The sequence below is a fragment of the Glycine soja genome, chromosome 16 (genome assembly GCF_004193775.1).
Source record: "Glycine soja cultivar W05 chromosome 16, ASM419377v2, whole genome shotgun sequence".
In the NCBI taxonomy this organism is placed as follows: domain Eukaryota; kingdom Viridiplantae; phylum Streptophyta; class Magnoliopsida; order Fabales; family Fabaceae; genus Glycine; species Glycine soja.
The window spans coordinates 14,507,216-14,579,304 of record NC_041017.1 but is presented as its reverse complement, the minus strand read 5'-3'; the positions used below and the strand labels follow the sequence as shown (position 1 = coordinate 14,579,304).

Here is a 72,089-nt window from a genome sequence, read left to right as displayed (position 1 = left end):
AGTCTGATAAAAAATGAGTCTTATTTTCAATTTTTTAGTTTCTGATAAGAATCACTTCTCATGAAATTTTAACCTTGTTTATGTCTCTTTGGCTTTTTACTTCTCATAATTTTCATGTCTATAAATATAATTGAATAAGTTTCATTCCTTTAATCAATAAAAAAAAGGTTTAAAATTTTGTCCAAAAATCGTAAAGTATAAAATTTTAAAAAAAGATCATTTAAAACATTTATAATTATGAAACCAACTTGAAAAAAAAAAAAAGGAACATTTGTATCTTTTCTTTTTTTCCTTTACGGGGAAGCAACTATTTCCCACATTCTGAAATGGAAAGAAAGCAACAAAAGGGTGGGAATAGGCAAAAAATTACAAGTACTTGACCGTTGACACCCTTTTTCAATAATAATGACCTGCAAAATTGACAGACCTCGGAATTTTGTTCGCAGCCAAAGATAATTTGGCATAAATGAAACAATGGAAGTTTTAATTTGACATGCAAGCCATGTATAACTTAGCAAAAGTGTACTCCTATCATACCAATTCATTGGGTTGGACTCTTTCATTAAGAATTCAACAACTTGAATCATGGTTGGATAGTCTTTGTAACAAGCATGGTTAATCTTCTTACTGCCTCCCTGAATTTGTCTCCTACCTAATATCTTGAATTAGTCATTTAATATTTTCTTAAGGTGTGTAGTAGGAGAGAAATTTTTAATTTAGGTTGGAAATTCTAATTTTTCATGTTTGGTATCTATTTAAAAAAAATAACATTCTTGAAAAATGATATTTTTTTAATTTTAATTATTTTTTACAAAATAATTTAATTGGGGAGATGAAAATATTACTTTCTTAAGTTAATTTTTCTTTTAATAATATAAAAAAATATCATGTTATTCTTATTAAATTAAGGTAATCAGTAAAAGTATCATGTAACTTTTATTAAATTAAAATAACCAGTATCACGTAACTTTTTTATTCTTAGAAAACTCATCTAAATATTCATAACAATCAACCAAACAAATTTTATTTGTTCCAAGACAATATCATTCTTAGGATTCATATTCCGAGGGATCATGAGAATTTATATTCCTAAGAATCATGATCTTTGGGTATGAAAAAATTACCCTCCTACCAAATGTCTCCAATTAAAAATATATTTAGTTTAAAATAGAAAAATGAAAGAATAAAATAAAAGTGGAGAGAGAGAAAGAGAGAGAGAGAATAGAGTAATAGACAAGATGATTATGTAAATTGTTTGTTAGGAAAGAAAAAAAAACTTTACTTTTCTTTTCCATTGTTTGGTTGTATAGAAAGTAAAAGAGAAAAAAATTATTTATATAAAATGATATATTTGCAATAAAATAAAGAAGTGTGTATAAATAAAGATAATTTAGCCTTTTATAATATCACTCATCATGTCAATCTTCTTTTCTTCCAAAAACCAACACCATAATTAGTTAGGGTGTCACTTTTTTCCCATTCTTTCACTTTTTATGATGTTTCAAGCTGTACAAAAAAGAAAGGGAAAAAAAAAGGTAAATATTCATTTTGGTCTCAAAAAGTGTCAAGTATTGACAGTTTGTTCCTTGAAAGATAAAAAAAATTGAATTTAATATTTGAATATGCAAAAAATACAATAAATTAGTCTTGCAGTTAATTTTTCATCGTTAACATTAATGTTTTTGCCTATGTGGCATGTGACCTTCCCATGAGACAATACATGTGTTCAAATAGGATGTCATGCGATTGATTATAGAACAGGACTGATATATCAATATGTTTTTCATGGACTAAATTATTAGTATTGAACATTTTATTTTTTATTACAACACTTTCCCTCCATTTAAAAAAAAAGTGTTGACAAATTAATCATAAACATTAGAGTTTACTGTCATTTTAGTCCTTCAAAGATATATCTGATTGACAAATTAATTCATGAAAAATAAAACACATAATTAAATAATCTCTACACAACACACTTGCATGAATGTAAACTAATATTACGACTATCAAACAAGAAATTCAATACAACGAAAAACAAAACATTGTTAGACATGTGCACTTGGAGGTTGGGATGAAATTGACGTTGTTAGAATGTTTATTGACGTTATAAGAGACTACACCATACTTTATGGATTGGGATATTATGTGGGGGGGAAATGATCACATTAGAGGTAGAGCGATTTGCAAACAAAAAGGGGTGTTCACTAGAGATTTTTTAAGTGTTCAAATTAAATTGAATCAAATTGTTCGTAAATCATCAAATCGATCACAAAAAATCAATTAAATAAAAAATTAAAAAAAATTGAAAACTTAAAAAATGGCATACTTTTTTTTGCAGTTTGGTTTGGTTCTTAGTTATTGTTATAAAAAATTCAACCAAACCACATATTATAATTATATTGGTTTTATTATTGTATGTTTTGCATTATATAACTCATATTGTTTTAAATTTTTAATAATTAAAGTATGTGATGTATAGTGTACTTCTTTCTATAATAAGTTTTTAATATTAGATATTTTGTTGTGATAATTGATAATAAATATTAGATAATTTATTACATTACTTTACTTTATAACTAAGGTGCATATTATACTTTCATTAGTCAAAAAAGGATGTAGCAATATTCTTAAAAATGATGTTAAATATTAAGTTATGCACAATTTATTATTATGTTACAAAAAAAAGTTTGTAATATTATTTTTTAATAATGTCAAATAGAAGTAAAAAACAAAAATATGTTAAACAAATTTTAATGAAAAATAAAATTTATTTTTAAAATAATATAACATAATAATTATGTAAATTTAGTCAATAGATTTTACACTATGATAATAGATTAAAAATAATGTTATATTTAAATCGAACCGCATCTTTATTTTATGTTTAGTTCACATGATTTTTTTTATCTAAAAATCAAACTAAACTGCACTACAAATACCCTTAGGAGAGTTATTGTGCATGGACCAAAGTTAAAAGATTTCAAATTAAAACCTTTGCGGAGGAGCATAATCGTGGTAAGGTCTTCAAAAACAAGCAAACTATTATGAAATGGGTGACCTAAAAGTTGGCTCATAAATTAAGAGTTCATCCAAGTTTAACTCATATTGAGGCACATGAGCATAGAAAAGAAGACTATGTTCTACTCATAAATGTAAGGAAGATGTTTAGGGCTTTAAAATAGGCTAGATTGATGACAATTAGAGTTGAGTTTCCAGTTTGATAATAATAATTTGAATTTGCATCCATGTAAGTGTGTTGTGTTTAAGATTATTTAATTAGGTGTTCTATCTTTCATAAATTAATTTGTCAGGAAATTATATCTTTCAAGGACCAAATTGATAGTATGTTGTAATGTTTAAGAACTAACTTGTCAGCACTTTAGTATTGTAAGAGAAAGACAAATAAAACTCTCAACGCTGACGATTTAGTCCATGATAAATATACTGACAAAAACCTCACGCATAGCAACACAAAATGTTACTACTAAGCTGCGACCCTTGACAGCGCATATACTTAATATACATATATTAATAGCAAAGAAAATATTATTTTTTGGTGGGACTAAAGCAAGGACTTCGGCCGCCTTACCCTTGAATCGGTCCTGCGAAGAAGAGTTAACAATAGGACTAATTTGTCGCGTTTTTTGTATAGTTAGGAATTAAATTTGAATTTCTCATCTTTCAAGGACTAAATTGTTAGCATTTGATACTTTTTGGGACCAAAATAATACCCGGAAAAGTACTGTTTTCATTCCTCTATTATCATTCCGTTTGTGATTCACTGATTCATGCGTTTCAAACTTACACAAAAAAAAAAAAAACTTTTGTCCGTTTTTAACTACACTACTAGAAAATACACTTTCAACATCGGTTATTTAGAACATTCTACATCGGTTCTAAAACCGATGTTGAAAGTGACGATGTTGAATGTATGAATGTTAACATCGGTTTTGGAGAACCGATGTTAACATACATATGACAGCATCGGTTCTCCAAATACCTGATGTTAAACACAATGAACAACAGCAAAAAAAGTGTATGCATGATGAACGTTGACATCAGTTTTCCAGTAAAACCGATGTAAATATGTTAGTTTAACATCGATTTTCTAGAAAAACCGATGTTAATATATGCCGCTTAACATCGGTTTTGCTAGAAAACCGATTTCAACGTTGATGATGCATACACTTATTTGGTGTAGTTCTTTGTGTATAACATCGGTTAATTATTAATAACCGATGTTAATATTCAAATATTCACATCGGTTATTGATAATTAACCGATGTTAATGTACATTAGTTAACATCGGTTTTCTACAGATAACCGATGTTAAATTACAAACGCTGACATCGGTTATACACAAAAAACCGATGTTAATATACAAACATTAACATCGGTTTTCTATTATAACCGATGTTGGTTATGATATTAACATCGGTTTTTGTTAATAACTGATGTTGTTTTCAAATATTTTTTTATATATATACTTTCTGTTTTTACAGTAAACCCAAAATTGTACCTGTCAAATGCAATTTCAGAAGGCCCAATTCACAGCAAATAAACATTTTATTCTGCTTTCAAGCAGTTTTAATGATAATAAACATCAAATAATTGATTTATATATTATAAAGAACTATCAACAAATGAATTGAATGTTCATGTTACATAGAAAATGTAAAAAATGTCAAAAATGTTAAAAAATGTCCCTAAATCCTAGGCCTGATCTCTAATTCGGAGATAAAACTGTGCCCACTGGATCCGCAATGCTTTTAATCTCTCAGGCTCCAATGGTCTAGGGTCGTTAAAATATTGCATGATTAAATAAATCATATTAAGTTAATAATGTAATACAAATTATAAATAAATCGATTTTCTTTAAATAAACTTACCGCTTCCCAATTATTTGTAAAAGTTCCTAAAATGATGGTGGACATCCAGTGCATGACATAGTAGCCGCACTCAGTAGTTCCTTTTTGTCTATTACACTAAATACATAATGAAATTTGGATATTAATTAAACAACTAGTGTACAGACACATAAAGAAATATATATAAGTAGAAGTTTTATGTAAATGACGTACCTTGACGACAATCCACCTAGCAGGAGCCTTTGATTTAGGCTGTGGAGCATCATCAAGACCCTTGATAGCACTGTTCCATATGAGTAACAATTAAAAACTGGTGTTGTACGTTGAGGTATTACAATGCAAATGTATTGAAAACAACACTAACCTATTAATAATCCCCTTAAGGTAGTTGTCTGGCCTGTTATGCAATGAACAAAACCAGACAACTAAGTGTTCCTTGGGCAGGATGACCACCATCTGCCAGTGTTCGCTGCAGTGGAACCTAAAATGGGTTAGTACATTAGTAAACATTAATTAAATTTTGTTATTTTGTGACTTACCCATTTAGGTAGGCTCCAAGATACACATCGCGTTGTGAACTCTGCATCCAACTCTTTATGTAACTTTCAGATTCAAACTGTGATTGCCCATACCTCTGAATGGACTGAGGCTCGAGGAATCCATAGATATCATAATTCCCCGCTCGCATACATGTTTCAGTGAGATGCTTGTTTATGTTAAGTCAAAGTTAAATATTTATGAATTGAAAGCCATAACTTAGGTAAATAAAAGCCTTTTATATAAAGACTTACAGAATCCACAACTGTAACACTGATATGCTGAGACATTGACCACCGTGTGCGATTTCGGAGAGGTCTTCGTGCTTTATGTACAGGGGGAAATCTGGATTAACGACCCCGAACACGGTGGCATTCCATCTAACCTGATAAGGCCTCAAGAAAAGCTCTGGGATGGTCAATGTCATCAGATAAAGCGGATTATCGACCTCCGGATCGGGCTTCGGAGGTGGTTTTGGCGGAGACACAGCTACCTGTTCATGAAACAAAGTTAAATAGCCTAATTTGAAAAGAAGAAACATATAGTAAGGATAATAAGTACCTGCTGTGATAAAGACTTGACCAGATGTGTCGGCCAAGCAAGGAAGGTGTGAAGTGCCTGCCCCACTAAGGAAACCTCATCAGTGGGTACAGGAACTGGAGCATCTGCATCTCTAACCTCCTCCACACTCACCTTTACTTGGCCAGGCAACAAAGGAGTGTTATGAACAACAGTGGATCCCTCATAAACTCTCCCGATGGCAACCAGGCGTGCAGGATCTGCTTCTATGTACAAGCCGCACCTGTCAGAGTCACCGGTCTCAGGATCGTTTCCTGAGGGATCAACACAACTCCCTTTTGTGCTCACTCGAGGACCGGAGGGACCAGGACCAACCACAGGCTCAGGAGGCACTGCAACTCCCTGAGATTGCATCTGCGACTGAAGGTGGCTGAAGGATGCCATGACCTGCCTCGTCACTTTCTCTGTGATGGACTCCTCTAGCTAGTCCCTGATCTGCTGGGTCAGCTGCTGTAATTCGTCAGGAGGCAGGGAGGAAGCGCTCCGGGACGTCCGTGGAGCCGATCCAAAGTATTGCTTGATGGTGACACCGGCTCCAGCAGCACGGACACGTCAAGGGTGCTCTGGACGTCCAATAACAGCGGCCAGAACATCCTGGCGTCCATGGGGGACGAACGATCCCTGTGTGGCCTGCTCCTCAAACGAATCCTGCACATAAAACACACAGTGGTACATGGCATTCTCAAAATATTCAAACATAATTGTAATGGTTAGTTGAACATGACTTACAATCTTCTCAGCGATTTCCTTTGCGGCCTCAGTCGTCATCTCCCTTGTCTTCTTCGTGCGGGTCATCTTCCACTTCACGTGGCGTCTGACCGGGGATGAAAGGTCGATGACGCCATCAACGCTTCCTGACTGTGCAGCTTCCTACATCTTCTTCTTGGTCTTCTCAGCCAGGAGCTTCTGCTCCAAATAATCATAACCCCCACGAGACAAAACATGGGGGGCAGTATTCTGCTTCTGGATGGTTTGTGCTTTCATGCGCACATCCTGAAAAAATTAAACAATAATGTTTGAAATGGGTAGAATGAAGTATAACAACATCATGTTTAATATGAAAAACAACTTAAATGGCAAAGGAACATACCTCCCAAGAAGGGTCTCTGCGAGTCTGGCAAAACTGGGCCCACTTTTCCTTGCTGATGTCGTATTTGTCACAGACAGTGTCCTCGACACCGTCCTGATCAGCTGCAAGGGCCCATTTCCTCGTGAGGTCTGATTTAAACTGCCTCCATCTCTCCCCCACGGTCTGTAGTAACTTCCTTTTCGTCCTACTATCAGAAGCCTCTAGGATATCAAATTCCGCCTGACAACATGAAACAAAGTTTATTTGTTACAATAATGAAATTTTTTGGCTATTAATTACACACAATCAAATATGAAAAGAGAAATACCTGAATATCCTCCCAAATCAGGTCCTTCTAAGCAGTAGGGACCTCCTTCCAGTTCTCGTAGGTGATGTCCACCTTATCACATGTCACAATCCCCAAATATGTTCTTAATTTCTTCTTGTGGGGACCGTCGGCCTTCCCTGTAGCAGGATCAACATGCACCACTGGTCTCTCAACACCAGGTGGTCTAGTGGACAACGATCGTAGGCGTGAGGCTTTGCGTGTCCGCTTCACGGCAGACGTCGAAGCCGATGCGTCCGAAGTAGGAGGAGGAGAAGGAGGAGAAGGAGGAGGAGCAGTAGTGGAGGCAGGTGGAGAACCCATTATTTTCCCTACGCTGTATCAAATCTCTAACCAATAACAGCAACCTATCATCCTCTTGGGAAGTCATAAGGAGGAACGATGGGAATTGAACTTTAAATTGAGGGGAAACTTATTTGATAATGAAGCTACAATGGCTGCTGAATTCCTAGAGGAAACAGTAGGGCTAGCTGTACAGCAACAAGGAGCAGACTGATGGGTTTGGAAGCAAGACTCGAGTGGAATCTATTCGACCAGAACTGCATATAAGTTTCTGTTGGGGGAAATAAGGGGGGAATCAGAGGATGGGACTTTCTCGCTTCTGTGGAGACTTAAAATACCACCTAAGGCAAAGGTATTTACATGGAGGCTCATCAAAGACCGTTTACCAACGAACATGAATTTAAGAGGAAGACAAGTGGAGATAGCTGATCCATTGTGCCCATTCTACAACAATTTGGATGAAGATGCAGCGCACCTTTTCTTCAACTGCAGCAAGGTACTTCCCTTGTGGTGGGAGACAGTCTCATGGGTCAAATCAGTGGGTGCTTTCCCAAAAGAACCGAAAGACCACTTCATGCATCATAGCAGATCGAATGCTACACGAACAAGGCTTTTTGTATCACTAGAGGGTAGATTTTTATTGAGGCTTTAGCAGATGTATTAGCCATAATATGGTTCCTAATTAAACTGTATTAGTTTTTTCTAAGGAACCATATGTATGGGATCCTATCTATGTACAAAGTACCTCTGGTACTTCATCACTATTTACATAATGAAATATTTATATATTTTTGCCGATAAAAAAAAAACCATGCAGATGATAGCAACACACTAACAGCAGTACCAGATATCACACAGATAATAGCATCAGACAATAATTCCAACCAAGAGGAAATCATGATACATATAAAGATAGTCTACCAAACAATTTATCTACCAAACAAATACAGCAGTATATGTGTATATAAATGCTACGACAAATGTCAAAACAGTAGTCTATCATAATACATATAAAGATAGTAGACCGTACAAACATACCTGGAGTTGCTATAATCAAAGAGCTTCCACAACAACGCCAATTAGCAGTAGTAAATGATAAGCCTAAAAAAAAGCATACAGAAATTATCCACAGTGTATTTAAACCCTTTTAAAGCCTATTATCTACATTTCAATTAAAGTACAACATCCATAATCAACTTAAACCAGCAGAAAAAGAAAATTTCACTGCAACAATAAACAAATTCTGGCCAATAAGGCAATTTTGCCTATCATAGTCAAAATTTTGCCCAATAATGCCATTTGGTTTAACCAATGCTCCGACTTCTTTTCAGTGTTTGATGAACCATATTTTCCAACATGCTTTAAGGAAATATGTGTTAGTGTTTTTTTATGATATATTGGTATATAGTTCCACATGGCATGAACACTTATGCCATCTAGAGGTTGTATTCAAAGTATTGAAAGAAAATGTTTTGTTTGCTAAGTTGTCTAAATGCTCTTTTGGTGTATTGGAAATAGAGTACTTGGGACATATAGTTTTAGGTGAAGGAGTTGCTATGGATGCTACTAAGGTGCAGGCAGTTCTAGAGTGGCCTACACCACTCAATATCAAGCAGCTAAGAGGTTTCTTAGGCCTCACTGGTTACTATCGAAGGTTTATCAAAGGATATGCAAAGCTTGTTGCACCATTGACAGATTTACTTAAAAAAGAAGCATTCAAGTGGACACCAGAGGCAGAGACAACATTTGTTCAATTGCAGAAAGTTATGACTTCAGCTCCAGTGTTAGCTCTTCCTAATTTCCAGCTGCCCTTCATTCTGGAAACTAATGCTTCCGACACTGCTATTGGAGCAGTATTACATCAGAATGGCCATCCAATAGCATTTTTTTCCAAGAAACTTGCACCTAGAGTGCAAAAGAAATCTGACTAATTTAGAGAGATGTTAGCAATTGTTGAAGCTATAGCTAAGTTCAGACACTACTTGCTGGGATACAAATTTATTATCAAAACTGATCAAAAAAGCTTGAGATCATTGATGGAACAACCCCTACAGACACCTGAACAACAGCAGTGGTTACACAGGTTTTTGGGATATGATTGTGTGATTGAATACAAGGCCAGAAAGGAGAATCTAGCTGCTGATTCTTTGTCATGAATGATGATGCTGTCTTGGTCTGAACCTCAAGCTAGTATACTGTAGAAGATTGAACAAGCCACTATAAAGAATGTTGCATTGCAGGAACTGATACAGTTGTGTAAACAACAACCAGAATCACAGACAAATTACACAATCAAGGGTAATTTGTTGTATTGGAAGAATCGGGTAGTAATTCCTGAGGAAAAAGAATTGATTCAAATGTTGCTGAAAGAATTTCATAACTCTCCCATAGGGGGCATGCTGGGATAAAAAGAACTACAACTAGAATTGCAAGCCAATTCTACTGGACATCCAACATTCAGAACTACAGTGGAGTAAGGGAGAGGGGAACATTGATGTTAACAGGATATCCAGCATTCAGAAGAAATTAAATGAGGTGGAGGACTTAGCTTCTAATCGTATTTTGACTGATCAAGAGCTCAAAATCAGAAGCTCCCTTCAGCAGGAGTTATGGAATGTATCAAATGCAGTGGAATCCCTTTTGAGACAAAAATCTAGGATAACTTGGCTGAAGGAGAGGGACTGCAATTCTGGGTATTTCCACAGAATTATAAATTTTAGGAGAGCTTTCAATGCTATTCCAGGTATCTCTATTGATGGGGTGTGGGTCCAGCAACCCAATACAGTCAAGAATGCAGCTGTTAATTATTTCCAGACCAGATTTTCTGAACAGGATTATTCTAGGCCTTTTTTGGATGGGGTTCCTTTTAAAGCTATTTCTCAAAGGCAAAGAGAGCAGATGACTACCCCCTTCTCTGACCTTGAGCTCAAAGAAGCTGTGTGGAATTATGGAGGTGACAAATGCCCTGGGCCAGATGGCCTTAACTTCAACTTTATCAAAAAAATTTGGGATATCATGAGACCAGAGTTTAGAAGGTTTGTAGATGAGTTCTATGCCCATGGCAGCTTTCCTAGAGGAAGTAATGCTTCCTTTGTGGCATTGATTCCTAAACTGAACCATCCTCAGTCATTCAATGATTATAGGCCTATATCCTTGATAGGTTGTATGTATAAAGTTATTGCCAAGTTGCTGTCTAATAGATTGAGGTCTGTTATGGATGGGCTAATTGATGAAAGGCAGTCAGCCTTCATTAAAGGTAGACATATCCTCCATGGTATTGTGATTCTCAATGAGGTGGTTGAGGAAGCAAGGAGAAGCAAGAAACCAGTGATGATCTTCAAGGTGGATTTTGAAAAGGCCTACGATTCAGTGTCTTGGTCTTTCATGGACTATATGCTGTTTAGATTGGGGTTCTGCCCAAAATGGAGGTCTTGGATATCAGCATGCCTCCATTCAGCTTCTATTTGTGTTTTGATTAATGGTAGCCCCTCTAAGGAATTTACACCTACAAGAGGTTTGAGACAAGGGGATCCCCTAGCTCCCTTGCTTTTCAATATTGTAGGAGAAGGCATTACTGGTATGATGAGACAAGCAGTCCACAAAAACCTCTTTAGAAGCTTCTTGGTTGGTAAGAATAGAGAGCCTATCAACATCTTACAGTATGTTGATGATACTGTTTTTGTTGGAGAGGCTGTGTGGGACAACATTCATGCTATTAAGGCCATCTTAAGAGGATTTGAATTAGCTTCTGGTTTAAAGATTAATTTTGCCAAAAGCCAATTTGGGGTTATTGGTGATGGTGTTAATTGGGCCAGGGAAGCAGCTAATAACCTGAACTGTCGGCAGCTGGAATGTCCTTTCCTTTACTTAGGCATACCTATTGGGGCTAATCCCTCTAGCCAGCTGGTGTGGGAGCCTATCATCACTAAATTCAAGTCAAAATTAGCCAAATGGGCTCAGAAAAATATATCCATGGCTGGGAAGGTTACTCTAATAAATTATGTCCTCAATGCCCTCCCAATTTACCTCCTCTCATTCTTTAAGATACCTCAAAAGGTTGTCAAAAAGCTGATATCCCTTCAAAGGAATTTTCTGTGGGGTGGAGATATTGATCAAAAAAAAATTCCTTGGGTGAAATGGACTGATCTTTGTTTGCCTAAGGCTAATGGGGGGCTGGGGATTAAAGATATCTCCAAATTCAACTCAGCTTTGATGGGAAGATGGTTATGGGCTTTTGCATCTGATCAACAACAGCTATGGGCTAGGGTTATAACCTCTAAATATGGTGGTTGGTCAGATCTTCAAAATGCTAGAGACAAAAGGGGTTATTCCCATTGGTGGAGAGACATTAGAAACTTGTACCATCAGCTAGACTGCAGTATTTTTAAAGATAACTTGTCTTGGAAGGTTGGGTGTGGGGAAAATATCAAGTTCTGGACTGATAATTGGCTAGGGGAACAATACTCCCTGCAGCAGAAGTACTATCAGCTATTCCTCATAAGTAGACAGCAAAGGGATCTCATCTCTCAAGAAGAAGAAAATTTTCTATGTACACTTGTTGACTCCAAGAAAAACCTCATGCCCAACAGGAAGGATCTCATACAAAGTGAACAAAGAGGGACTTAAGAAAAAAAAAATGCAACTTTTTTTGAACTTGGTAGATCTTTTTTGTTGTGTTTCATGAATCATTGTACTCATGCTAGCATATGAGCATAATGACACAGTGCCTCATGATGTAGAAACGAGCCCTTTGCTCTTTGACCAGCCTAGCACACTTTCTAGCAAAAGCACACTTCCTCTGAGTGGAAGAAGAAGAAGAATTCTTCATGATAGAGGAAGAAGAAGTTTGTTGACATACATTCAAAAAGGTCACAAAGCTGGAATCAGATTTAAATAAACTGGAGGAGAACTCAATGCATAGACAGTTAACAGAGCAAGAAAAATTGGAGAGGAAGCAGTTACATGATTCTCTTTGGGTTGCTGCCCAAGCCCATCAATCCTTACTTAGGCAGAAATCCAGATGAAGATGGTTAAAAGAAGGCGATTGTAACACAGGTTTTTTCCACCTATTGATGAATGCTAACCGAAATAGAAATTCTATCAGGGGTGTATTCATTGATGGTTCATGGACTGACGACCCACACAAGGTGAAGGAAGAGGTGAAATCCTTTTTCTTCCATAGGTTCCAAGAACCAATTGGTCAACGACCCAAGATTGATGGAATCAGGTTTCAAACTGTTAATCTACAGCAGAATAACGAGCTTCTGGCACCTTTCATGGACGAAGAAATTCAGAAGGCAATTTTTAAAGCTGCATATGAAGGAAGGCAATTCACAAAAGGATTGCATGGATTTAATGGAAATCGGTATGCTTACCAAAAGAAAAGGTTGGCTTGGGCATCAAGGATATTGAAACATTCAACCTCGCACTACTTGGAAAATGGAAGTGGCAATTAATGCAAGAAAATGGTGAGTTGTGGACCAGAGTTCTGAAATCGAAATATGGTGGATGGAGGAACCTTGAAGAAACAGGAAACTCAGCAAAGCAATTTGTTTAGTGGAGGGATCTAAAACACGTTTTTAATCAATCACAATAGGGAATGGTTATTCAAAATAACATGAGGTGGAAGGTGGGAGATGGAGAGAAAATTAGATTCTGGAAACACAAGTGGATTAATCAACAGGAATCACTAGCAGAAAGGTACCCCAGGCTATTTATCATATCCTCACAGCAGAATCACAACATTAGGTTTTAGGTTTTAAGATGACATATAGAGTTTTAGGTTTATCAAAGAATTTCCCATAACAAATCCAGCACTATATCCCCACAATGCAAATAGTACAAGAGCAAGCAATCAATATACTTTAGCATCTCACACCCATACTCCATTTCAAGCATTATATTTTTTTCATATTTAGACATAACTTGACAACAAAGACATACCTTCGATGGCTTCCCTGGGAGGCTTAAAGCCAACCACAATGGACTTCCAAAATCGCTTCCCCCCTTTCCTTTCGTAGTTTTCTTCGACCTGCGAAAGTGAGAAAATGTTAAAACGAGGAACGCCTAATGTTAAAACGTAAGGACGTACCTCAATCGATATGTGGCAGACACGAACTCCACAAAGACCAACTCCACAATGTGGTTGCAGTCACGGAAGCGCAACCCAGTTTGTGACAAAGACGAACTTAGGGCAGAAGGAGAAATAAAAAGAACGCCCTGGGAGTCTTAAGGCGAACCACAATGCACTTCCAAAATCGATTCCCACCCTTTCCGGAACTCTTTCCTTTCCTAGATTTCTTCGACCTGTGAAAGCGAGCAAATGTTAAAACGAGGAACGCCTAATGTTAAAACGAAAGGACGTACCTCAATCGATAAGTGGCAGAGATGAACTTCACACACACGAACTCCACAATGTGGTTGCAGTCACAGAAGTGCAGGCCAGTTTGCGACAAAGACGAACTTAGGGCAGAAGGAGAAAGAAGAAGAACGATAGGGTTCGAGCGCGCGGGTTCTGCAGAATCAGATTTTTAATATATAATGACAACAACATTGGTTTTTTAAAAATAACCGATGTTAAAAACAACTAAGTAACATCGGTTTTAAGAAAACCGATGTTAAAATCAACTCCATAACATCGGTTTTTACCAAACCGATGTTAACAACGACACACCAACATCGATTTTTCCAAAACCGATGTTAACTACTCCATAGTAACATCGGTTATTTAAATAACCGATGTTAATATATAGTACTTAACATCGGTTTTTCCGAAACCGATGTTAACTATGTCTAATTATTTACAAAAATGTCACCGCGCTTTTGTTAACATCGGTTTTGTGAATAACCGATGTTAACCGTGCGATGTTAAATCTAAAAATTGTAGTAGTGCTAGTTCAATTAGCACCTGAATAAAATCAAAATACATAGCTTGCTAGCCTTACTCTCATCACAAGGCGAATCCTTTTTTCTTTCTCTCTACCCACAAATGATGCAACAACTCAAAACCCTTAATTTGGTCTTTCTATAAAAACTTTAAACCATTAATTTGCTAACCATTAAACGAATTTTTTAAGGGTTTGCCTACCTATTGCTCGAAGCTTATAATCATTCCAATCTTAAGTTTTTAATTAAGACAATCCAATATCACTCGTATCGTGAGGCAAAGAAAAAATACTTGTTTTGCATGTGTATATCAATGTTTCCTCGTTGTCTATTGGTTGGATATTAGTTCTGATGTGTAAATTTGCCTTTGGGTTCTTAATTCTACAGGTGTTTGATACAAAAGAGAGAAGTAGAGTAGATAAAAAAAATGTAAAAATAGATAAGAAATAAAGTGACATATAAAATTATTTGATTGGAGAGAAATAAAAAAGAGGTGAGGAGAGAAATGAAAAAATGAGTAGAAATATTACATGCTGAGTCTCATTATTTTTAAACTTATTTTCATTTTATTTCTCCTCCATCAAACACCCAAAATTATTTTCATCCTCTATATTATTTCTATCTTCAAAACCAAACATATGGTAACATGATATTGTTCACAAATCTCAATATGAAAGAAGAAAAAAATGTTTACAACCTTTTCTTGAGAGTTTACTTAGACAACGAATTACTTGCGGCTTAAAGAGACGATCATTACATGTGTAAAATTTAAAAACGCAATTCAAAGTTGTAATTATAACTTTATAAGTCATTTTGATCTATCACAATAAGCTTAAGTTTATTATGGCATTCTTTATTTTTTATTTGCAATGCTGCTTTTTTCAACGCATACACTGTTTGTAGAATAGTACTTGCAAATAAAATCAAAATAGTTCTAAATCAACATATTTTCTGCATATGAAATTACGCATTTCCACTATGAAATCAGCACTAATAATAGGTCTCTCTGACTCTAACTCTCACTTTTCCTCAATATTTATCTACATTAATTGACAGAATGCACCCTCTGCCAAGATGATTGAAGATGTGCAGACTAGCATAAACATATTTTTCCTAAGTTGTGTTCATTTTAAAGTTTATTAATTAACCATATCTCATGAAAAAACTGATAATTTTGATCATTCCTAAAAAAGATGAAAACATTGTTGAATAAAATTAGTAAAACAAATAAACTACAAATATGCCCTAGTCCTGCCTTGGTTAGTTGAATTCGCCAAGGATGATTGACATTTCAGGAGGCAAGCTGAAATGCAATTCATAGCTAGACAATAAAAATCAGGAATCACCAATGTTTCAAAATAATCTCAACTTCATTTAGAAGTGGTTGTAGATGCTGAGCTCAAGTTGATAGGAGAATTGTCTGCTTGATGCGCATTAACATCACTTTCAGTATCAGCTTTCTCAAGCAAAACTTCTTGTTGCAGTGCTTTCAACATCTCCGTCAAAGTTTTCTCTTCTTCCATCATCTCAGATTCATTCATATTGGTTTCAGCATTGTTAACTTGATGCTTACTAGCATTTTTTTCAGCTTCAGCTTGTTGAAGCGTAGCTTGTTTCTCCAGTGCCTGCATCATAATCTCTGAAGTTCTCTCTTCCCCTTGTATTTGCATTTTCATTATAATCTCAGCTTCCTTGTCTAGAGGCTTGAAATAGTCTTCAATGGCTGTCTCCTGCACGAAATGTGCATCTTGTCATGCAACAAATTTGAGTATCACAAATGAAACAATCATACATTACGGAAAAGAAATAAAATATCATCTAAGAACTTCCATATATTAGACAAATATTTTAATTAAGATAATCATGACAGAATACAAATGTCTCCATCCAAAAAGAAGAAAAAAAAATGAAAGAATATGAATCATCCAATTTTGACATCAATAAAAGTAGAAAAAAAAAGTGCATTTCACACAGAAGTTCTCAATGCATGTTGGTATCACTTCTTATGTGAAAAAAGAACAGATAAAACTTCTTGTTTAGAAGACATTTTGCCTTCATATTTATCAGCGAAAGGAAAGGATTAGAAATTTCAAAAAAAAAAAATCCAAAAGAAATACATGTATTTAAATCCTAAATTTCCAAAATTTTATAGTTTTCCTTGATAATACAACTTACTGTTTCTTCCAGCTTCTTATTCAAAGCTTTCATCTCATCAACCATTCGCCGAACCTCGGATAAAATAATCTGCTCAGGTACTTTATTTATGGCCGCTTTCCTTGCTTGTACCTTATTCATGGGAAAACATCATATACATCAGAATGGAAATAAAAAAGAAATCCCACATCTGCCGTCACCATAATGAAAAATGAAGGTTACAAGGTGATAATTGTTGTGCATGCTTAGTTTTGCACTTAATTTTCACAGCAATTATCTTATTTATTTTCATTTAATGCTTGATTTGATTCCAATATGTTAGAATTTAGTGTTCTTTTAGGTTTTAGTCTCTTGAAGTTAATTTCTAGTGAATTTATTAGTTTTATTGTGTTTTTGCAGAGTTGGTGCATTAATTGAGGAATTGGAAAAATTGAAGTTTGGAGTGGCTCACTTGGCGAGTTGTATCCCGCTAAGCATGCATGTTTGTCAGAACTCAGAAGGATGCCACGTTGCATGTGTTTGGAAGCTGAAGCCAGGCACTTAGTGAGCGATTTTCGTGTTAAGCCCAAATCTCCTCTGACTAAGATTTGAAAGTAACTTCTAATGGGTGTTATGTCTAGGGATGGAATAACACTTCTTAGCCTTGTTTAACTTGTGTTCTTAAATCCAAGTGGTTTAACTTGACTTGCTAAGGGATTAGGAGTTGAGTTAAGCAACTTAGGCTCTCTCACATAAGAGATCATGGTTAGAGCATTACAGTAGGTTGAAGTAAACATTAGAATGAACATTGGATAAAAAAATCTTTGATTACTGAGATTGTTAGCTTAGTGTAGCCAAATCCCCAACACTTAATTTATTTTGCATTTAGCTTCTCTTGCCCACCAACTTTATTTTGCATTTAGCTTCTCTTGCCCACCAACTGTTTTTGCTTTTGTTCACCTTTAATTTGTTATGTTTTCAGTGTTCTTATCCTTTGCCTATAACTTGAATTTACATGAATAGCCTAGTACAAACAAGTCCCTATGAATACGATACTTGGACTTTCATTTTATACTATTTGCACTATACTTTGGTATGTTGGCCAAGGATTTATCACAAAGTTAAATTCATATGTCCCCCATGTGAATAGGTGATGAAAAATATACTTATATAAATTATGATATAATATCTTCACTACCTTGCATTACCTATTTTTATAAGATTGTGATATCAGCACGATAAAAGCCCGAACCTTAACAATTTACTACTTATTCAGACTTAGGTCATCATAACCAGAATTGACACTATCACAGTCTCCTTCATCCTTCTCTCTCTGAATCTATCAATTATTTTCTCTCTCTCTTTCATGCATATTCACAAACACATAGTAATCACCACCTAGCTCAACCTCAAACCACCAAAGAAAAAGCCACGACCTATTTCACCAAATTCAGTATCCTCCAACCCCATCAAACCAAAATCCAAGTAAATTCCAAAACATATAAATGTAATCCATATAGACAAAACATACAGGCCGTCAATAAAATCAAAATTGAAATAAAAAAAGTGGGCAGCGACAGAGAGAAAGAGACAACCTACCAACAAGAGAGAGAGAGAGAGAGAGAGAGGATTGTGCAACAAGAAAGGTTGAGCATTGCAGCTAGAGAGTGAGCGTCCTTGGGAAGAAAGTGGCTTTTCAAAGTGTTCCCTTGGAGAAGACGATTTTGTACTGTAAGGGATTGTTTGGTTAAAATAAAGAAATTATTATTTAAGAAATTTTCAAAATTTAGGATGGTTTTCACAATTTTTTTCTATACTTTAATTTAAATATTTCTTTCATGCAACTAAATAATTACTGAAAGAAAAAAAAGACACAATTAAAGTTGGCTTTTTTTTATTTTGTTTTGTTGTTGTTGCTGCTTAGAAAAGATAAGTCATAAAGCTCCATCAGACGTGCGCTCGCAATGGCACTATGGGTGGTAAAGTGGGCTAGTTCAACCCATTTTGGCCCACTTTGTTGCTAGCCCACCAAAAGTGGGTCAGGACGGGCTGGCCCTCCTTCTAATGGTGGGCTAAAGATTTTGACCTGCCCCGCTTAGGGGCAAGTTGACGGGCCGACCCACCAAAAATGAAAAAAAAAAAAATATATATATATATATATATATAATAAAAATAACTCAAATGAACAAATTTAGTTTAAAAATGTAAAGTATATCAATTGTTTATTTTAAATTTGATTTCAATATAATTTTTTCTATAAGTATTAGAGAAATTGAATTTATAAAATAATATAAAAATAATAACAAATACCTATTTTGAACAATACTATAAAAAAATACAAAGTGACAACCCAAACCCTAAACACCTATTAGTATTTAGATTTTCTTTAAAAAAAATATATGTATGGCAGGCTAATGGGCCAACCCTTCCCACGCTGCTGTTGGCTCGTCAGACCTACGAGTTAGTCAGGGCAGGCCACATCATGTTGACAGGTTCCATCAAACATCAGCGAGGTGGATAACTCTAACTCCTTAAATGGAATTAGCCATTATCACACAACAAATTGATACCAAGACCTAAAACAAGTAAGCAGAACCAATTGATGTTCACACAAACACACAGTACAACCTTATGACCCAATTAAAAAATAACTAAGCAGAACTAAAAGCTTCAAAAAAACAAAAACCTCCAAGGAAAGTTTTGGACAGGTTGACGAGGTTGTAGAGGTGGTTTTTGTGGGGAGGAGAATTAGAGGAGAAGAAGATTGCATGAGTCAAGTGGGAATCAGTATGTCTTCCAAAGGAAAAAGGGGGCTTGGGAATTAAGGACCTGAGGAAATTTAATTGTGCCCTTCTCAAAAAATGGAGATGGAATTTATTTCATCATAAATGAGAGTTGTGGGCTCGAGTGTTGGATTCAAAATATGGAAGCTAGAGGAACTTGGATGAGATAAGAAGGTGCAATAGTGAATTCCTATGGTGGCGGGACCTCAGCTTCATTTGTCAATCTGCTGAGGAGGGAAGGTGGTTCCAAAGTGGGGTAAAATGGAATGTCGAGTGTGGAGCCAAGGCGAGATAAAGGTGGTCTAATTGAACTACCTTCACTTCCATCATCATCTCGTAGCACAATATTCCTTCTACATAGAACATTGGGAGGATAGTAGTAAGATGTAAATGTAAAGGTCTCTTCCACTAAATACAACAACAACAACAACAACAACGCCTTATCCCACTAGGTGGGGTCGGCTACATGGATCAACTTCCGCCATAATGTTCTATCAAGTACCATACTTCTATCCAAACCATTAATTTCGAGATCCTTTTTTATAACCTCTCTTATAGTCTTTTTGGGTCTTCCTCTGCCTCGAATTGTTTGTCTTCTCTCCATCTGGTCTACTCTCCTCACTACAGAGTCTATCGGTCTTCTCTCTACATGCCCAAACCACCTAAGTCTATTTTCCACCATCTTCTCTACAATAGGCGCTACTCCAACCCTCTCTCTAATAGCTTCGTTTCTAATTTTATCCTGTCGAGTCTTACCACACATCCACCGCAACATCCTCATCTCCGCTACACCGACTTTATTCTCATGTTGGCTCTTGACCGCCCAACATTCTGTTCCGTACAAAATCGCCGGTCTTACCGCAGTCCGATAAAACTTTCCCTTTAGCTTGATCGGTACCTTTGCATCACATAACACCCCCGATGCTTTTCTCCATTTCATCCATCCTGCTTGAATGCGATGATTCACATCCCCTTCAATTTCCCCATCATCCTGTATTACAGACCCAAGATATTTAAACCGTGTGACTTGAGGGATAATATGGTCTCCTATTTTCACCTCTGAGTTAGAAACCCTCCTTCTTTTGTTGAACTTACATTCCATATACTCCGATTTGCTTCTGCTTAGGCGAAAGCCATGTGTTTCTAGAGCTCGTCTCCAAGTTTCCAACCTCTCATTCAATTCCTCCCTCGACTCTCCAAGGAGGACTATGTCATCTGCAAAAAGCATGCATCTCGGCGCTATCTCTTGGATTTGTTCCGTGAGGACATCCAGAATTAAGGTAAAAAGGTAGGGGCTAAGGGTTGACCCTTGATGTAAACCAATTGTGATGGGAAAATCGTCTGACTCTCCACCCTGTGTCCTAACACTAGTCGATACCCTATCATACATATCTTGGATAGCTCGAATATATGCAACCCTAACCCCTTTCTTCTCTAGAGCTTTCCACAAAATCTCTCTAGGCACTCTATCATACGCTTTCTCCAAGTCAATAAAAATCAAGTGCAAGTCTTGTTGGGCCATGCGATATTGCTCCATCACCCGCCGTAATAAATAAATCGCTTCCATGGTCGACCTTCCCGGCATGAAACCAAATTGATTCTCAGTAACTTGAGTCTCCTTTCTTAATCTCCGTTCGATCACTCTTTCCCATAATTTCATGGTATGACTCATGAGCTTGATTCCCCTATAATTTGCACAATTTTGTATATCCCCCTTGTTCTTATAGATTGGCACTAACGTGCTTCTCCTCCATTCCTCCGGCATGCGTTTTGACCTCATAATTTCGTTAAAGAGTTCGGTGAGCCACTCAAGACCTCTATCTCCAAGAGTTTTCCACACTTCAATAGGTATGTTGTCTGGCCCCACCGCCTTACCATTACTCATTCTTTTCAACGCTTCCTTTACTTCCTGTTTCTGAATCCGACGATAGTACTTATAGTTCCGGTCCTCTTCTCTTGTGTCTAGACTGCTAGAGTCATATCCATATCTATCATTAAATAAGTTGTGGAAATACGCCTTCCACCTTTCCTTGATATCTTTTTCATGCACTAAGACTTTGCCTTCTTCATCCTTAACACACTTTACTTGATCCAAATCTCTAGTCTTCCTCTCTCTACCCTTAGCAAGCCTATATATAGATCTTTCTCCGTCCCTGGTTCCTAAAGCTTGGTATAGTCCGTCAAAAGCTTGGGCTCTTGCCTCACTCACCGCCTTCTTGGTTTCATTTCTAGCTATCTTATACTTATCCCAAGTTTCAGAATTTCTACACCTAGACCACTCCTTGAAACACTCCTTTTTTACTCTAACTTTGCTCTGAACATTTTCATTCCACCACCACGATTCTTTACCCCTAGGTCCAAAACCTCTAGATTCACCCAACGTCTCTTTAGCCACTTTAATAATCTCTTGGGACATCTTGTTCCACATATCATTTGCACTTCCTAGTGATTGTCCACACCAACCCTCCCATATCTTTTGTTGGAAGATTCCTTGTTTCTCACCCTTCAAGTGCCACCATTTGATCCTTGGTGCTACCAGAGGACTTCTTCTCTTTGCCCTATCTCTAATTCTTACATCCATAACCAAAACTCTATGTTGGGTAGTCAAGCTCTCTCCCGGGATAACTTTACAGTTCAAGCAATACTTCCTATCAGACTTCCTGATAAGGAAGAAATCTATCTGAGAACATGTCCCTCCACTTTTGTAAGTGATAAGATGTTCCTCTCTTTTCTTAAACCATGTATTGGCTATAGAAAGATCCAAAGCCTCCGAAAACTCCAAGATGGATTTACCCTCCCCATTCATCTCCCCTAGGCCAAAACCCCCATGCACCCCCTCAAAACCTCTAGCCACGCTACCTACATGTCCATTGAGATCCCCTCCTAGGAAAACTTTCTCTCCTTGGGGTATATCCTGAAGTACCCCTTCTAGATCCTCCCAAAATTTTACCTTAAAGTGTTCTGCTAACCCAACCTGAGGTGCGTACCCACTAATAACATTAAAGGTGTCCTGTCCCACTACCAATTTTAAGACTATGATACGATCTCCTACTCTTCTTACATCCACGACATCCTTCTTCCACTCCTTGTCCACAATAATCTCTTCCACTAAATAAGCTTCACAAATACTACCCTCAATTGCAGATGTGTTTGTGACCTTGTCTTTTAAAGTGCGAATAAACCTAATACAATAAATTGAAGACATTAATTTAATAAATATTGATTGGTCATTTATTGAGAACGAATAAGATATATTACTCAATCTTTCAAAGGTATACATCCACCGATATTGCACGAGACCACCAACCCTAGCTTCATAAGGCAAATGAATCGAAAGATGCTCCATAAAGTTGAAGAAACTTGGGAAATATTTGTTCAAGTTTGCACAAAAATATTGGAATATTTTTTTCCATTAAGCATAAAGCATCCTCTTTTAGTAGAGGCGAAGTTATTTCTCGAAAGAACTGACTGAACTCTGCCTATGTGTTCCAAATGGCCTTTGGTAAAGCTTTGAAGGCAACTGGAAGCAAACATTGCAGGAACATATGGCAATCATGACTTTTCATTCCGAAAAACTTCGCATCTTCCATGTCAACACACCTAGACAAGGCAAAGGCATACCCATTGGGTAGGCTTTAGTCTTTTGACCCATGCACACACTACTAATCTTTGTTGCTTTGTTAATGTGTATTTTGCCTTGGGTTTTTCCAGTTTCCACCCTCCTCCATCTTACAACTCCAAATCTCTTCGCCTACAAATATCTACCATGTCTAGTCTAGCATTAAAATTGTCCTTTGTCTTGCCTTTAGTGTCCATAACAGTATACTAGATATTAAGAAGCATGTTTCTCTCAATGAGCATGACATTTAGATTATGCGGGAGAAGATTTGTTTTCCAATATGGCAGCTCCCAAAAGATGGTTTGTTTGGTCCAATGGTGACCAAGTCCATACCTTGGTAGAGTATCATATCTCAGTCTAGTTATTTTAGGTAGATGTCTTACCTTTTTCCTACATTTCTTCACCAGTCAACCGATGGGGAGCAATGAGGTCTCATCATGTCTATGCCTAAAAGCAATTTTATTTCTTCTATAAGAATGATCAATTGGCAAGAATTTTCGATGTAAATCAAAAAATGATACCTTTCAACCCTTATCAAGGTATATTCCTCTTGATTGCTCCATGCAGATTGGACAAGCAAGTTTACCCATTGTCATCCAACCTGACAACATTTTGTATGCAGGAAAATCACTAATAGTCCACAACAAGCAAGCTTTCATAAAAAAATTCTGCTTCAACGAGACATCAGAGGTCATGACACTAGAATTCCATAAAAGTTAAGGTCATCTATAAGTGGCTGCAAGTACACATCAATTTTATTTTTTTGGATTGGATGGGCCATGGATCATAATGGTAAAGAATAAGAACTCTTTTTTGATGCACATCCAAGGTGGGAGATTATAAGGAATAAGAATTACTGACCAACAAGAATAAGGTCTGTCAAATATATTAGATGGTGCAAACCGATCAGAACATAGCCCTAACTTGACATTCTGGGGAGTCTATTGCAAATTCAGGATATCTTTATGTTAGCTTTTTCTAAAAGTGCTACATGTAACATCCCAATTTTCTTAGATTGGGAAGTTATGTGCAGAATTGTTTCTGTTTGTTTGGTATGTAGTGTAATAGTATTATTCTTAGTATAATTATGAATATAAGATGTAGAACTATCATTAGACAGCCATGTGACTTGGATTTAAGTTTTGAGTCTATGGATCGGTGGTTTACATACAGAGAACCCTTAGTCAAGCCATCAGTTAACAAAAGTCAACTATAGTTTAGAAAGTCAAAGTAATGATATTTTCATTAGTGGCAGTTTAGTAATTTAAGGTTTTTATGCCAAACAAAGAGATTTAGGCACATTAATGAAAGTTTAGAATATGTTTGTGTCTAGATGTGAAAAACTATTAGCCAACACATGTTAACACATCGATTCAACACACTCATTCATAGCACACCTGCAAGTTGAAGGTTCTTGACGACATTAATGCACACATCAAGTTTTCAAGACAACTTGTATCACTTAATGACTTGTCATGACATCCTACCGCACTTCACGAATTATAGAGTGGCTAGTCTCATAACTCATGACTCAACAGTGGATTTATGGTATAGCAGACATTAAGGATGCAACGCTCATCACAAGAATCATTCAATCTCATTTAATCATGCAAAGGAAAATACAATTAATAATTCAAGCATGTTCAACAAAAGCATTCATAAGTAATCACACAGAGTGCACACCAGAATATGGTAAGCACATAACACCTGCGCTATTGATAAACCTATGCTACAAGATCATATACCTAAAGGACATCAAACAGATCATGAAGCAGGTAAAAGACAAATCATTTTGTTCAAAACTATGACTTGAAGGACTCTCGGGGTGCAACAGGTGAATGAAATCAATCACGGTGGAGGGCCATACCCTGGAAGATTAGGCCATTGGTTTTTTACGAAAGAAGAAGAACCAGCACCAACACCACTAGTACTAGTCCTCTCAGAGTTACCACCAATAGTGGTGCTGATGGTGCTCCACAAAGAGGCATCAGAGGCTCTATTACTAACATTATTGTTATTGATGAAGCTCATAGGCCAATCATGCTGAGAAACACCACTGCTATTAGTATCAGTATTAGCCATGTTGGATGAATATGGATTGACCAAACCTTGTTCATACAGAGACACCATCTCCCTTTCACCACTCCCCATTTGATGATACAAGTGCGGTGGATGAATTGGCCCAATTGGGCGCTGAACATTGAAACCAGATAGAAGGCCCAAATTGGAAGAACGCAAGGTGTCACTACCCGCAAAATTTAGAGAGTGATCAAAAGGGTGTGATCATGAGTTGAGTGAATGCATAGCAGCCAAAGAAGACAAGTACCCACCACTTTGGTAAAAGGTTGAAGCCACAACGGAAGAAGGGTCTTCAATTTAAATCATTCAGAGGCAGTTAGCAGCTGCGGGACAGAATTTTCATACGGAAATTGAATTGTGAGACTGTTTACAGGTCACGTGTGTCAAAGTCAGCACATGGCAGCAATTCCACAATGTATTGCGCATTCAGATTGAGGTAACAAACACAACAGAACTACCAACCCTAATCGAGTTTCCAAGAAATGCAGCAAGCTATATCATTGCGCAAAGAAAAGGGGTGCAAATACAAGCAAAATAAAAGAGGGTCATCACAAAGCCCTCTTACCTCAGAGACTACGTATAAGAAAGAAAGGGAGAAAGGAAGCTGACCTGGAATGAAGAATTGCTAGATGGTTGATGGTCTGCCTTAGGGAGATATGAAAAATTGCTGCCGATATGAAAACTTAAGCTTCCTTCCACTCTTACCTTGTCTGGAGGTGCTGGCCTCCAAATCCAGTTTTTCCTTTTACACAGTAGCAGTAGTATACAATAATAGCCTATATTCAAAACTAGAAGATAGCATTCTTAATTCATTGCATTCTGAAGCCTGAACTTACTGGAAAATGAAATGAACCCACAACAGACCAACTTAGAGATGGTGTGCTTCACGACGAGAACCAAGTTAGAGATGGAAAATGACCCAATACAATGATGGAGAATCGTCAACGACAACCACGACACTGCTGGTGTGCTTCACGACGAGAACCAACTTAGAGAGACAAAGGTTAAGGGCGCAAAATTACTCAGGTAGCAGGCTAGAGTACACTGCGAGTACGCAAGGGAACAAGATAAAATTGACTTGACTTTCAAAGACAGTGTATATAAAACCCCATCTTTGGATAATCCAGTTCAACGACGATGCCCATTAAACCCATCGTTGTAATGCGAAGACGACGTCGTTAGTCATTTTCAACAAAAACATCGTTGAAATAAAGCACATATTTACTAAAATGCCACCGCCTGTTAAACGATGTTGTTTTTCGAACCACCGTCGTTGAAATCGTAGAATCAAATATTTGTAGTAGTGTACAAAAGCTAGCTATTGTAATTGGAGAGCCAAGGGCCCTATAAACCCCATATTAGAATCCCATACCTCCAATGTGGGACACAAGTCCCACAAGTCCCATACCTTGCAATTGGATCCTAACACAGGTCTCATTTGATTTTTTAAATAAACTTGCTTGGCTATTGCAATTTACAAAGAGCCCTAGCCTCACATGAAATCCCAAGTTCTAGCTCACAACATTCATATGCCTTATTTTCTCATGTTTTCCAAAAGAGAACAGACACCAACACCAGTAAGAATATAAATGTTCATGGAAGAAAAAATGTTAGACCTGTTGTACGCGTTGCTCAAGCTGCAGCCTATAAGATCGTATTCTTCGCTCTTCATATCCAGAAAGCACCCTGACATAAAAAAGGGCTTTCCTCCCAAAATCTAACAACTTCTTCATGTCGACAAATCATCAACAACTATTTGTTTTGGAAATTTCTGCACAAAGGAATCCACCTCAGAAATGCCAGGGAAAAAAAATATTCAATGTCAATTAATCTGATAACTCTTGGAAGGATTAATTAATATGTTTCATGCAGCTGCCAGATGGAATCAAATCTTGGCTAAATTATCACCAGACAAGACATAACAAACTTCATAATTACAAGCACCCTGACATAAAAAAGGGCTTTCCTCCCAAAATCTAACAACTTCTTCATGTCAACAAATCATCAACAACTATTTGTTTTGGAAATTTCTGCACAAAGGAATCCACCTCAGAAATGCCAGGGAAAAAAAAATATTCAATGTTGATTAATCTGATAACTATTGAAAGGATTAATTAATATGTTTCATGCAGCTGCCAAATGGAATCAAATCTTGGCTAAATTATCACCAGACAAGACATAACAAACTTCATAATTACAAGCAGAGAGCCTTATTATCCCAAAGGGTATGTTGGGTAGTGAGGTTTGGGAGGGAAAAGGAAAGGAGGGTAAAATTATTATTTTTGATAGGCTTAAATATATTTTTCGTTCTTGCAATTTAGCATTTTTTTCATTTTTGTCCTTTCAATTTTTTTTTTCATTTTAGTCCTTGTGGTCCTTAAAGTGCTTTAGATATCGCTTTTTTCACTGTTCAAAGCACTTTTTTCCTGTTCAAAGTGTTATCCAAAGCGCTTTAAGGACGAAAAACAAAACATATACATTTTACACGGACTAAAACAAAAAAAAAATTGCAAGGATGAAAATGAAAAAAACACTAAATTGCAGGGACAACAAATGTATTTAAACCTTTTTAATAAATATTCTCTACTTTAATAATTTTTTAAAATAACAGAAATAAAATGATAGAGTAACATAAACTTAATGTCTCAATCTTTTTTTTTATTGTTATAAATGTTATACAACTCTTGATTCAAAAATAAAAAATTTGTCCTCCATTCTCTTTCCCTCAAAATCTCACTTCCAAACTTTCCCTAAGACTTTTGACCTTTGGAAGAAAAAAAAAGATTTATTAAACTTACAAGATATTAAACTGCATAAGTAAAGGGAAATGAAAGAATAAAGGATGAAGACTGACTCAATAACCTGACATTGATAGACCTCATACAAGAGCAGCAAAAGCAACCAGATGAAGATAAAAAGCATGAATTATGCACTAACTCACAGCAGTTGCCAAAAGACTAACAAAGAGAAAATAACAAAAACCTTGAGATCACATAGCAGCAAGCTTAAGAGCCTCATGCTGCCAACATAAGAACACAAACAGCAGTACACAAAAAGTTCTGAATTTAGCAAGAGCACAACAGAGGTGAGGTTTGTAGGAAACAGGTGAAGTTTATACTCCACGGGAAATCACCACACTTCAATATGCTCCAAAGTACCTGAAAGCTATCTTAGGAAACCACTAACTTGCCCAAACTACACATTTCTTTAAAATCTCAGTTTAAGAATGCAAAAACCTTTGCACAACCATTTTTTAGGAGTTGGACAGTAAAATAAAATCCCTGAAAATTTAATTGCTGACTAACTTTAAAGCTTAATGTCCTCAAACAAAATTACAAAGTTGAAGTTATGAAAAGTCATGTGTAATATCAGTTTCTAAGCAGGTTAACATTAAGAAAGAGTTAAATACCAGTGCCTTAGAAATTTGGTACATAAAGGTATAGGTCATCCATTGCCATAAGAACTGGGAATTTCATATACATTTTATTCATAGTCGGATTGATCTTTCTTTCTAGCACGTGATAAATTTAGCTGCAAGATGTATGGTAACCAAAGCTTGTCATAATAACATACAACTCAGCACCCAAAATATAAAGAAGTCAACATGGAAGGATTTGAGTTGACTATGATAAAAAAAAAAAAAATCTAGTCAAAATAGAAAACGAGTCTAACCCTAAATTTCTTGTACTAATTTTAAGAACAAAATCCCAGAAAGAGTCTCCTCCTACACTAATCAATCAGTCTCGTAAGAACCTGAAAAAGAGCCAACAGAACCACATACAAATTCCACCACCAAGACCCATTAAAGAAATAACACTATCAAACTAAGTTAACAAAGCAATCCACAAAACAGACCATAAGAAACCAACATTCAAAAAACAAACCAAGAAAGCTAGCAAAGGAGATCGATGTTCGTTTGGGCATTTGACCAAACACAAAACTCGCAACCCACAATATTCAAAAATTGTTCCAAAACCCTTCAATCAGTCATTTTACAGAACCTGATGCCGACAACCTACACACATGCCTCAGATATTCATTCACAGACAAAATTACTCACAGAAATTCAGAAACAATGTATAGGCAAGAAAATTCAACCCACGAAAACTGCATATGTTACTACTGTGCCCACAAAGAAAAGAATAATTAATTAACAATAAAGAGGCAGCAAAAGGGTTTGAAGTTCAAAGCAAGATGATTGAGAAATAAAATGTGATTTAGTTACCTGAGTGAGAGTGATTTGGAGGCAAATATCAGCGCTTCATTATCATCGCAAACCCTGATGCTTTTAACGCAAATATCTGGTGATTTTATCTTGCTGTGTATGCCAGAGACTGGACCGAGATCGCACTACGGCGAGACAAATGAGGTACCGGAGACTCGAAAAGGTAAGGAGAGCGAAGATGTCAAGATGGGCGACGGCGAGAGAAATGAGGGTTGAGGGCTTAGTGACAAATAAAAATACAAAGGATAGATCACTTTTGTCTCTCAATCAGAATTTCACTCGAAATGCTATGAAGGATGAAAATATTTTGGAAAGGATAAAAAGTTCGATAAATATGTCTTCCGGTTAACTTTTATCGTACACCCGTCCCGTTAATATGTTGATAAAATAGCCTAGGTAACATGCAGGCACAAATTTATCATTGAAATATACAAGTACATATTTATTATAATAATTTTTTTTACTTTTCATCTTTCCATTAAGTTACAAATGCGTCTCTCAAACATGAAAATGCAAAATTTAGTCCTTAAAAATATAAAAAATACACAAATATATCCGAGCGTTACTAATAGATTGTGGCTAATTATTATTATTATTATTATTCACTGCTCCTATTTGTTTAGCACTTATGTAATACATTTTTTAAATTTTCTTTTAATATATATATTTTTATTATTTTGATTTTCTTGTCAAATCTTAATCTTTGCTGTTAAAAAAAAATTTTTTCACTTTTAATCTTTAAAATTATTCCATATCACAATTCTAATTTAAGTGCCCTCATATTTAGATTGAAAATAATATGTGAGAGTTTTGAGTAGAAAAAACACAATTGGCAGTAGGACCAAATTTATTTATTTATTTATTTATTTATTTTAAAAAAAAAATTAATAAACTATTTTAAAAAAAAATCTTACAAAATTTAAACTAGATAAAGTTAAAGTGGAATTATAATTCTTTTTCCTTAATCAATAATATATATATATATATACACCTCAAATAAGAAAGAATTTCTTGGATATACATAATATGAATGAAATGAAAACAGTTACTAACAAATAAAGAATTCAAATAAATTTAAATAAAAACACAATAATACTCAAACTAACACAGAGGTTAACTTTAAAATAAAACAAAAAAAACTAATACAAAGGTTGTTTATTCCTTAGAGTTGTATCTCTCGCTGATTTTGGAATGACAGTGACCTTTCATTCCATTTGACATACTATGGTAGAGTACGTAATAAAGATCTATATATTATCTAATAAAAGAGAAGTACCTGGAAAAACTGAAAATACCTCTATCTAAGGTTGCGACACATGGCACTTTTTTCTGTTTTTTGGTCATTTTGCCCCCCACCATGTGTCACTTCCATTGGTGGATTTCAACTCCTCATTTAATTTCACTTAATACTATCTTTTCTCTTCGTTTCTCTTTCTCTTCCTTAATCTTCTGACTGTATCTCCCATCATTTCCTCACCAACTCTAAACCTGCCTGTTTGCGTTATTTCTTCACCACTTTCCTTCCTCTATTTGCTTGTTTTCTTCTTCATTGGTCTGATTTTTTGCATTTGCATTATTTCCTCACCATCTTCATTCTATTTTTTGCGATTTTGGTTAGGGTTCTTTTTCTTTTATTGGTATGATTTTTTGTGTTTGATTTTTGGGACAAGCTATAGTAACAACGGCGACTTTGGCAAAGAAGTGGTCGGAAAAGTTAAGAGGAAGATAGAGGTTCTTCTATTTTGATTTTATTAAAACGGTGTTTATGTTTATTTTTTTGTCTAATTTTTTGTGGTTTTTTTGGATGCTTCGTTGCTATTTTTTCCTGAAACTCAGTTCTAATATTGTTCAGAGTTTTACAGGACAGTCTACAAGGTAAGCTATAATTTTTATGCATTTTACTCGGTGCTTTCAAGTTTTCCTTTCATTTGGCTGATTTCTTCAGTCGCACACGAGGTTTTGTTACATGCATGCTTACTTCTATTTTGATTTTATTAAAACAGTGTTTATATTTATTTTTTTGTCTGATTTTTTGTGGTTTTTTTGGATGCTTCGTTGCTATTATTCCTCCATCTTTGCTGCTAAAGACAAGCACACAACAGAGAGAAGTTGTAGTGGCCACCCATTCGTTTTCGATAAGTTAAACATTAAACATGTTTATACATATCAAACATCAAGTTAAAAAAGGTAATCATCATCGATCATAATCAGTTTATTATCGCGAGTACACTAATAATCAAACTTTTTGGCACATATTACCACGTTCAGTGCACGTACATAGAAAGTGTAAGAGCGTGTTTGGTTTAATGTTAAAAATTGATTCTCATTTAATAATTGATTTTTGATATATGATTATGTATTTAATATCATATTAAAAAAGAATTAAAAATTAATTTTAAATTAGAAGTAATTTTGAATCATTTTTATATTCAATTTAAAATTTATATTGAAATTTATTCTAACTAATTTCTGATATTGTTCAGAGTTTTATGGGACAGTCTACGAGGTAAGCTATAATATTTATGCATTTTACTCAGTGTTTTCAAGTTTCCCTTTCATTTGGCCGATTTCTTCAACCGCACACAAGGTTTTGTTACATGCATGCTTACTGAGTTTTAGAACGAAAGTTGTTTCATTTTGGTCAGCTGGAATATTGTTTCATTTCCTGCATGTTGGTTGCTTATGGAAGTTTTTTTGTGGTGTTGTTTATTTTCACAACGGCGATGCCGAAGGTGACCCCACTTTGCCCATTCAAGGGTTGCAACAATAGGATTCACAGGACGGTGTTGAAGAATAAAGGTGTCATTTTTATTTTCACGTATGTTGCCCCCTTGCTAGATTTTAATTGTATTTCTATTTTGTTTAATTTAAAGGGATTGATGAGGCCCTTGTATTGAGAGATGGAGGATCTGACAAGCCTAAAAAGGGTGTATCAAAGGTAAGTCTCCTGCTATTATACTAAATACTGTGGAAGGTCATCATGTTAGATTGATCTAATCATTTATTTTTACATGGTTTTTTGTTGCACATGCAGGTTGTGGACAATGTGAACACCATTATTGCTCATGCTTTGGTTGGTAAGGTTGGTTCAATTTATCCTACAATAATGTTGTTAACTAAAGATTTTTTTACTGGCTCAAGTTAGGACTTGCTAAAGGTTATTTGGCTCTATCTAAATTTTATGTTGCTTTTTGTGACGATGAGTAGGACCCAACTCAACATACTGCTATTGACAACTTAATGGTTCAACAGCTTGATGGAACTATTAACGAATGGGGTTGGTGCAAGCAAAAGGTGCTTAGCTGATGGAACTATTATCCTACAATCAATATTTGTTTTACGTTTGGAAATTTGCATTTTGAATGTGGTTCATATTATTCTAATGCAAACTTTTTGTTGTTTTAGCTTGGAGCAAATGTCATATTGGCATTACAAGGTTAACCTTTTTGTGTACCTTGAACCTAATCATTAAAAATCTTCAAATCACAAAAATATATATTTGTTAAAATTCTAAATCTTAGAATTTTTTACTTTTTGCTTGGAAATCTTGATTTAGTTGTGTTTCTGCCATTTACAGGTTCAAAATCCACACAACATTAAATTCAATGGAACAATTCAAGGTCTAAAATATATGGAGAACTTAAGGTTTCTGTGGGTTGTTCAAAGGGAATGGTACTAATAATTGAAATTTGTTTCCACTGGTGGAATGAATTTAGTGTCTTCCTTTATGTCTTTAAGACTCACCAATTTTCTTTTAAAAGATATATTATAGCAACTGAACTATTGTGAAGCATAAAAGAACAAATGTTTTAGCTTAGAGCAAATGCCATATTGGCATTACAAGGTTAACCTTTTTATGTACCTTGAACCTAATCATTAAAAATCTTCAAATCACAAAAATATATATTTGTTAAAATTTTAAATCTTAGAATTTTTTACTTTTTTGCTTGGAAAGCTTGATTTAGTTGTGCCTCTGCCATTTACAGGTTCAGAATCCACACAACATTAAATACAATGGAACAATTCAAGGTCTAAAATGTGTATGGAGAACTTAAGGTTTTCGTGGACTGTTTCAAAGGGAATGCTACTAATTGTGCTCGAATTGTCCCAAATTCTGCTGTGAAGTTCTTCAGTTATGAGCAAGCTTCCAAGTAAGCTTTGCTTTAGATATACACTGATGTACTGCACTTTTATGATAATAAATTTGTAGTGATGGGATTCTGCCATCCTTTTTTATTTTTATTTTTTCAAAACAATTTTCTTTAAGGATGGTCACTCCTTTGGCAAAGTTGTTTCAATTTTTATCAGAAGCAAACTGGAAACGGTATGTCCATGTTTATTATTTTTCTCTTCTGGTGTGTGTGTGTGGTTGTTAAGGGAGATTATTATTATTATTATTATTATTATTATTATTATTACTACTCAAGTCAAGTGACCATTACTGTTTTTCAACCTTCCTTTTCTCTGCGAGCATTTTTCGCTATGGCCGAAGAATTTGTGAAGGATTCTGTTCATCAAAACGGCGTCGCCGCAAAGGTATTTTCTTTCTTTTTCTGCGACTCATATGAAGTCATCGACCGTGCTGTGAAGACTTGGCAAGTTAGTATTTTTCTGCATAATATATTTTTTTATGTGAAGAGATAAAAATTTGTCTTGGATTAATTTTCATTTTATATGATATACGTGCTTCTATTTCTTTTTCTTTCACTACAGCTTGGTATCTAATTTTTTTAATTTTTTTTTCAACCTTCCTTTTCTCTACAAGCATTTTCCACTATTTTATATGATGTACGTGCTTCTTTTTCTTTCACTGCAGCTTGGTATCTAATTTTTCAAACTTTTTTTTCAACCTTGCTTTTGTCTGTGAGCATTTTTCGCTATGGCCGAAGAATTTGTGAAGGGCTCTGTTCATCAAAACGGCGTCATTGTCATAACCCTTGATCGCCCCAAAGGTATTTCTTTCTTTTTCTTTTTCTGCAACTCATATGAAGTCACCGACCGTGCTGTGAAGACTTGGCAAGTTAGTTTTTTTTTTGCATAATATATTTTTTTTATGTGAAGAGATGAAAAATTGTCTTGGATTAATTTTCATTTTATATGATGTACGTGCTTCTTTTTCTTTTTCTTTCACTACAGCTTGGTATCTGATTTTTTAAATTCTTTTTTGAACCTTCCTTTTCTCTGCGAGCATTTTCCGCTATTTTATATGATGTATATGCTTCTTTTTCTTTTTCTTTCACTGCAGCTTGGTATCTATTTTTTTTTAAAAAAAATCCAACCTTCTTTTTCTTTTTCTTAATGAAATTAATTTATTCTCTGAGTATCTCTCAAAGTTATTGTTAGAAGTTGTTGTATTTATCTAAAATCTTTTTATTTGGGGGTTTGGAGTTTGGACATTAAAGTTTTGTTTGGGTTTGTTGCATGTTAGTATTTACATTGTTTACTAGCATGTAACCCGTGCGTAATGCACGGGTCGTTTCTTAAGTTATTGCAATTCAGTGTTGAAGAATAAAAGGCTGAATATTAATAACTAAATAATGGTAACAATAACAAAATTAACAAAATAAAAAAGCTGAATATTAATAACTAAATAATTAATTGTTCAACAACTAAATTAACAAAACATTGTTTTAAAATTTCAACCGTCCAGATATGATCTTTGAATATATGTCTTGCTCTGCCACATGTTTGTTGGTCTAGTGGAGGGATGAAGTGTATGTCAAACTGGTAGCTATGATGGATTGTTGTGGACTCGTAATTTACTAAATAGCATCTTCCTCGCCTGACTCGTATTTCGTAAATAAAAAAAATTTAGGCAATGAAAGCATAGTAAAACATGACTTTATGGTTGTGAAAAGTAGCGGCAAATTGGATGATCAATGGTGGTTGTATGATCGGATATTTCATCTGCAGCATGGGTCGCTCGGTAAGCGCTATTGTAAAGTTTAATATGCATATAAAATTAACATCATCATAATAATAATAATAATAATAATAATAATAATAATAATAATAATAATAATAATAATAATAAAATTAAATAGAATCTTAAAGCAATACTTAGGACAATTTAATGGTATCACAAACCTCATAGACTTTGAATTAATCTAGCTTGTTGCAATAAGAATAAAATTTATGATTTAAAATACAAAATTGCAGAAATCATTTAAATAATTAAGTCAATAGTAAATAAAATATTATGAGTATTCTTATAAATTTAATTTATCTTGCTAGTCCACGGAAAATCACCTTGAAGCATGAATATATATATATTTGTCTTCCTTTTCCAAAATGAATAAAGGACTACTAATAAGTGCATGTTTGGAGATAACCATTTTAAACCGTTTTAAATGTACTTTTCAATACCGAAACATATTTCTAGAGGAAAATACTCTTCAATACTTTAATTCTGAAAAAAAAATATTTTTGGAAGCAGTACAACGGTTATCCAAAATATTTAGGCATCTTTGAAGGGGATCACACAGATATTCAGTAATTTTATCAACACGAACGCAGCCCATTGTCCGTACAGCTAAGGCACGGATCAAACCAAGATGTGTGCATTCCTTTTGGGGCTGTGCCTCATCATGAGTTGTCTCACTGTGCTTTCTCTTCTTCCCCATTTTTTGCTAAAAAATCTGCCATAAAGAACCAAAATCATATAACAAAAATGGTACTAAAATTATATGCATAATAAACTTACGTTTGCGCTTCAGCAGTTTAAGTTTCAATCTTTTTTTCAATTGAATTTTTCTCTGATGATCTAGTGGTATCTTTGGTATCCCCTGCTCAACGAATTAAGCAATATCAGCTGAAGCAAATCTACCAAATCTGCTATTAGCTTAACATACCAAACATACAATATTCTATTGGTCCATGAATTTTTTTGCAAGATAATCACATTGAAATAAAAAAAATAAAATATATACAGCACAATAACAAAAAAGCATAATTATTAAATTGAATTCTACACAACTCACGAATTCAGTGTATAGGAGACAATAACATTTAGCGAGAATCCTAAGAACGAAATTACAATACAATTAGAAAAGTTACAAATTGCAGCGATAGGGAGTGGATGAGAGGCAATAGTGTGAAGTAGAGCACACAGCGGGAGCCAGAAGTGAGGGAAAAGAATAGTATACATGATTGAAGTGAACCCGACAGAAACATCTTGACCCAGAATCCATGCCTCTTTCGGCCACTGCACACCATAGTAAAAACAAATGCCACAGGAACAAAGTTTAGAGTAGGATTTTCAATCAACAAAAAGAAAGTACACAAATTAATCAATATTGAATAAATTAGAGTGTATATATAGTGTCATTATTGATAATGTAATGTCACTTCCACAAGTGACAATTTTGTTCTCGTGCTTCCAACCAATAATACAACATGCATTCAACTATAAAATTTAGTAACTTCATTAATAATTTATGTAATTTTTTGAAGTGAAATATATTGATGTAATTAATTCATTAAAATCTTATGAGTATAATTTAATTCAATCTTTGTCCGTTTGCTTAAATAAGATTCAGTACTAAAATAAACCTTCAAATCAGGCTTGATGGGCATGCAAGGCACACTGTGTGAATTTGGGTTTCGGGGATCTTTCACTGCGTGATATTCTCAAACACTTGGTGAGCATGCTGCAAAGGGATTACTCATTGCTTTGTAAGAGTAGCACGACCCTGAACCATCTGCTCTCACACACGAATAGATAACAAAAAGAAAGCAATACATTAGAACCCCATTCAAGTCAAGGGCAAAAAAAAAATTAAAGCCTTCACAAACAACAAAATAATATCAAATCATATATATTATCAAGCAACTCTCTTGCCCTCTTCATCTCCACTCACACTCTCTATGTATCTTGTTTGTGTTTCTTTTTGGATTTGTTTCGCATGCATGAATCTCCTTGTCACTTGATTCTGGAGATCTTATAGAATTTTTTGATCTATTGGATAGCGTCAATTGTTATCAATTTCCAAAAATAATCAGAATTTTAGGATTGAGATAATGAACTTTGGGATAAAACAAAATTTCAATATACAAACACATAATAAATAAGGATCAAAATTATTTAAAATCACTTTGACATATATTTTTTTTAACGAAAACTAAGGGGGTGTTTGGTTTGATTGTTTTCTGTTTTCATTTTCACTGAAAACAGAAAACGGTGATGAAAATGTGTTTGGTTGGATTTCTGAAAACATTTTCAGTGAAAATGAAAACAGGAAACAACCAGAAAATGAAAACAATAAATTTTCGTTTTCAGTGTTTTCAGTTGAAAACAGAAACCTCATTTCGATTAAAATGAAATTGCGGTGACAATGAATGTAATTTTAAGCAAATCTAAAAATACAAAAAGACAAGAAGTCAATAATATATCATAAATTTTCAATATTTTTATTTCATGAAAACAGGAAAACAAGAAGTCAAATCAAACATGTTTTCAGAATTCAAATCTTTTAAAAACGAAAACAGTTTTCAGAATATGAAAACAGGAAATAAAAACAGAAAATGAAAATGCAAACCAAACACATCCTAAACTAATTATATATGGTATCATTAAAGAAAAAGATGGAGCTCACACCTTGCTTGGATTGAAGTTACAGAGAATCTCCAATAGTTTGAAGAGCCTATACAGAAAACATGCATGTAATTAGATTTCAGATTCAAGAAAATGAAAATCACACTCATATATATTGTTATAAAGTGCGTGAACAACTTTAACAGGAGAAGAATCTCGTGACTCAACCATAAAAATAAAATAAAAAGAGGGGAAATTACTACTTTGGGATCATTTCCTGCGATACCAAAATAATCTGCAACAGGCTTTCAAGGAAAAAATAGCAACGAAGCATCCAAAAAACCACAAAAAATCAGACAAAAAAAACATAAACACAGTTTTAATAAAATCAAAATATAAGAACCTCTATCTTCTTCTTAACTTCTCCCACAAATTCTTTGCCAAAATCGACGTTGTAATTGTAACCTGTTCCAAAAATAAAACCATATAAAATCAGACCAATCAAAGAAAAAGAACCCAAACCAAAATCGCAAAAAATAGAATGAAGATGGGAGCCCTCAGCAACTCTAAAACTCAACCGAAAACAAAAGAAAAAAGTGGAATTGAAGAAAACACCAAAATGAAGAAGAAAGAATGGAAACAGAGGAAACAAATTGGTGGGGAAATGACACAAATGAAGGAATCGGGTTTGAAGTTAGTAGGGAAATGATCGGAAACACTGGAGAAGAAGCCACGTGCATCACCAACAGAATGGCCAAAGCTAAACACTCAATGTGGCATAAAACGTGGCACAAAACCAAGGTAAAGCTGAAGGGGCATAAAATGACCAAAAAGCCAATAAAATGGACATGTGTCATCAGCTGAAGCACGGGCACAATAGTAATTTTCCTGGGATTCTCTTTTATAATATAGAATATAGATGAGTTGTTGTTGTTGTTTTGCCTATGCACTAATCCTACATTTCTTTTAATTCATTCATCAAAAATCAATTGGCGAACGATTCGTGCGTATGCACGGTTACCGACTAGTTAATAATTAATTAAAGAAACAAAAAATATCAAGAAATAAAAAGGCTTTCATTTTTTTTAAATGGTAACTCAATTTTTTTATATCATAAAACTAAAGAATTTTATTTTATTTTAGAAAATAAGTAGTTATATTGATTAATTAAAAAATTATTAACAATTTGATAGATGGATAAATAGATAGATAATCAAAGTATAAGAATTCAAATCTTAAACTGTATTTTACTATTTTTTAATCCCTTTTTTCATAGCTTCTCTCCTATACAATTCATTATTAATGCCCTGATATATTAGTCGCACTTATACTTTCGGGACTAAATCTTGTATTTTCATCATTCAGACACGTATTTGTCAACGGGGTTGGAAGATGAAAAGTCAAAAAAATATTATGACAAATATGTCCCTATGCTGGCAATCCACGTTGACAATCATTTCAATGATGAATTTGTCTTTCTGTGTCACATAGGATATTTTATTAATGGTGACGGATGGAAGTTAACGATAGGATATATTTGTTGCACTTTTTAAACTTTAACTAAATTTTGTATTTTCATCTTTCAGGAATTTGTCAACGAATTACACATTCACATTGAGGGACAAAAGTGACTATTTACTCAAATACAAAATATAAAATAGGTTTAAATATGTAAATATTTTATTTTTGTGTTTGTTGTCTAGTACATTTTTGTTTTAGGTTCAATCCTTATAAAATAACATCTTTTTATCATTAATAGTTTATTTTAATATCTGGTAAATTAATAAAAAAAAAATTGTGTTTGCTTCTTTATAAACTAGTAATTTTTGTTTTAGTTTATATAAATGACAAATGAGAAATATTTATCATGGAGCAAACACAAAATTTACTAATTTATTAGAAACTAATTGTTTTATTAGAGACTTCTCACAAATTTTTTTATTAGAAAGCAAATGCAAAATCAAATATTTATTAGGAATAAAAATAATTATTTTAAGTAACTAACGGAAACACCGGCGTTATCGCCACTATGGGTCTATAATTCTATTGTACTATATTATTTTTATATATCATTTTTTTCAATATATTTTCTAAATACATGTTAATTTATATGAATTTTCTTATTTCTTATATCATATTTTAGTTCAATCCATAATCTATCATATTTTAACAGTATTAAAAAATATCTAATTTAATAATTACTAAAATAGAAAGTTACCTTAATTTTAATTTGGTTTCTGTTTTAAAAGGTTTAAATTAAACATTAATGAAAATGATTTTTTTTATTTGAACTATTTGAGTACATAATTTCAAAACTAAGAAATATAATTAAAATATACTATTACATTGTAATTTAAACATTAATAAATTGTCATGATAAATATTACTAAACTTTCATGTAAATATAGATATTCAATGATATAAATATCATTAATATAATCTGACAAACACAAACAGAATTTTTATCCCAAAAAAAACTTTAAAAAATAAGGGGAAGGACTAAAGCTGAAAAAACAATAATCAATGACCATAGGGTTTAAATATAACACTACTTTAGGGAAAGTAATAGGAGGAAGGATCCATTAATGACCCAAGAGAAAATATTGACAATATAGTGAGATTAGTTCTCTCAGCAAAGAATTTTTTTAATTCATTTATATAATCTACTTTTTAGCAATCATTTTTCACATATAAAACTCATGAATTACTTTGTAAACCAAACTTGCTAATCTTCCGAGTTTAGATAAAGATTACAAAAAATTAAAGATGGATGGGTACATTAGAGGACCACATCCTATCCTATCCAACATAAAGTTAGTGCTAAGTGCACTACCACCCTATTCTTACAAAATCCCTCCTTGTTTATGCAAAAACACTCTGAGAAATATTGTCCCGATACAAAAATGAATTTGCAGCATGTGCTCCTTGAGTAACCATTGCAACCATAGAATCTCTAACAATGACACAATTCCACGCAAACCCCATAGTCAAAGCTCATAAAAAATATGCTACAAAATGCTACTTTATATATGTGTAACCCACACCATCATACCAGTAAGAAAATGCTAGTATATGCATAACACATTATCTGTATGTAGCAAACTGATATATAATGCATAATCCTCAATTGCTCCTTTCCTCTACTGGCCACTCCAAAAACTTTGATAATTTTCTATGTTGCATTGTTGTTAACACATTGGACCATATTTTCAAAGTTTTCCACACCTTTCCTATCTATTCTGTGCCCATAAGATATTTGATATAATGTCCCTGTCCCTGTCCCTGTCATAGTGTTGAAAGTATCCCCTAGACTGGAGTCTAGAATTAAATTCTTGCATTATTATCAGTATATTTCTTCTGGTTCTCTTATGCAAGACGAAAAATAATCCCAATTTTAGTTTCATCAAATTGAAGCATATTTCACAAAATCCCAAAATGTTGCAAAACGTAATAGTTTAAGTTGAGGTCATTAAGTCGTTTGAGAAGGTCAATATGAGGTAGCTGAGGACCAGGAATAGCCTGTATTCCAAAAACTCCTAACTTGAACCCAAAATGTGTTGCAATGTAAGAAAATGCTGAAAATGCCCATTCATTTTAAGGGATGCCTATAGCTAATTTACTTGAAATTCATTTGACAGTTCAAGTGATTTAATTATTCTGTAAGACCAAAACCATTTCATGATCAGAAACTAAAGTATTGTGTCCTACCTAAAACTGTCAGTACTTGCATCAAGGCACAATGCAAGATCTTGTCTTTATTGAAAAGCCTGACATGTCAAAGATCCTAATGCAAATCTTGATGTGAGCTTTTATTTGCAAAAGCTTTCATGAAAAGAATAAAAATAGAGTAGTCAAACTAATCTAATGGACTATTCCGAATTGGCAAATTGGAACTTCCAAAGGGAAGTTTAGCTATTGTTGAACTGAAACCACCCCTCAAAAACCTCTGTTCTATCAAAACACTGACAAAACAACCAAAACCAGAACGTGACCTCTTATTGTAACTGTACATATCCCCTACGTTATGTTATTATCATATACATCAAAGGAATGCACTTGGATTTACTAACTAAGCTGTTAAACGCTGATAAAAAACTAAACTGCTAAAAAGTACGTGAAGCCTTTCTTCCAAGACTGTACTTTCACCTCTTCAACAATGTTGTATTTGAATCTCTTCCTTAACAATCATTGATTCTTCCAAAGCATTCAACTTAAGAATAAAACACCATGAAAACTTAACACACATGTAAAACAATTACTGCAAATTAGAAAGAAAAACAATTTGAGCAAGCTATTAAATTTTAACAAAACCTCATAAGTACATAATAAATAAATCATAAAAAATCTACCTGTATTGGTTAAAATGAAAATCTATGACATATATATAAAATATATATTTATCACACAGCGTCCAAGGTAGATCGTCTATGTGGGGTGGACAAAGAGAAAGTACACAATGATGAGACGATTAAGTTCAGATATCTCCTATGTTAGCTTTTTTTTCACTCAACACATTGCTAGCACGAAAAATAAATATGCAATTTGAGTAAGAAAAAAGTACACGGGATACCTATAGATGAGTGCGGTTGGATAATTGCTTGTCATGTTCCCCTTGATGCGACGACTCTGGCCTTTCCATGGCCCTGCCTGTGGAAGCCATTGAGGAACAGTGATAGCTTTGACGTTCCGGCACAACGAAAGTGGATGAAGGAGCAAAGGAAAAAGAAATAAAGAGGCGAGGAAGGGAGGAGGGGATATTGAATCGGTTCTTCGTGAAAGAGAATGGAATGGAAAAAACATGAATATGAAATAATGACACGGGAAGAGGATAAATAATTAATGGGAGCATTAATCATGTTGGGGAATGATTTTTATGGGCGACAATATTGATTAGAGCATAAACGAAAGGTCTCATACACGGGAAGAGAGACAGAAACTAAGCTAGATGTGCAGGAGGAAGGAGGAACTAAAGTGTCAGTTACTCCCTTTGATGGAAGGAGAAAACGCGAGGGAGTGGGCAGTTACAATCTTGGTTATATTGTTTTACTCATTTTTTCCTTTAACTAAGAACATGAATTTATTTATGAAGATAAAAATAAGGGCATAAATGGAAAGTAAAAGTGAAGACCTAGGAGTACTTGCAAAAACTTGTATCTTTTATCTATTGATATAGATATCCGTGTATTATATAATTATATGTTAATTATTTTTGAATATAAATCAAGTGATTAAACACAAAGTGACTGTACTCTAATTTGATCTTTGTTGAAAATATTTTTTTTTTGTCAAATTTTACTTAGCTTGGGTAAACTTTGAAAGGCTAAGATAAAAAAAATATTAGCAACATACTTTTTTACCCACTCTCTTGATTTTGATTCTACAATTTTTTTTTTCAAAAAAGAAAAGTTATTTCATTTGACACTCTAGTTAAAGTATGACCGACATGATTAGTTCGCCTCTTAACAAAACTCACCTTTGAGTTTGAACTATTTTTGAGATAATGCTTACGTAAATATATAATCATTGGGACCTCTGAACAACCTTGTATGGTAGAAGATAAGTTATAGTTATAGATTTACAATCTTGCTCATAAATAACATTGGCTAAATCAAGTGACCGGATCCAAATCAAAGTTTGGAGAAGACCCCAAGCCTCAACCTCCATCAAATTTGGAAGTCCATGCTAGAAATGAGTTTGAGCTTTTATAAATCTTCCTTGATGATCATGAATTATCATTGATAAATCACTTTCTAAGTGATATTTTGTATGATTTTTTGTGTCATTTTGCATTTATTTTATTGGAAAAACTCACGTTTGGACACTAGTTTTGTATTGCAAAAGTATAGTTGTTCAAGTGAAAGAGTTGGAAATTGGTCAAATCATGAGGGTTGTGGTCAACTCATGAAGGTTGTGGTCAACCAAAAATGTCATATTAATCCATAATGATCCAAGGCTTTAGCATCACTTCCGACCACAGTCGTTGTGCACCTTTTCGATAGTTATCTTTTGGAAGCTATATATAGAGGTCTCTGTCTTTGTAAAAATTCATTATTGAGTTTTATTCTTATCTTTTACGAATTTGAGAGAACTTTGAGGGCTTTTGAGAATTGAAGAGCGTGGACAACACTGCTAGGATGGACCATGATCATCCTTCATGTGTATTGGTATGTCTATATATACTCTTTATAGGATTGTTTAATTTTTCTTTGATCATGAGCGGCTAGTCCGAGGGATGTAACTGTCCATTTGTACCATTCTCCTTGTTTTATGGAAATCCTCATTATTTTATGTTAATTAATTATCTTCCTTATTTTAATGTTTATTTGGAACCAACCATTCTAATACTCAATTGATTGCATAGTAGTGATTATCTGCATGTAATTAGTAGATCTAGGTAGATAATGTTTTATACCAAATTGCATGATCAAATTGTTTGGGTAATCTCTGATAGATTAGTTAATATTTAATTAATCATTACTAGAATTGATTTTATCATTTGACTTAAATTGACAAATCCATGATCATTAGGGTATTAATTTAAGGCAAAAAACATCTTCTAACCTTAATCATAGGTTTTAGTTGATTTTGAAAATTGGTAATTAACTAGAAAAGGAATTTCATTAGGACCAGGATTTGGGGAAAATTAATACTAGTGAGTCATAACCCGTGGTCATTCTTATCATCACTTAAATCTCTATTTATTTTCGTTTAATTGTTTTCTTATAAAAAATTGAAACCATAAAAAAATATTTAAATCCTCATTTTTAATCATCTCTATTATTAGTTTAATAAACTTAACTAATTGGGTAAGATATTCATACTTTCAAGTTCAGTGTTACTATTGTGTAAGGTACAGTTTCCCTTATGCAAGCCTAACATATTTTACGCATCAATCATGCCTACACTGAAGCAACTTTCAGCCTTAAAAAGTGCAACATCTATATTGCATTTAAAGCAGCCTTATGGTGATATTTGCCAATTATCCAAAGGTTGATGAATCCAACGAGCAACAAGAATATTTGCATGTTGGTGATGATGAAAAGATTGTTTTGCATGTTGCCATTCTGTAAAATACTGCATGGAAATTGAAACTGAAATGTAAGGAGGATTGGTATGCTCATTCCAAATATTGTCATTCCGAAAATTCCAAATACTCCATAAAATAACAGCAAATTTGTTGACAAGATCTTCATGGGGTGATTTTAGCAAGTAAAAAAATGAGCTCTTTAACACCTGCTACATTCACTTTCCATTCAGTAAATTGCCAAATCCCAGCAGCCGACCAAATGCTTTAGCTTGATTGCAACAAAATAAAATGTGCCATTCATTTTCAACATTGGAGAAACAAAAAGCATGTTATTGGACATTGAACTCCTTTACATTGAAGCCTTTGCCTACAAGGAAGGCATCCACGTAACACTCTCCAAATAAAATATTTTATTTTAGGAGGAATATTTAATCTCATGTTGTTCTTGACAATTACCTGTGAAGCGTGGATACTACGCCAAATAAAACTTGGATTATGCCCAAGATTGGCATCCAAGAAATTCCTATTTGGAAAATATTTAGCCTTGAAGATATGTGAAACTATACTATCTTGCTTGGTTAGAAACATAGCCAAGTTGAATGCATGAAGATTTCTGAAGCCCATACCACCATCTTTTTTTTTATATCACTAATTTACCCCAGCTAAGCCAATTGATCTCTCTTTCCGCCACATTTTTATTTCGCCACCAGAAAGAATTCATCATTTTCTGAAGCTCATCCTCCAAAGTAGAATACACTCATACAATAAGTTTGTATAGATTAAGCAATGGGTTTTAAAAGAATTTCCTTGTCTGCCTTTGAGAGATAGTTTCCTGACCATTGGTTGAGAGACCTCTAGAGTTTGTCTTTCAAGAAACCAAAAGTAGTTTTCTTCATTTGCCAATGATTGATGGAAGTCCTAAGTATTGGTGCTGAAAAATATCTCTAACTTCTGGTAAAAGAAAATAGTCATCAACAAATAGAAGGTGTGAAAGGATATGAGATCCTCTACACACTTTCACTCCATGGATGTTTCTTCTCATCTCTTTATATCTCAAAAGTGCAGAAAGACCCTCAATACAAAGAATAAAAAGGTAAGGAAATAGTAGGTCACCTTGCCTAAGCCTTCTCCCTAAGAGAATAGGTCCTATAGAATCCCCATTGATCATAATTGAATATTGAACAGTTTGGAGGAAAAGTTTTATCCAACTCACCTACTTTTGGCTAAAGCCCATTTTAGTCATGGGACAAAAGAGAAAATTCCAATCAACAAAGTCAAAAGGCTTTACTAATATTAATCTTAAGGGAAACCTCTCTTTGCTTGCCTTTGGTCTTACATTTCATGTGGTGGATGATCTCAGAAGCTAATAAGACATTATCTAGGATAGATCGACCTTCAACAAAGGCATATTGCTCTTGAGAAATGCACTTAGGAAGTAAGGGTTTGAGACGGTTTGCAAGGGTTACACAAAGAGATGAGTCTAAAATCTTTCATAAAATAAGGACTAGTATTTTTTGGAATGAGGACAATACTGGTATTGTTCAATTTAGGAGGAAGAGTATCAATGTTCAGCCAGGTGGTAGCTGCCGAAAAGATCTCAAGACCACATAAATTCCAAAAACATTTATAGAAAGCTAAATTAAGATCATCTGGATCAGGAGATTTGTCAGAATTCATTTGGAACAAGGTTTGTCTAAGATCATCAGTAAAAAAAAGGTTTAGAAAGAAATTCATTATCATCATGAGAAATGCAACAATTAACATGGTCAACAACATCATTATACTCAAAAGAGGAATTATTATTATTATTATTATTATAAATAGAATTTGGAAGTAGCTCTTGGCAACATTACAAATATCATTTCGAGTGCTAGCAACAAAATGAAAATATTTAGTGTTTAGATCACCATCTTTGAGCCAAAATAATTTTTCCATCTAATGCTAATAAGATTCCTCTTGAGCAAGAAGATTATTTAATTGATTGATGACCTCCTAGTAATAGTTTGAAGAATGACCATCCACAGATTCACAAATCATCTCAAGCTTCTTTCGACCATATATCATCAATTTTGTTACAAAAATTTGTACAAATTTTCCTCCCCCAGCAATCCATCTCCTCTGAACTTGACTTGATCTTGGCCATTAATCCATCTGTGAGAGATTTGTTCCAACCCTACTGAACTACATTTTCGAGATCATCCTCCAAAAGCCAAGAATTTTCAAAAGGAAAATGTCTATGAAAGTTCCACTGATGATTACCTTCAAGTTTGAGAAGAAAATGGGAATGGTCAGATTTGGAAGACACACCATTGATCAATTTGAGTATGGAGAAAGGTCAATCCAGTTAAGAGTTGTAAGTGCATGATTAAGTTTTTTCTCTATCGCATCGTGTTTGCCAAGCCTTTGAGCCCAGTTGTATTTGTAGACTTCCATTGAAAGGTCATGGAGATTTGCATTAGAAACAATACTATGAAACTCGTTCAATAGTCTAAATCAACAAGGCCAATCTTCTCATCATTATTTAGCAAGTCATTGAAATCACCAATGGTAAACCAAGGGAGGGATGTGTCTTCAGCCAGAAAACGCAACAAGTTCCAAGAATCCTCCCTATTCTCACGATCAGGGTGGCCATAGAAGCCAATGATCCTCCAAATAGGTTTGTCTAACTGACAAACTCGAACATTTATGAAATTAGAAGAAAAAAAATTAATCAACTTGCAATCAAAAGGTTGCTTCCAAAGAAGAGCCAGACCACCACTCCTACCTATGGAATCAACAGAGAAGCAAGAGTTAAAGTGAAGCTTAGTTTTTATTTCTTCCATTCATCTAGAATTCACCATAGTTTCACACAAAAAAATAACGACCAAGCGGTATGCCCAGACGAGGTCTTTGAGAGAAGGAATTACACTCGAGTTGCCCAAGCCCTGACAGTTCTAGGCAGGCCTAATTTCCAAGGACTACCAATAAAAGTATCAGAGGTGAGAGAGAAGAAGAATTAGGGTTTGACAGCTACACCATGTTAGCTAAAGTGTTTGAATGCATGACCATTTGGTTTTAATTGTCCATTTGTCTTTTTCTTTTCACCTTCCACCAAATCATTAACAACAGACTCCTCAACATTCATTTCATCATTATTTGGAGTCTTAATGTGTAATGATTCTTGATTTGATTGAGGAGAGATAATCTTAGGATTTTTGAAAATTCCTGCCTTTAAATGGGATCTTGTAATGTCCTCATGATGGGTAATGATTAGCATTGTTTGGTTTGAATTTCCATTTTTAGCATTTGACAATTATGGCCTTACCTCATTAATGACCTTGTCTCTAGCTGGTAACATATTATTAGTGATCATCCATGCTTGCAATCCCTATGATGTTTCTCACAGCCACTTGGACTTTGCTGCTCCGTCGCTAGAACCACCATCTGGCCCATGCAGGTCCACCTTGAGATTAGGTCCCCAATGATAGTTTCCATCATCCACACCTTTGGAGAACAACATCTCACACAACTCATCAACATGCCCCAACTTGCCACAGTAAAAGAAAAATGGACCAAGCTTTTCATACTTGAAGAATACTTCATTTGATTCACCTTCTGCTTATTAATTATTTTAGATTTGATCAAAGGTTTCCTAACATCCAACAAGATCCCAATCCTCATGAAAGGTCTAAAAAGGTTGTTGTTATTCTTCTCATCATATTATATAAACTCTCCTATATAATTACCAATGCTTTGCCCCATTGTTTAAGACATGAGACCAATTGGCAATCCATGCACTTGCACCCAAAATGGGATTGTGAAAAGAGGAACTTGGCTTGGACTTTCACATGGTTTGATAACTCCTCGGATCAACAAATGCCTGTCAAAACTCCAAGGACCATACTTCAGTATACGTTGGACATCCATATGGTGATAAAACTGGAAAAGGAAGAATCTAGATTGTAGTTCAGAGATGGTGACACCTTCAACCGGGCTCCATACAACAGATTAACATTCCTTCATAATATTAACTCTAGCAAGCTTGTTAGTCAGGAAGCACCCAACTAATCACAAGGATAAATCAATTCCTTCTTCAATAGATGGCTCAAAGTTGATTTTAAGATCAGCCTCATTTTCCTCAATATTAAGGTTTTCTATGATTGGTGGATGGGGCTAACAGACAATAAGATGGTTAAGGTTCAAAAGCTCACCAGGGTAAAAGAAAGGTTTGGATAGCAATGATCAATGTGGAAACAAAAGGTACTCTCATAACGAGAGAGTCAACTCAGGGAGAGAGAAAAACTTCTACTCTACAACTCTTTTTTAAAATTTTGTATTATATGCAATGTGATATATTTTTATCTTCATAATTTCATAAGAAAATATAACTTTATCATAATAATTTAGATATTAAAGTGAAAAAATAAAATGTTCATATTTTATAAATAACTGGAAATTTTGTACTTGCTTTTATAAAAAAATATGTGCTATATTTTATAAATATTTTTCATAAAAATATGAAAAGAAATTTAAACTTAAATTACCATAAAAAATGTACAAAATATTACACACAAGGATGAACATTTTTTATATAAAAAAAGTAGAAAAATTACATTAAATTCATAGGGATAAACATTTTTACTTAACATTGTTGTAAATAATTAATTTACATCATTTGTTATATTTTTTGTTCTTTCTATGGTCATAAAATAAACATTCAATAAATTATTTAAATCAAGAAATAAAATATCATAAAAAACACATTCAAAATTTGAATTGTTAAAATAAAAATATAATTTAATAATAATAATAATTTAGATATTAATTTGACTCCAAATAAATTGTTTATCACCATAAATTAAATAATTTTTTTACTTTCTTTTATAAATAAAAAATCAACCCTACGTGTTATATTTAATATATATTCGTAACTTAATATATTGATATATACATATCAATGTATCAAATAAAATTAAAATTGTCCGACTAGAAGAAAATAACGAATGATTTATTTGAGTGAGAAAATAATAAACAAAAAAAAATGAAAAACTATTTATTTAAAAATTAATTTTAGACACTAATTTTCTGTGAAGAAAATAATAATAATTATATTGGAGTATTTGGTTTTTTATGTAATTAATTATGTAAACTAAAATTTCTACTTGCTTTTTTAAGGTAAAAATATTTATCCTTATGTATTATATTTTATATATAATTTTTATTTAATTTATTTAATATAAATATCAATGTATAAACATCAAGGTCCACCTGCCATCGACCTTAACCTCACCGCGGAAGATATTGCACGGTTGCGTTTTCCAGTGGCCTTTTTTTCTAAGAATGCTTACAACATTTAGAGAAGATTGGATATGGAATTCTAACCTCTGGTGGATTGGAAGCAATTTCCATTCAAAGAAGAAGTAGTCACTTGCCCTCCGTCCATGCACAAAGATTTACAAGTTGCATCTTCCTCTACTGAGCTGGATCCGCCAACAAGGATTGAAGTTCTTCCTCCACCAACATGAAAGAGACTTCACCCCAAGGTATCCAAGCCTTCATCCGTTATGGCTTAGCACAAGAATTTTTACAAGATTCCATTAGGGGCCTGCAGAGAAAAGGTGACCTATGATAAACATATCATTGGATGGTTTCATAAGATTAACGCCCAACAAATTTGATGTAATCCTACCCCCAAGGGCATTGGATAGAAGACTCCAAGAAGATTGGGTCAGAGATGCAAGAGAAAGTCCTAGGGTTCTCATGAGCCTTAGGGTAGATTTTGGGCCCATGGGCTAAGTATGAGCCCACTAATCTTTGTACATTTTAGATTAAGGTTTCATTATTTTTGGACCTTGTATTTGGGGCTCCATAATGTAGATAGGGTACCCTAGAAATGTAGGATTTTTTAGCCCTTGTATTTTATGGCACCTAGACTAGTTTTTGTATTAGAGGTAGTTTTGTAATTTCACATACATTAGGTGAATATTTGATGTGTGTGTTGGGAAATAAATTTAATTGAACTGGGAGAAGCTCAATCCAATTAAATTTTAGAGGGAAAGGTGAGTATTTGCTTGCTACACCCCATTGCCACATCATATAGTCACACTTTGTGCATATCCTTCATGCTTTACATGCCTCATGACATCTAAGCACACTTAGTGAAAAATCTTGAACTTGATCTTGGATTAGTGGGCTGAACCATAACTAAAATTCACTAATCATAATTAGTGAAATTTTGGCTCCAAAATTTGGCTCCAGAAATTCAATTTCAAATTCAAGTGAAATTTGAATAGAAATTCAAATTTTCCTCCAATTTGTGTGACACTTAGGCTCTAAATAGAGGTCATGTGTGTGCATTTTTTCAACTTTGATCATCTGAGAATTACACTTTAAAGTTCAGACCTCTTTTGAGGCATAAAATTTTGTGCTCCTTCTCTCCCTCTCCCTCCACTAATCTTCCCCTACCTTCAAGCTCTTATCCATGGCTTCCTATGATGGTAGCTTCTTCTTGGCTCATCTTCTTCTTGAAGTGGTATCTCCAATCATCTCTCTTCCTTCTCCATTATGATTTCATTCATTTTCAAGAAGTAAAGGACTCCATTGATGAAGAAGATCCAAGGCCTACAAGCTCCACATGGAGCTACATCAAAATTGATTCATCCTATGATGATTTCCTTCTACCTTTTCTGTGTCCAAAGTACATCCAACTATTTAATCCTATGTCCAAATTTGTTCCTTTAGTATATGGCCATCAAGCCCTTCCCTTAACTAAGGACCACATATATAATATTGGGATGATTATGATGCAATGCGGGTTAACTAATTAGTGCCCAAGCTATCCCCTCGGTATTCACATCATACCCACCACTACCATCAAGTTCATGCTCGATCACATTGCTCCAAGGTTTCCACCATTGGACCTCATGAAAAAGAAAGGCAAGGTTCCTCCTCATAGCAAACCCATGCCTTATCCAGGCCCAATGGACAATGTTGCCTTGCGTCTAATTCCCTATCATTGGAGTAGGTACTTTACAAGGGATGTTGCTAAGAAGATTTTTGCTTTTAAGCCAGACGTTGAGTTTGATCAAAATGATGTCATGCTCTTCTATTTTAAAGACATGTATGAAAACTCTCGTCTTGTGTACACTTCAAAATATAACAAGGAAGACACCTCCAATCATATCCATATGGTGCAAATCTTGCGTCCAACAAAGATTTATCGATTCAATGATTGACAGATGTGTTTCCTGAGGTAAGAAGGAGATAATGAGTTCTATCAATGTCTCATCCATGATATTCCTCCTCTTCGCTCTCGATTTGTCTTTGACTTGCACAAGTGCTCAAAAGTTGGTTTCCTGCACTTTAAGAGCGTCCATTCTCTCTTTATCAGAACCCTTGGGTTCCAGGTCAAGGAATGGCGGCTGAACTTCAGAGGAAACAAGACAAACCCAACTGCTAGTTGACGGAGATGTTGAAGAAGGTTGAAGCCAAACAACAACAGGAGAAGCTTAAATTTGAAAAGTTGTTCAACAACCTTCATGCTCATCTTGGACCTCAAGTTGATGTTGTTGAACCTCCGCTGGTTGAAGTCACTTCACAACCTCCACAGATCATTAAAGATACACTCGCAATGTTAACACTTCCAATACACCTAGTGAGATAACTCCTTTGACCACCTTTTCCCCAACTAGTGTGTCTGAAGAGAGAATTCAAGAATCGTTGCACCTTCAATAGGTTAACCTTGAATAAACTATGGAAAGAAGATTCCTTGTTGAACGCATGGAGACCAATCTGCTGATTAAGAACACCTTAAAGTCCTCACTCAAGTCCTTCAGTGATTATGTTCTTTTTAATATGAATATGATTATGCAACAAAGGTTGCCTCCATCCATCCAACCACCTCCACCACCACCAACCACTATTATGCAATCTCAGCCTGCGGTTCCTGCATCTAAGGCTACCATAACTGCAGATCTTGTGTCTGCACCACCGCCTTCACCACCAAAGTCACAACCAACTATCCCTCTATCTCTATCCACTGAAGGTTCACTGTGATGTTCAAAGTCATTTCCTTTTTCTCTTCAAATCTGCATCTTTTGATAATGACAAAAGGGGTGAAAGTAGAATAGAAATTTGATTTATAAAACACTTGTACTCATCTTACTTTTTAATAAAACAAGTGTCTTGGTGGTCACATATATGTGTTTTCATAATTTTTCAACTCTTTTCTACACATATGCTATACATATTCTGATTAATACATATTCTCTTATACATGCATAAGGTGATGAACTCAAGGAAAGTCTCATTTATCTTCACATTATATTTAGGCACTTGTTCGTTATACCAAAACAGAAATAGCACACATAGAGAGAGTAAAATTTAGAATTTCAACATGCATGGAGCGAACCAAAACTATTTTTGGATTCTACAAAATAATAATTCTTGAATCCTAACTCAAGAATGACAAAGACATTGACTAGGAATCACACTCAAACATATTGCTAAACATTTGGATTCCCTCTCTCTCTTAATATTATTGTTAGATGGTTAACATTGTTAGTGAAAATGGTTAACTTTTTGACTAATTTGTTAATAGGTTTATCTGATATGCGACCTAATACCATTTGAAAGAACAAATCCTATGAGAATCAAAAGGAACAAACCATAGTGTTTAAGGTTCTCATATAAAATTAGAACGCAAATTTATACAAGAAACCCTATATCATATTAGAGAAGGAATGCTTATATGAGAGATAAACAAACCTAACCTGAGAGAGATGAACCTCAACTAGTGATAAACACCAATGTGTGAGAATCACAACCCCCGTGCTATAAAGAAACATATCAATGTGTGTGCGCATGTGAGATGAACTTCAATACAAACATGCACACAAGATAGGGAGTCACTTACCAGCTACCCCATCGAGGACATGTGATGGTGACAAAAACCTCTAAGGACGATGGCGATGATTTTTTGAGATAGATGATGGTGGCTCAGAGAAGGACAATAGTGGTTTTAGAGAACCATGAAAGTGAAATAATGTTTTTTTAATGTTTCAAATTGTGAGAGAGGGTCTTTCTAATGTTTTTAAGAAATAATAAATAATGATTTTTTAATTTTAAAAAAGGAATTGATTGATTTAAAAATGCCACATAGGCAAGTGGCTGTTAGATGGACGTTACTGTGCAATGATTCGTGTATCGGTGTTGTTAAGTCTGGCTACGTCCAAGTCACATTAGACTGTATCAAAAAATTAAATTCTTAAGGTTTTGATGTTAACAAAGTATAAATTTTATGTGTTAACCTTTCATGCTTAAGCTACAGGTTCATCTATCTCTATGAGATACAAGCAAAAAGCATGAACAGAAAAGGTTCTAGATGATAGCCAAAGTATCAACCATTAGACGATACTGCCTCAACGTCTAGTCTTAAGACGACAAGTGCTTTAGCACTTGGTTCATAGTACAAAGGAAATGAAACAGCTACTCGATCCTTAAGAACTGAAAGCAATCATTAGAAAGTAACGTCCATAAGTTCAGTAAGCAATACGTGTGATAGCGCACAAAAGGGAAGATTTAAATTGTCTTGTCTTAACATTCTTAATTTCTTTTGTCTTATGCTATTAACATTATATTTGATTTGTACACTGAAATTCAACTCTAAGAACTAGGCGACACTAGCAAGTTGTACTTCTCTGAAAATATGCCACAAAAAGTGTTTGTGGCCCCCACACTTTCTTTGCACAGTAACAACCTCGTGTAAAGTGCCAAAGATATTAGACAATGACTAGTTAGGATCTCTTAATGGATTGAAGTTCTGAAGTCTATATAAATCTTGAAGATACTTGTGTTAAGGTTGTCAAACCACAAAAATAATAATTTGAGTCAAAACGAACAAAGTGTTGTAACGTTGTTAGTTTTACTGGACAAAAGAAACTTGAGTGAATTGAGTGAATATTAGCTTTGCTAAGTTAGCAAGTTTCATTGTATTCAAGCTTATTGTATAAACAATCTTTGAGTGATTAGAATACACTTTCTATCAAACATCTATGTTTGTGAAAACCAAGAGTGGCTTAATGACAAAGAAAAATCGGGTCTTAATCTCAGGGGGAGATTAAGGGTAGTTCCTGGAGTGGCTTAGAGAGTACTCGTTGTAGCCTGAAGTGGCATAGAGAATACTTGGTTGTAATAAAAGAATTGATTACTGGAACCCTTCAAGTTTTGAAGGAGAACTGAATGTAGCCCAAGAGTTGGGGTGAACCAGTATAAAACCTTTGTGTTTTGTTTACTGCTTCTATATAACTAGTTATTTTCTATAGTTTACTTCTACACTATTGTGTCCAAGTTTTGCGAATTGGTTTTCAAAGCTCAAAGTGATTTTGAACCCCTTGGATGAACCCCATCGTCCATTGATATATGTTTGAGAAAAGCTTTCAAAGTTTTCAAGAGACTAAGTTTTATCATCACACTATTCAATTCTTCTCTTCTAGTGTGTTTCAGGTACTTCAAGCGCTTGATATTGTACAAGATTTGCTTGTTGTTGATTCCCCTACTTAGGTATTTCTGTGTAGTTGTGTTTTGTTTGGGCTTTTGCCCTTCTTTATCAACATTTTTTTTTATTGAGTAACAATATATAGTAATTTAAATATTTTATCATTTGTAACTAATATTTAAATTTAAATTTATTTTATTTTTGAAAATTAAAATATAATTTTTTTATTGAAGTATTTTGTCATTTTTTTAAATTAAAAGATTTAAGTATCTATATTTAGTATTTTATTTATTTACATAATTATTATTAAAAACTTATGTAAATGAAATTGATTTAACACTATTTTATTTTATAAATATATTTTTCCATTAAACAATATAACTAGTTTTAAATAAAAATAAAGCTTTCAAAATCTTACCAAACAACCTTTAGGTTAAAAGGAGCTTTTTAAACCGAAAAAATGGCAAACAACTTTTTTTTTTATTTAAGCTTCAATTTTTAACTTTAATTAAATGTAGTTTTAATCTAAACACTAAAGCTGGACCAAACAAACCTAATATAGATAATTTAATCCTAAAATGAATTATTCATTTAATTAAGATTAAATACCCATTTTGGTCCCTGAAAATGTGAAACGATGACAAATTAGTCTTGGAGGATAGAAAATTTAAATTTAATTCCTAAATATGAAAAAGGTGAAACACATTGGTCCTTCAGTTAAATTTGTGAGACAATTTTATCATTAAATTATAATGTTTACGTACAAATTTGACAATTAGTTATATTTTTAGGACCAATTTGACATTAAATTGCAAAGCTTATGAATCAATTTGTCGTTAAATTATTTACAGGACTAATCTATCACACTTTATGCATATTTGGGGACTAAATTTAAATTTTTCATCTTTCGATGATCAATTTGTCACAGTCTAACACTTTTAGGGACCAAAGTGGGTATTTAGCCTTTAATTTTTAGTCATGCAGATATTGATGACAAATTAGTTTTTGAAATGATTAATGTGCCTAAGGGAAGAAATTTTCATACTATTTTACTTCTAATTTTTTTTAATAACTAATAGCATGTGTGGAAACAATTTTGAACTTGATGTGATGTGAATTTTAGAAGCAAGGAGTGCATGTTTGCTTGCACGTTAGATTCGATTGGATCCACGTTTGTGAGAAACAACTATATGTAACTTCTACTAATTTTGGTTATTTGGATGTAGAGAGAGAATATTGATCCATGTTGGTAAATGTTTTCCAAACACGCACTCAATATTAGCTTTTGCATCAATGTTAAGGTTTCAACATGAAAATCGAAGGATACATGCATTTATAATGCCTTTACAAACACATTAAATTACGGGTGTGCAACGGTTTGGGTTGGTCGGGTCTGGGGCAAAAAAACCCAGTCTGAGCTAACCCAAAGGGTTGCTTTTTGAGTCCTGAACTCGACTGAGATGCACTTTCAGTTTGGGCGGGTTTCGATTTGAATAGGAGTCGAGTTCTTGGTTCGATTTCATGTAAACCCGAGAGTGGCAACTCCTAAAATGAAAAAAAAATATAGATCCAAAATTTACAGAACAAAATGACAAACACGTTTTGTTGATAAACAAATCCCAAATTCAAAGTAAAATGTAATATAGATCTTGTTGATAAACAAAGACTCAACAAGTTTTGTTGTGAGCATCTTGAACTTGGCCATCTACGATCTTGGTAATACGGATCCATATCTGAATCACAAACATCTTGAACTTGCCCATCCAAATTGTGGACCCTTGCCTTTTTTATCATTGAACCCTAGGCAACCATCAAAATCACATTAGCTTTAACGAAATCACCCACCATTAGAAGTCATTTCCATTTATGGTGCCACCTTCTTCATAGACCACTGTCGAACAACCTCCATAGAAGATGGAAAATTAGCAACACAATAGGAGAGGAGGAAGGAGTCGACACGGAAGTTGGTGGCAGTGTCGACCACCTTTGTTGAGAAAAAGCGAGAAGCGGCGATAGAGAACATTTAATGGTGAGGCTGTAGATGTTGGCGTTGCACTGATGTGAAAGAGACAAAAGGGATTGAGAAGTAAAAGTGGCTAGGGTTTCAATTTTAGGAAATGGAAGAAAATCATTTAGGGTGTGTTTGGTTTGCACTTTCATTTTTTGAAAACTGTTTTCATTTTCAAAAGATTAGAATTCTGAAAACATGTTTGGTTTGACTTCTTGTTTTCTGCTTTCAAGAAATAAAAACACTGAAAATGTGTTTTCAAAAGGAAATGTATTTTTAGATTTGCTTAAAATTACATTCCCTGCCACCGCGTTTTCATTTTACCCAAAATGAGGTTCCTGGTTTCAACTGAAAACGATATTTTATTGTTTCCCATTTTTGGTTTGTTTGAGAAAATATTTTCACTGAAAATGTTTTAAAAAATCCAACCAAACGCATTTTCATCACCATTTTCTATTTCTAATGAAAATAAAAACAGATAAACCAAACACCCCCTTAGTGTTTTAGGATTAGTTATTCTAGTGAAAGGAACCGCGTTGAGCCTAATTAACTAATGGCAAGCCAAACCCTTTCGAGTTGGTTTGATTTCCAATGAGTCTAGAAATCACTAGTGAACCTAACCACGTCTAATTGTTTTAACTCGTTTCTTTAACCTATCATACCGCTAACTTGTCCCAAATCATTCGAAATGTAATTTTTTTTATTTGTGTGATTTTGGGTCAAGTGAGGTCACCTTGCTCTCCCCTATATTTTTTTATCTTAATTTTCCAATTTATCAATTTTTTTTAACTAATCTAAAATTTGAAAAAAAAAGAAGTCTAAATAAGAATTCATTAAATAACCCACCCCTACAATAAATTACCAACATCTATATTTTTTTTATAGACAAAAATGAGAGTTTATTCAAAGTGGCAAAGACCAAAAGGTCAAAAGGTCCTTCGCTTGACAGCTCGATCCTATTCCAGTAGAGCGAGAGACAAATTTGCCCAAATACCCATCTAATCTTATCATGTTTTGACTTTGCCCATTCTCAGCATCAACCTGCTGTCAGTTTATGATTATCACCCCACATTCCACACGCGCTTCTTAAAGCGGCGCGCTCCCTCAACCCATACCCCCAAAACACGCCACATGCACCCCTTCTCCATCAAACCCCTGTCACCCTATCATTCCCCTCCATCTACACTAACCCTAGTCTAAGCTATATATATCCCCACTCCGTTCCCTATTTCCCTTCTGTCCTTCCTTTTTCTCTCCCTCACTCATCCGTTCCGTTGGTTCAGAATATTCATCACCATCGGGCCCAGCACCAAACCCCTTCCCCTCTCCCCCAAATTAGGGTTTCTCTCTGGGAATGTGATTCAGCGCGCGGCAGCATCAATGGCGGAGAAGAGATTCGGCGTGATAGGGTACGCTCTGGCGCCGAAGAAGCAGAACAGCTTCATCCGCGACTCGCTGGTGAGCCTAGCGAAATCGCGAGGGATTGAGCTCGTGCGCGTGGACTCCGACAAGCCCCTCGCGGATCAGGGCCCCTTCGACTGCGTCCTCCACAAGCTCTACGGCGACGACTGGAAGCGCCAGCTCCAGGAATTCCACACCCTCTACCCAAACGCCGTCATCCTCGACGCCCCCGAGGCGATCGAGCGCCTCCACAACCGAATCTCGATGCTGCAGGTCGTGTCGGAGCTCCGAATTGAGGACCGACCCGAGACCTTTGGGATCCCCAAGCAGATTGTGATATACGACAAGGCCACCCTCCTGGACCCGCAGGCCTGGGAGAGCCTCAAGTTTCCCGTGATAGCGAAGCCTCTCGTTGCCGACGGCAGCGCCAAGTCGCACAAGATGGCGCTCGTGTTCACGCGCGACGCACTGAACAAGCTCAAGCCGCCGATCGTGCTGCAGGAGTTCGTGAACCACGGTGGCGTGATCTTCAAGGTGTACGTGGTGGGCGAGCACGTGCGCTGCGTGAAGCGCAAGTCCCTCCCCGACGTGTCCGACGAGGAGAAGGCGCTCGGCGGCGTTTCCGAGGACCTGATGTCGTTCTCGCAGGTCTCCAACCTCGCCACCGTGAACGACTGCGACGGCTATTACCGTTTGATGCATCTCGACGACGACACCGAAATGCCCCCCGACGCCTTCGTCGTCGACATCGCTGGGGGCCTCAGGCGCGCCCTCAAGCTCAACCTCTTCAATTTCGATGTCATAAGAGACGCTCGATACGGGAACCGTTATCTTATCATTGATATCAACTATTTCCCTGGGTACGCCAAAATGCCCGGCTACGAGGCCGTTTTGACCCAGTTTTTCTGCGAAGTAATGCTCAAGAAGAAACAGCAAGAGGAACAACAGCAAGAAGAGGGTAACGCTCCTAAGGAGAAAGAGGAATCTCTTCAAGCTTGAGATAATTTTGTCACACAGATGTTGTTCTGTCGGTGTCGGTGTTTGGTGGTTTTTGGGTAACCCGAATTTCCCCAGTGGACCCATTGGTTGGCACGAGTTGCAAATTTCGATTTAGGGTGCAGTTGGTACAGTAGGGTTGTTTGTGGCTAGTTTTTTTTAACCCTCTTCAACAACATGTATATTCCTTTCACCATTGCTCTCTGGAGATAGGTACCTTTTCAAATACCCTCAACATTTAGGAAAGTTGTATTTTGCGGCTTAAGATTACCAAGCTAGGAACTGTTTACTTTGTGTTTTTTTTACTCAATAACTTCATTTTTCCCATTTTGCCAAATTCTATTCTCATTTTGGATTATCTTGCTTTGGTTACACTGATTCTAATTTAAGATTTTCTCATTCAGTTATGTATTCCTTTGTTATTTTTCCGCCTGAAGCTCCTTAATTGCTGTTATGCTAATGAATATTCCTTAAAGACGATGATCAGAAAAGTGCACGGGTGGTAGACTCGTTATGCAACTTTTGCTTCCCTCTTTGGCTAGCTGAAGTCATAATAAATGAGAAAAAAGGCTTGAACATGTGGCTCAGTATGAGGCAACCCATAAATTAACTGTGCCAACACAGCTTTAGCTTTTATAAAGATACTAGATATTCTAATCTGATTGATAATTTCATACATAACAATTCAAATTATTTGTTGATTTATGAGCAAATTTAGTTTTTTCCTTGTGTTGCCACAATTTCAGTTGCAATGTCAAGGTTTTTAGAATTACTGCAATTGCAAGTATGGCCACATCACATCGATTGTATTATCTGCAATTTCTCACCATATCAAGGGTTGTGATGAAACCGTTCATGAACATCTTATTGGATTTGTTTATTTTGCTGCTAGGTATAACTTGATATGAAGTTTCAACACCTAAATACATTGTTCCAATTACTCCAATAAATACAGTAATATTAATACTAAAAGTCTCATACAAAACAATCCGCAATTGCAAGTATGGCCACATCACATCGATTGTATTATCTGCAATTTCTCACCATATCAAGGGTTGTGATGAAACCGTGACTGCAATTGAAATACTTGTTCATGAACATCTTATCGGATTTGTTTATTTTGCTGCTAGGTATAACTTGATATGAAGTTTCAACACCTTAATACATTGTTCCAATTACTCCAATAAATGCAGTAATATTAATACTAAAAGTCTCTTACAAAACAATCCGTTTCCTTACAGTAACTTTTATTGGATTCTAATTGCTATCTCTGTATGTGTTAATGATTGCCAACATGTTTGGTTTCACTTTCTCTTGGCTGACGTGCATCAGAACAGATGACCAATTTGTTGCTTTTCTGTAAATTCTCATTATTTGATGTGAAACTGAAGGGTAACACCCCTATCTAATGTGTCTCTAAACACATGCTGCATTGTTTTTGGTTTTGCTAACCAATGTGTTGTACATGAATTAATTAGCCTTATATTTCCCTTCATATATATTTGTTGTGTTTCAACTGATTATTCTAGGCTTCTACAGAAATTTGACTTGCTGGTCTATACATGGTCGCACTGCCAAATTTTAAATGGTATATGCTGTTGTCAGCTGGCAGGACCTATTGATTGGTACCAGTCAAGATAAAAGGGTATATTTAACTTGAACAGTCTTGGTTGTGGCACAATCTGATAAGTTTTATGTGTAATACTTTATATTTATATTCTATACATGAATGACTCAAGAAAAAATAACCACAGTTGCATTCAAAGATATGCATATTGTGTAATATTTTCAGCTTGTGTGCATTTTAATATTAAGTTGATGTTCTTTTGGAAGACTTTTTTTTTGCACTTTTTTTTTTGCTCAGCAAAATTAGGAGTATTATATATATATAAAATAGTACCAGTGGTACTAAGTTTACATATGATTAGAAAGGAACCAGCCTATCCAATAATGGGACAAGCTAGAACAATCTAATATGTTACATAGTTCTACCATCATCTATCCCCCCTAGTTACAGAATGCATCCCTCAGGCCAGAAGACCATTGGTTAAAATGTAAATTAAAATCCTTCTCCATAGCTTTGAACCACGACCATAGTAAGAGTAATGCATCCTCCAGCACCTTATTTCCATGGAAGGTGGCATTTTGGAAGACCACCTTGTTTCTATGTTGCCAAATTGTCCATGTTAAGGCAATCCACCAGCATTTCCATCTTTTAGATTTGAGTCCATCAGCTATGTCAGTTCCATACTGTAGGAAGTGTTGTCTAGGAGTTTGGGGCATTGCTGTCTTCAAGTTGACCCAAGACATTGACTCCCACCATAGAGGGAGGGTTTTGGTACAGTTAAAAAATAGATGTGCAGCCCCCTCTTCAATATTGTTGCATAGAGGGCAGAACATGTCTTGAACCATAACTTGTCTCCTTCTAAGGTTTGATTTGGTTGGTAATCTGTCCCTAACCAATCTCCATGTGAACACTGCTGTCATGGTTGGTATTTTTAGTTTCCATATTTCCGCAAAATCAGCATCTTGAATTTCCTCTGTCAGCTCCCCCCATAGCACGTGATATCCACTTTTTGTTGAGTAGTGTCCTCCTGGTTCAGGCTTCCAAAGCCATTTGTCTTCCCTTTGAGGATGTATTTGCTGCTGAGTTATCTCCCCAAGAAAGCTATCCGCCATTGCTATTTCAGAATCGAAGAGTGGTCTCCTCCAATTCAGCTGCCATTCCCAACCTGAATTTGTGATTGTCCCCAACTGCTGTATGGTTTGCTGTTGATGGCATGAAATCTGGTATAACCTAGGAAATTTATCCCTTAGTGATAGGTCGGTGTTTGTCCAAAGATCCTCCCAAAACTTGATCTTATCTCGCCCTCCCACCTTCCAGATTGTTTCCCTTTTGAGAGGTAAATTTCGCTGCAGTTGCTGTGTTTTGATTAGGTCCTTCCACCATGCAGAGTCTTTGCTTCCACTACTCCCTTCCTCCAATGCCCTCCATCCTCCGTACTTAGAGTGCAGTACTTTAGCCCATGGTTCCTGTTGGCTGTAGAACAGATCCCATCTCCATTTGCCTAGCAATGCTGTATTGAAGGTTCTGAGATCTTTGATACCAAGACCACCTTTTGCTTTCGGCAAGCAAACAATATTCCAATTAACCCATGCAATTTTCCTACTCTCCGCTTCCCCACCCCACAGAAATCTGCGCTGCAAGCTTTCAAGTTTGGCTATTATTTTTGATGGTACCCTGAAAAAAGGAAAAAAATAGATAGGAAGAGTTGATAAAACAGTATTAATTAAGGTCACTCTCCCCCCGAAGGAAATGTGTCTATGTTTCCATGCGGCGAGTTTTCTCTCACATTTACAGATTATGGGATCCCAAAACTCCGTACGTCTTAGGTTAACCCCAATGGGGATACCCAGATAAAGGAATGGCAAGGACAAGGTCCTACAGTTTAGGTATTCAGCTGCTGACTTCGTCCATTGAGCAGATTTGCCAATGGCCCCAAAACTACTCTTTGCAAAGTTTATCTTTAATCCGGATGCTAGTTCGAAACTCCTCAACAATGACTTGATTGTCTTCACATTCTTCAAGGTGGTTTCACCAAGGAAGATGGTGTCATCGGCGTACTGGAGGATGTTAACTGGTTCACTGTTTGTTCCCACAAGGAAGCTGCTGTAAAGATTCTTATCCAATGCTTCTCTCATAAGGCTGGTTAATCCTTCAGCGGCTATATTGAAGAGCAAAGGCGCTAACGGGTCACCTTGTCTAAGGCCTCTTTGAGGAGTGAACTCATTAGTGGGGCTGCCATTTACTAGAACAGAAACTGTTGCAGATTTGAGGCAGTTCTCGATCCAGGATATCCATTTTTGGCAAAATCCTAATCTGGTCATCATGTAGGAAAGGAACTCCCATGAGATGGAGTTGTATGCTCTTTCGTAGTCCACTTTGAACACCAAGCAAGGTTTATGTTTTCTTTTTGCTTCTTCCACCGCCTCATTGGCTATGACTACACTATGAAGCAATTGTCTTCCACTTATAAATGCTGATTGTCGCACATCAATTATCTCTGAAAGTATCTTCTTCAGCCTATTTGCAAGGAGCTTAGCCACTATCTTATAAATACAACCAATTAGTGAGATTGGCCTGCATTCATTAAGATTTTGTGGATCTCTCTTCTTTGGGATCAAGGCAATGAAAGATGCGTTGCTGCCCCTCGGGAAGGCCCCGTTTGCATGAAATTCAGCTATGAATCTGCTGATGTCGGGCTTCATGGTCCTCCAAAAGTGTTTGATGAATTTAAAATTCAAACCATCCGGGCCTGGGCTTTTTTCGCTGCCACATTCCCATACAGCCGCTTGTATTTCATCCTCAAGGAAATTTGCCACCAGCATTTCATTATGATGCAGTCCAATTCCTTGAAATCTAGTTCCATTTAAAATTGGTCTGCGCTGTTCAGGTTCAGTAAATCTCTCATTGAAAAATCTGCGGACCTCCTCTTTCACACTTATTGGGTCTTCTACCCATATACCATTAATGAGGACACCTTTAACTTCAGTATTTGAGCGTTTAGAGTTCATCAACAAGTGAAAGTAGCGAGTGTTGCAGTCACCCTCTTCAATCCATTTTTCTCTCGCCTTTTGCCTCATCAAAGATTCATGACACTGTGCTGCCAGCCAAAGATCCTCCTGTAATTTTCTGCGGTTCAGTAATTCTTGAGTAGTCAGCTGCCTTGTGGTGCTTGCAATTTCGAGGCTATTTAGATCTGCCTCTAACCTCTGCACCTTCTTAAGGGTGTCACCATAATGCTCCTTGCTCCACACCTTCAGCACCTCCTTTAATTTTTTGATTTTTACTTTGAGCACGTGCCCCCCCCATCCTCTAAGTTGTGTGTTTGACCAGCATTCCCTGACTATCCGATCGAAGGATTTGTCTTTCAACCAGCAGTCAAAAATTTTAAATGATTTTGGTCCCCAATCAATGTTCCCAACTCTCATGAGAATGGGACAGTGGTCCGAGAAATTCCGGTCCAAGATGAATTGGGTGCAGCCTGGCCATTTGATGAGCCATTCGTGAGAGACAAAAACTCTGTCTAGTTTGCTCCTTGCAGTCCCGTTTGGTTTAAACCATGTAAATCTTCTCCCCACACTAGGTATTTCTTCTTGTTGAATATCCTTGTAGTTTAGCCATTTGTAGTAACTTAGTTGGTAGCATTTTTCAGAGGGCAACAGTGCATTGTCACTGTCATAGCCTCTCTCTCTCTTCTCTCCCTATCTTTTGTACTCTATATATATGTACTATTTTGAATTCAATAAAGTAAGGGAAGAAAGCTTTATTCTGGTCTCCTTCAACTTGGCATCAGAGCGGGTTGCCGCCGTCCCCGCCGCGCCGTCAGCCGTCCGCCACCGCCGGCCGCCGTCAACTCCGGCGGTTTTCTCCGGTGAGACTAGGGTTCGGATCGCCTCGAAAAGCGCGATCCACCCCTGGAACTCGCGTCGCCGTAGGCCGCCGCACGCGCCCACACGCGCCACCTTTCCTCCGCGTGATTTCCGGCGCGTGCTGCTCACGCGCCGCCGTACTGGCGTCGGGAGCTGTCCCTTCCGGTCCCGGCAGCCTCGCCGTCACCTCCTGGACCTGTTTCAGGCTTCAAATCCCGCTTCCGGCAAGTCATTTGGTCAGCCCTTGTGTGTTTGCCTCTCTTGTGTGTTAGGGTTTGCTGTTTTTCCTCTTAAATGGCCTCCTCTGGACCTGTTTTTTCCTTTTCCGGGACCCCAACCATCACCACTGCCAAGCTGAACTGGAAAAACTATCCTTCATGGTCTGCTTCCGTGGAGTTGTGGTTCCTTGGTCAAGGACACCATGACCACTTGGAGAAAACCTCTGATTCTGTTTCAGATGATAAAAGAGCTGAATGGGAGAAGCTTGACTATCAATTATGTGCCGTGTTATGGCAATCAGTTGAGTCGGACATCTTGGAGATTCTCCGATCTTTTAAATCATGCCGTTCTTTTTGGAAGAAAGCCCAGGAAATCTTTGCCAATGATATCCAAAGCTTGTTTGATGCAACTATGAAAGTTACAGCCCTCAAGCAAACCGGTCATGACATGATCGCTCATGTGGGTAAGGCTCGGGCTGCCGTGGAAGAACTAAGAAAGTTCCTTGAAGCTGATTCATTGGAAGAAGTGAATAGGAAACTTGACAAGTTCTACATGGTTCTTATTTTGAGGAGCTTACATTCAGACTTTGATCATGTGCGTGATCAAGTGCTTGTTGGGGACCAAATTCCATCAATGGATTCTCTCATCACCAGACTTCTCTGTGTGCCTTATTTACTGAAGGATGAGAATCCTATTGATGGAGTGGAGACGTCAGCCATGGTTGCATCTAGAGGGAGAGGAAGCGACCGCAATAGTCGAGGAGGTCGCAGTGGAAGGGGTGGACGTCCTCATTGCACCTATTGCAAGAGGATAGGTCACACCCAAGAGACTTGCTATTCATTACATGGGTTTCCCGGCAAGGTCGCACAGGTTTCTAAATCAGAGAAAGCAGAGTCCAGATTCTCTGATGAGGAGTATCAGGAGTACTTGAAGCTCAAATCAGAGAAGCCCAGCAACCAAGCTCAACCCTCGTCTGTACCATGTTTTTCAACAGCATGTATCTCTCAATCCATTGAGGGTCACAGCCCTTGGATACTCGACTCAGGTGCCTCTGATCATATTTCTGGTAATAAGTCCTCCTTCTCATCCTTTTCTCTTCCAAAAATTCCTCACCTCGTTACTGTAGCTAATGGCTCCAAGGTAGCTTCTCAAGGAAGTGGTCAAGTTTCATTGTCTCCCTCTTTGAAATTAAATTCTGTTTTATTTCTTCCTCAGTGTCCCTATAATCTAATCTCATTAAGTCAATTAACTCGTTCGTTAAATTGTTCAGTAACCTTTACTGCCAATTCTTTTGTTATTCAGGAACATGGGACGGGGCGACTGATTGGAGAAGGACATGAATCACGAGGGCTTTATTACTTGGAATCCAGTCCACCTGGGTCTTGTTTTGCTATCTCGAGACCCAAACTTTTGCATGATCGTCTGGGTCACCCAAGTTTATCAAAATTGAAGATTATGGTTCCTGGTCTTAAGAATCTTCGAGTCTTAGATTGTGAGTCTTTTCAACTAGGAAAACATGTCAGGTCGTCATTTCCTCAAACTGTACAAAGATGTGACTCGGCTTTTTCTACCATTCATTCTGATATTTGGGGACCAAGTCGTGTCACATCTTTTGGTTTTCGATATTTTGTAACCTTTATTGATGAATTCTCCAGATGTACTTGGGTTTATTTAATGAAAGAAAGATCTGAACTTTTGCCTATATTCGTGTCATTCTATAATGAGATTGAGAATCAATTTGGAAAAACAATCAAAATTTTCAGAAGTGATAATGCTAAAGAGTATTTCCCACACTAGGTATTTCTTCTACCTCAAGATCTGCAAGCCACTCATTAAATTCGCTTATATTGTTTGCTTCCAAACCCCTGTGAGCCACCCCTTCTCTCTCAGAGTGGTGTCTAATACTGTTAAAGTCTCCCATGAGGCACCATAGTCCCTCTGGATCATGCTGTCTTAGTTGGCTTAGCGCTTCCCATAATTCTCTCTTGTTCAAATTGTCACACGGGGAGTATATGTTTACAATAGTTATTTTTTGATTTTCACTGACCCACACCCCATCCAGTACTATGAATCCCCTGCCACATACTCTGATCAACTTTGAAGGATTGCTCATTCCACAGACATAGCAGTCCACCTGCTGTGTTTATGGCTGGCTGGAATTCCCAACCCACTGTCAAGTCTCCCCACAATGCCTGGCACAAGGTCTTATCAACCTGTTTCTTCTTTGTTTCCTGGATGCATATCATATCCAACTGATATTTTTTTATTAGCCTCTGGATTGCAGCCCATTTAACCCCTCTCCCAAGCACTTTGACATTATAGGAAATAATGTTCATGATAACAGGTTTCTGTCTCCCAATTCTTGTGCCTGTTGCCTGTCTCTGACCTCCATAGCTGTAAATTTATTGATAATTGTTGCCTGGTCTGCATCAGTGTGTACCCCCATGAGCTTTGCAAGTTCCCATTGGGAGGAAGCCTCCTTGATAAGCTCCTCATTGGGTCCCTCTACTGTTGAAGATGGTCCTGGATTATTTCTCATGCTCTGATTTGATGAATGAGTGGCCGAGAGTTGACATCTCATTTCAGATGGCGGTGTGCTAGCTCCCGATGTGGACTGATGGTGGGGAGGGGGATTAGGATCCTCCAGAAAATTGTGTTTTTTAGTTTCTTGGGCTTGCTTCTGTTTGCACCCCTTGGACCTGACATAGACTTTCCACTCCCTCTCTTTCGCTGCTGTTTGGTGTTTTGGGCTGTCAAAAGGGTGTATGGGTTTAAAGGGTGCAGTGTGGATAGTGGAGCCCAGTTCAATATGTTGTCCTGCCTCAATGGGTTGGGTCACGTTTGATATTTTAGGTGGTGCCAGAGGAGTAGAAGGGGTTACGAGTTTTATTGGGCTGTTCATGGGGGTATGTGGGGATGAGGTTATGGTGTGTTTAGAAAAACCCACCTCCGTACTTGGGCCATTTTTGAAAATGTGACTTTTACTAGGCCCAATTTGGATCATAGCTGCCTCAAAGGGACTGTCGGGGTCATCAGTCCTATGATCAACGAGACTTTCCTTATACATGCAATCTGTTCCCCCCCTGCTTAATGTCGGCTTTGGTCTGATCCCCTTTCCATTCCTGTTCGGTGATTCACGCACCCTATCTCCCCCGTCATGTTCCACTGGGTCAACCTCGGAGTGGTTCATAGGGTCCTGTGGCTCTGCTGTCCTTTCTTCTGTCCTCGCGCTGACCTCGCTGCTAGGTAGGTAACGCCAGCTGGATTTAGAATTGTTCGCTGGATCATCCATGGGACTTGGACCATGGTGTAACATCTTGGACCAGTGGTCTGTGAGGTGGGTATCCCGGTCACCGTCGAAGCCTTGCAGCGGGTGACGAAAGTCGTCGACCGGCTCCACCGCCGCGCTGGGTACGTCATTGTTGGTGTCTTGGGACTCGATCTCCTTCGTCGACTCTACGGCACCAAAACGGCGGTGGGCCCGCGTTCCGACATCACTCAGCCCTTCTTCAACGATGAACACCGTGTGCGTCTCCTCTCCGATACGGGCTGCGACTGAGTGGTGTAGTAGTGGTCTTCGTGACGTTCTGATGAGGATACGGGCTCTGTCCATTCTCCTTAGTTCTTCAACGTCGTCGTCAACCTCAATGAGGTCTCTAACTGTGGCCACCAGTTTTCAAAGGTTCTCTACGTCCCAGGCCTCGAGAGGAACGCCCCAGCATTGGACCCAAACGAGTCTATTGCATGGCCTCATCTGCGGATTCCATTTTTGGAGCGAGTAGAATGGGGATGTTCCATGTTGATGTTCGTCGGATATGATCTCTTCAGCTTCGGAATCCAGTAACCCAAGGAGGAGGACCATGTCGTCACCGATGTATTTCGGCATGACGTTAACTCCTAACTCCCAGGGTATTTCTTCTTCAACTCTCTCGAACGCCCCCAAGTTTTTTAACCGGCCTACCCATGTGTCCATATACTTCCTCCTCCTCTGCTCTGATACGTCAAGTTGAATATGCGAGTGGGGTGCAGTCGTTGTGTGGTGTGGAGGTTGGAAGGTCCTTCTCAAGCCTGCGTCTGTGCTGCGTGTGGACACCACCTTGGCGTAAGTCATGGAAGGATTCCGATGACACATTTCGGTGTGATGCCCTTCAGGCTTGGTGCCGTGTCTGTTAGTGTGCTCCTGTAGTTTCTTCTTTCCCCTCCCATACTTTGGGACATTGACATACATCTTGAGTCCCCCGACTATGATGTTGTCAAGCTTCCTTTCTAACTCTCTTTCGTCAGAGACCCCGAAGTACCTTACAAAGCCATATCTTCTTCCACCTTTATTCCTATGGTTGGGGATGAAGATTTCTCTTACATCTCCCCATCTCTTGAACTGAGCCTAGAGATCCTTCTCCGTTATGTGATCGGGGAACCTTGTGAAGTAAAACGTGGTGATGGTTGCCTTGTCCCGCCAGTTTGCAGGCTGATACCTTTGGGTTTGTCCTTGTCATTTGGTGACGTGCTGAGTTTCGGGAGCCTTTCTCGATCTCTAGCCCTCCCTCTGTTTACCTCTTCGTCTCCTCACGATGGTCCACTCTCCCTCCCTCTCGGTCTCTCTCCCTCTGCTTACCTCTCTCTCCCTCTTTTACTGAGTTTCGAGTTGCACTTATTGTGTATTTGTAAACTATCTGCTTGTTATGATAAAAAACTATCTGCTTGTTTACAGAATTGTCACTTACTAGCAATGGATGTCACGAGTTTGAAAAATGTGCATAGAATATGATTTACAAACTAAACATGACTTGTTTGACGGTTGACACCTTGATGCAATTTTAGATGCCAAGCATGGAGTTTTCTCTAACCATTAAGTTTTAGTATGACAGCATGTCCAGTGCCTTGTACAGATGGTACTTAACTGTGATGCTATTTTTAAGTTGGTATTATTTAGGAGAATATCTTGAAAGCATAGGTCTTCAATTGTTCATGTTATGCTTAATACTTTTCTTTTTCCTTACTTTTAAGTTTTAGCCATTGACCTTTCCTTATCATGTCAGTTTTTTTAATGCAAATGTGTATTGGGACGTCATTTTGAAGATTTGAAGATGTCTGAAATACATTTTAGATAAGTGCATTAGGCTGTGCTGAATTAAGTCAGTGAAAATTTTGCTGAAAGGATTTTTTCATATGACCATTTCTTTTCCTTCAATGTTGTAATACCTAATGACTATTAATCTATTATGATGACTTTGCTTTTGAAGTTCTGCATCTATATTTATATGACAAGCAATAATGGAAGATATAGTGCTCCTAGTTTCAATGGGATTTTGGATTTGAAACCTTGGTATGAAATGTGTGTTTGTTGTGGCCTCAATGGGATTTTGGATTTGAAACCCACTAGACATCAGGGGGATTCAAACCTGCAACCTCTCCCCCCTTCCCTTCTCCCTTCACCCCTAGACATAGTTCATATGTATTATGTGTGATCCTTTACGTTGAAACTTTGGTGTTGGGATTTTCCCAGTGTCACGTTTCATCATTTGTAAGCTATGGTATTTCCTAATTGACTGTGACCTTAGCTTCACAGATATCAAAACTGTTGCTTTTCATTTCCTTAAGTAAAAGGAAAAGAAAATGAAGAAAGAAAAAGTAGTGGCTCGTGGGCATAATGAGATACTGGCTCATACTTGTAGGTGATTATTTTGTTCAGTGGGGATAGATAGAAGTCTTTTTAACTTGTTAGTAATTGTATTTTTATTTTGCTAATTGCCTCGGTTCTGTCATTCTAGCTACAGGCATATGTCTCCCCAGATTTGTGTAGTTGATCTTATCTCCCTTCTGTAATCTTTAGCAATATTATGTGTGTTGTATTACTGTAGAACTGTGAATGCAAGTTAAGTTTGTTATAAGAATAGCATTTCTGTGATATTTATAGTTTGAGATTCTCTGCAGCATTGGGAGTCAGGAGGGGATTCATATGGAAAAAATGCAGTATAATGTAAGATGAATAATAGATCCTGAAAATTTGAAGACATAAGTTTCCCAACCTGTTACTCAAGGTGCCACCTTTGGTTGCCTACTGCCTTTATAATTTTCTTGTACAAGCTAGACTGAAAAATCCTGTTAAGGGTAACTCAGCTGCTTGTTTGTTCAATGTTTGTTTATTAGTTGTATAATGTTAAGTGGATACGTTAATTGGAAAATGGTTGAGAAAATTGGGTTTGGAAAGTTATTCAAATGAAGTATGAGTATTTTCTGAAGTAATTGTTATTTGGTTTTGATTTGCTATGATGTATACGAGTCATATTTGATACATAGAAAACTGATTAAAACATTTATGGTGGCAAAAGTGAGAAGTTATAAAGATGCTTATGAAAGATTCCCTTCGTGATAAAATCTAGTACCCAAAAATCAAACGTAAATCTTGGGTTGTTTATGTTTTGGGTAAAATGATGCTTGCTATGATTTCATGTAACTTAATACTTGCGGAAAAAGTTAATACGGTTAGTAAAAAATGGATAACAACCTCCAGGTGAAGTTATATAGATTTGGAATAATTTGAATATAGATGCTTGCCCTGTTGAAGTTTTAAGAAGCTCAAAAAGTAA

At 36.1% G+C, this 72,089-nt stretch overlaps 2 protein-coding genes and 1 long non-coding RNA gene across 5 annotated transcripts; 1 reads left to right on the top strand and 2 right to left on the bottom strand.

The window, feature by feature from the left end:
* Positions 1-15,692: 15,692 nt before the first annotated feature.
* LOC114390865 lies at positions 15,693-29,724 on the bottom strand. Of its 2 annotated transcripts, XM_028351774.1 has the most exons (5): positions 29,409-29,724; positions 26,800-26,954; positions 18,302-18,431; positions 16,745-16,855; positions 15,693-16,299 (listed from the first exon to the last, which is right to left on the bottom strand). In XM_028351774.1, exons 2-5 carry the CDS (start codon positions 26,874-26,876, stop codon positions 15,940-15,942), a joined length of 678 nt encoding a protein of 225 aa, XP_028207575.1. In that variant the 5' UTR covers positions 26,877-26,954; positions 29,409-29,724; the 3' UTR covers positions 15,693-15,939. The 2 variants fall into 2 exon arrangements, with proteins under 2 accessions (XP_028207575.1, XP_028207576.1); XM_028351775.1 differs by lacking the exon at positions 18,302-18,431 and having other exon boundaries at positions 29,409-29,717.
* Positions 29,725-35,729: 6,005 nt separating this feature from the next.
* LOC114389298 lies at positions 35,730-38,607 on the bottom strand. 2 transcript variants are annotated; one of them, XR_003661738.1, is made up of 6 exons: positions 38,345-38,607; positions 38,005-38,050; positions 36,960-37,108; positions 36,554-36,612; positions 36,112-36,193; positions 35,730-36,046 (listed from the first exon to the last, which is right to left on the bottom strand). It is a non-coding gene; the product is annotated as an uncharacterized LOC114389298 (long non-coding RNA). The 2 variants fall into 2 exon arrangements; XR_003661739.1 differs by lacking the exons at positions 38,005-38,050; positions 38,345-38,607 and adding an exon at positions 37,268-37,378.
* Positions 38,608-58,546: 19,939 nt separating this feature from the next.
* Positions 58,547-60,205, top strand: LOC114390544 (inositol-tetrakisphosphate 1-kinase 1-like). Its single transcript, XM_028351296.1, has one exon. The coding sequence runs from the start codon at positions 58,831-58,833 to the stop codon at positions 59,848-59,850; it is 1,020 nt and encodes a 339-aa protein (XP_028207097.1). The 5' UTR covers positions 58,547-58,830; the 3' UTR covers positions 59,851-60,205.
* The last annotated feature ends 11,884 nt before the right edge of the window (positions 60,206-72,089 follow it).

Bases quoted from the DNA above. Each gene is read 5' to 3' on its own strand.
- LOC114390865 (XM_028351774.1), bottom strand. From the start codon at position 26,876: ATGTCAGGGTGCTTTCTGGATATGAAGAGCGAAGAATACGATCTTATA. The intron at 16,856-18,301 runs GTAGGTTGTCTC...CCCATGAATAAG, and splicing joins TCTCTCTCTCTCTCTTGTTG to GTACAAGCAAGGAAAGCGGC. The intron at 16,300-16,744 runs GTAAGTTGTATT...CATTTCGTGCAG, and splicing joins ATAAGAAGCTGGAAGAAACA to GAGACAGCCATTGAAGACTA.
- LOC114390544 (XM_028351296.1), top strand. From the start codon at position 58,831: ATGGCGGAGAAGAGATTCGGCGTGATAGGGTACGCTCTGGCGCCGAAG.